The 72,089-nt window shown below is 45.1% G+C and overlaps 1 protein-coding gene across 5 annotated transcripts; it reads right to left on the bottom strand.

Annotated features, from left to right (window-relative positions):
- Positions 1 to 20,094: 20,094 nt before the first annotated feature.
- On the bottom strand, positions 20,095 to 60,307 carry LOC119852237 (epidermal retinol dehydrogenase 2-like). 5 transcript variants are annotated; one of them, XM_038393364.2, is made up of 7 exons: positions 59,835 to 60,307; positions 45,213 to 45,556; positions 34,435 to 34,566; positions 33,087 to 33,186; positions 31,186 to 31,330; positions 28,090 to 28,215; positions 20,095 to 20,924 (listed from the first exon to the last, which is right to left on the bottom strand). In XM_038393364.2, exons 2-7 carry the CDS (start codon positions 45,531 to 45,533, stop codon positions 20,831 to 20,833), a joined length of 918 nt encoding a protein of 305 aa, XP_038249292.1. In that variant the 5' UTR covers positions 45,534 to 45,556; positions 59,835 to 60,307; the 3' UTR covers positions 20,095 to 20,830. The 5 variants fall into 5 exon arrangements, with proteins under 5 accessions (XP_038249292.1, XP_043363774.1, XP_043363773.1 ...); XM_043507839.1 differs by having other exon boundaries at positions 59,226 to 59,851; XM_043507838.1 differs by lacking the exon at positions 59,835 to 60,307 and adding an exon at positions 59,491 to 59,810 and having other exon boundaries at positions 45,213 to 45,559.
- Between the last annotated feature and the right edge of the window lie 11,782 nt (positions 60,308 to 72,089).

The following is a 72,089-nucleotide window of genomic DNA, read 5'->3' as shown; positions in this document are numbered from 1 at the left end:
CCTTACCAGGAGCACTTGCACTGATTTAACTCTCGGTATGGGGCATTGTGGGACAGCTTCTGAAAGGCAGCAACACTCGATGTAAGCAATGCAATGTCTACACTGACACTGTGTCGACCTAACTACATTGCCCTAACCGCTACACCTCTCGTGGAAGTGGAGTTATTAAGTTGGTGTAGTGGGTGACTTACATCCGCGCGAGCTACATTTTAGTGTAGATGCTGTGACATTGCACCCCATAATGCTTTATTGAAATATGTTTATGAATGTATATATGACATAACTGGAATATGTTTTATGCTACATATGCTATGTAACATATCTCTGTAAAGGTTATGATCTACTGAATATATTCATCCTATTTGTATGCATTTATCATTTTTGTACTCGAAGTTATGAATATTGGCTGTGTACTTGTTTGATTTTAAGTAGCCTTAGTAAGGCATTTGGTCAGCTTCTTGAGAAAGGAATTTGCAAGTTAAGTACCCAATCAAGAAACACTTAACGGACAATGGAACCTTGGAAGACTCCAATCCACATAAGAAGTCTACCTGGGGACATTCAAGGTAGCATGTGAACAATGGCTGACACCTGTAAAGTTCTGAGTCATGCATGGACATGTGATTTGCCTATGTGACTCCAAAACTCCAGCTTGCAGCTGGATTCTGCACAAGAGAGAGGAGGGGGTCTCCACCCACAAGAGAAAGTTTATTTAAGCCCCTGGGAGACTCCTCCATTTTGTCTTCAGCTGGCTCAAGAGATAGCCTCTCTCCCTCAAAAGGATACCTGAAAGAAACTGGAACAAAGGACAGTAACTACAGGGGTGTGAGTGATTGCTGGACCCAGACTAGGAGGCTAGTCTGTAAAAGAAACGTATTGGAACATCTCTGAGGGTGATATTTCATCTGTAATCACTTTCTTATTGTATTAGGTTTAGACTTGCATGTTTTGTTTTATTTTGCTTGGTAATTCACTTTGTTCTGTCTGTTATTACTTGGAACCACTCAAATCCTACTTTTTGCATTTAATAAAATCACTTTTTATTTATTAATTAACCCAGAGTATGTATTAATACCTTGGGGGAGGGGCAAACAGCTGTGCATATCTCTCTATCAGTGTTATAGAGGGTGAACAATTTATGAGTTTGCCTATATAAGCTTTATATAGGGTAAAATGGATTTATTTGTGGATTGGACCCCACTGGGAGCTGGGTACCTGAGTGTTGGAGACAGGAGCACTTAAGCTGTTTTCAGTTAAGCCTGCAGCTTGTGGAGGACGTGGTTCAGACCTGGGTCTGTGTTTGTAGCAGGCTAGCGTGTCTGGCACAACCAGGCAGGGTTCTGGAGCCCCAGGCTGGCAGGAAAAACAGGCTTAGAGGTAGTCTCAGCACATAGTGTTGGCAGTTCCCAAGGTGGTTTCTGTGATCCACCCCGTCACAGATGCTTAGAGTTAGGTAGACGTAAGGCAGCTTAGTCTGTAGGCTAGACCAGGCCATAGAAAGGCTTCATGGAGCATGAAGGTAGAGATACAAGATGGGTGAGGTAATATCTTTTATTGGACCAACTTCTGTTGGTGAGAGAGACAAGCTTTCAAGCTTATACAGAGCTCTTCTTCAGGTCTGTGAAACTAACTCCATGTTACTCCATGTTCCAGCTAAATACAAAGTGGAACGGATTGTTTAGCATAAGTAGTTAACACGTATTTCAAGGGACCATTCAAGATGAAGTGGCCCATTAACACCCCCTCCAGACATAGGGAGGAAAGAAAGAGGGTCGGGGGGTGGGGAGAGGGATGGGTTATCAGTGTTACAGATTTTTGTAATAAGCCATAAATCCAATGTTTCTATCCAGTCCATGGTTTTTAGTGTCTAGCAAAGTTATGAATTTAAACTCCAGGTTCATTTTTTGAACGTGTTGTGCAGGTTTCCTTTGAGGATGAGAACGAGAGGTCAGATATAGTGTGATCCCTTTGTGAAAAGTGTTCACCCGCAGGTGATCTGGTGTTTTTGTCTTTTATCATTTTCCATTTGAGAGCGTAGTGATTGTCTGGGTTCATCCACATAGTTGTTATTGGGGCATTTAGTGCACTGGATGAGGTACATCACATATTGTGAGAGGCATGTGTAGGTCCCATGCATCTTGAAAAGTGTGTTGTGGGGGCAGTGTTGATCATTGTAGCAGTGGAGATCTGTCTGCAGATTTTACTTCTGTTGTTCTGGCAGGTTCAGGTGCTGCTTTGAGTTGGTATGTCCTGGTCTGTGGGGAGCGTGCTTCTGATGATAAGCTTGGTGAGGTTGGGGGGGGTTGTTTGATTACCAGAGGAAGGGGTTCAGGAAAGATTTCTTTCATATGGGGTCCTCATCAAGAATGGCTTGTACTTGTTTGATGATAGCCTGGATGGGTTCCAGTGTAGTGTGGCAGGTGATTTGTGGGTTTGTGGTCTGAAAGGGTTTTATTTTTACATTGAAGCAGGTTCTTTTGGGATATTTGGGTATCATTCCATAATGGGAACTACTTCTCTGGGGGAGTGTCCTTGTTTGGTGAAAGCAGTTTTGAGTGTATATCCCAGACTTTCTCTGTGGAGCATATTCTGCGGTATCTGAGTGCCTGGCTACCTGGAAAGTAGACAGCCTAGGAATGGGGGCTGGCTAGCAGTCACAGAAGTTTCTCTGCCTATGCAACTTCTCCAGCCTTAGGCTTACCACTGATTAGTCATGACTCATGGACATTAAAAGGAGTTGAACTCCCCCTAGAGGAAGAAAGAGGTAGACAGGGAGAGGAAATCAAAATTGTAATATGCTCAATGAATGGTTAGATAAAACTGAATTTCCAGAAAATCTAGATTTCTGTAGCTGGGAAGATTTCTGTGCTCACTGGCAAAATGATAGATTTTGCCTCTACAGAATTTAGAACTGGCTAAACACCCTCATCTGTATAGAATATATATTTTCCACACAGGTAGTGAAAAATCACAAGGCTCACTGAATCGTTGAATAATCAAACCCTTCCAGTACAACTTCTTACTCAAGATATTGAAGCCAAATGTGTACTATATGGCACACTAGATTTTTCTTAACAAAATAGCAATCCCTGAATGAGTTGTAATTGGAGAGGGCATTATTTTCTACTTGGCCAATGAATCATAATGGGACATCTCTAAGTGAACTCAAGGTCCTTCTGTTGGTGAGAGAGACAAGCTTTCAAGCTTAAAGACAGCTCTTCTTCAGGTCTGTGAAACTAACTCCATGTTACTCCATGTCTCAGTTAAATACAAAGTGGAATGGATTGTTTAGCATAAGTAGTTAACACATATTTCAAGGGACCATTCAAGGTGAAGTGGCCCATTAACACCCCTCCTTGAATGAGTTGTAATTGGAGAGGGTATTATTTTGTACTTGGCCAATGAATCATAATGGAACATCTCTACATGAACTCAAGGGTGATTGCCACTTAAGAAATCAGTGCTGAAATAGCATTGTGAGAATTGGTTATTCCACTCATTTAGCAGATTTTTGTCTGGTTGCTCTTGTTTTGTTTTTTGGGCATATGGGAGGGAGGACTTGAGAAAACGAAGGAAAACTCAGTCTGGCCCTTTCTTATGTTGAAAACCTGCTTGATCATCTGACTAGGGTTGAACAACTGGTAATTATGGAGAAAAGCAAGGAGAACATACAATAATAATTATGTAATCTGTCCAGGAGCAAGCAACAGCTCTTTGCTAACAGAACAGCAGACCCAGAAGAGGGCTACTACAGCTACAGATCATTTCTAACTAATGTGATCAGGGCACTGGTGTTTTGCATGGACCACCTCCATCACAAGCTATATTTTCACAGAATCAGCAGATTCTTAGCTAGCTGTCTATCTTCAATAGTGGTGAAACTGACTATCCCTGCAGACAGATCAGCAGATATTGTGAAAAGTTACTTAGGATGGTCTCTAGGTCATTCAACTGAACCTTCAATTGCAGGAGGAGGGAGTGCATTCTGTTCTCCATCTACCAGGTAGAAAAATCACTGAAACCTTACAAGGGGACAGCAGATAGTTCTTTCACTTACTGGTATTTGTAGGAAATTTGGTCAGCACTTGCAGGTTTAGCCACTAAATATCTTGGCTTCCCACTCTCCACTCTCTGCTCCAAAAGACTAATTTGTCAGTGACAAAAGAACAAGACTGAAATTGGAAAATGTGCAGAAAAATTAACCTTTCTGAACATTGTTTTCTATTTTTGCCTGCCCATGACTTAATAAAGCCTCAGTCCTGCAGGACGCAGAACACCCGGACTCTGATCCAGCGAAACACTTAAGCACGTGCTTAACTTTCATGTCAATAGGATTGGACTATTTATGTATTTAACGTTAAGCCCATCCTTCAGTGCTTTGCTAGCTAAGGGCCAGAGTACTCAGCATCTTGCAGGATCAAGCCCAAATGAGGAATCCTATGACCCTTATAAGTGCACTTAGTCTCAGATCATAATTCACAATTTTATATGGCATAGTCCGGCTTATTAGAGAAATAGCAACATCCAAAATTTAGGTGCACACTCTTTATCTCTCTCTGTGAATCCTAAATTAGTTTGAATCAGCCATTTTCACTGAGTCAGGATCTGACATGCTCTCTGCAGCATTTCCAGTTATTGTACCTACATGTCTACTCTATCCCATGTCTTCAATATTAAAAGCTGTCTGTTCTATGGTCTGGGTAACTGGCTTTGAGAGTAGTCATTATAATGATCTCAGGATTCATTAAATAACAAGCCAGTTAATCAATGAGAAAGGAATACAACTTAAATAAAACAAGCTGGAGAGCTTCTGTAGTGAGCTGCTGCACACAGCCATGCGATGTTCCCAACCTCTGCCTCCAGGCCACATCTCCAAATTCCTATGTTCACAATAATGTCCTTATGAGGGAGTGTCTCTAAATTATAATCTCCTACAAACATGTCTCCACATCTTCCTTCTTAAAAGAAAAACAAATTAGTGATTATATACATATATAAAAACAGTTTTCTCCTTTGTGCGCTGATGATAGAGGATCAGTTAGATGGGAAATGCCAGAATCCACATCTACTATTAATGTGTTGGAGCTTTCTGGGATTAGTTGTGGATCCCTCTGATTACATCAAAATGGTCCCCCTGGTCTGTCTGGATACATAAGACCTTGGATGCAGCTATTCTTTAATGGTACCCTTTTGGTCCCAAGTATTAGAGGTGTGATTCCTCAGGCACACTCTAGCATCCGGGTTAAGAGATGGGAGATCAAAGGCCTTTTTGTCAAAATAATATTTCTGCTTCCCCCTCTGATTTCTTTCATCTTCATTGTTATAAGATTTCAGCAAGTTATCAGTGATTTGAAAATTAGATCTGATCCTTCTTCCCATTAACAGGTAAACTGGAAAAAAGCCATTCTCCTGGGGTGTTCTTCAGTAAACCAGTAACTAGAGTGTCAACTTTCTAATCACACAAAACTGAACACCTGTCTCCCCGCCCCGTCCCCACTCACTCCATTCCCCCCCCATCACTTGCTCTTCCCCACCTTCACTCACTTTCATTGGGCTGGGGCAGGCGGTTGGAGTGCAGGAGAGGGTATGGGCTCTGGGCTGGGGCTGAGGAGTTTGGGGTGCAGGAGGGGGCTCCGGGCTGGGGCTAAGGGGTTCCGAGTGCAGGGGTGAGGGCTCTAGCTGTGGTATGGGCTCTAGGGCAGGGCTGGAGATGAGGGATGTGGGAGGATACTCCAGGCAGGGGCAGGGGGTTGTGGTGTAGGAGGAGGTGTGGGGTCCTGGCAGCATTTTCTGCGACTCCGAGGAAGTAGCTGCCAGGTCCCTGTGACCTCTAGGCTCATGGGCAGTCAGGAGGCTCTGTGTGGTGCATGCTGCCTTCACAACTGCAGGCGTTGCCCCCTGCAGCTCCTATTGGTCATGGTTCCCAGCCAATGGGAGCTGCAGAGCCGGCACTCAGGGCAGGGGGCAGCGCGCGGAGCCAGGCCAGTCCCTGGCTGCACCTAGGGGCTGCTGGGAATTGGCGGCTGCTTCCAGGAACAGCGCAGAGCCAGGGCAGGTAGGGAACCTGTCTTTGCCCCGGGCCCCTACTGTGCTGCCAACTGGACTTTTAATGGCCTGGTCAGCAGTGCCGACCCAAGCTGCCAGGGTCCCTTTTCAACTGGGTGTTCCAGTTGAAAACTGGACGCCTGGCAACCTTATCAATAATGCTTTACACAAATCACCCCCACTGTCAAAAGTCTTTTTCATAAGGTTCTTTACTGTCTGTATAGACCTTTCCACAAGTTCATTTTATTGGGGGTAATTTGGACTTGATATTTTGTGATGAAAATCCCAATTGATGGCAAATTGCCTAAAACCTGCACTGGAAAATTGTGGCCCATTATCGCTAAAGACTTCATCTGGAATTCCATGTCTGGAGAAGTTTCCCTTCATGCTGACTATCACTGACTTACTATTAGTACTGTGCAGTGTGCACATTTCTGGGTACAGAGAATAATCATCTGTGACTGTGACGGGATCCTGGGGTGCAGTCTGGGATTGTGGGACTGCTGTGCCCCTTAACTCTCTCCGGCCTGGGCTGTGTCTCACAAGGCTTTACTAGTGACAAGCAGCAAACCCTTCCAGGTGCTGTTATCACTCAGCACAACAGCATGTGGAGCCCCACACTCAACTAGATGCATGAATGCTCCCAGAGCCACTCAGGAATCACACAGAGGCGGGCACCAGCCCAATCCCTCCAGCCTCGTACCTCAGGAATATACAATTTGCACTGCTCATCTTGATAAAGGTAAAGATAAACAGTTAAATTTATTGATTACAAAAGATAGATTAAGTGATTTTAAGTGATAGGCAAAAAGTCAGAGTGGTTACCAAAATAAAATAAAATATAAGCACGCAGTCTAAACGCTCAACCCTATTAGACTGGGCACCATCAGGATTAAGCAGTTTTTCTCACCCCACTGCATATTGTAGTTCATAGTACCCAGGTCTCACCCTTGAAACCTGGGCCAGTCTCCTCTGTTGGAGTCTTCAGTCTTCTCAGTGTCTTTGTTGCTTGCAGCATAGGTGGGGGAAGAAGAAAGGCAAAGCATGGAGCTCCCATGTTGTATTTTATACCCTTAGTTCATATGCCCTGAGAACATAAGTCCGGGCATGTCTGGTGGGCATTGCTGAGTCACAAGGTGAAGCAATACCTCAGTGTGTCTCCTGTGAGTGGGTCATTGAATTGTAACTCCTCTGGTGGACAATGGCTGGTGATGTCTGTTCAGCACCTATCCAGGGGGTGGTTATCTTCCCTTGTCATTGTCTCTGTAGAGCTGGTATCTGGTCACTCCCCAAACCGACAGCATATTTTAGTGAAAACCATACAACACCATTCTTATAATTTCATATCCATTAATGATTTACATATTTAGATAGAATAGAATTCCCGGCTTCTGGCAAAATTCATGGATGAGGTCTCAGTGGCTCTGCCTGCTGGCATGGCTTGTATTTCAAGCATGAAAAGCAGTTTCTTACCACATTAGTAATGTCATGATTGAGCCGTGGCCAATACAGAAGCTCTCATGCTCTCTGGTTGCACTTCTCAATTCCTAAATGGCCCTCATGGATCTTCCTTAGCATTTCTTTATTGAGGCTTGTTGGAATTACAACTGTACTGCCCTTGAAAATCACCCCATCTATTACAGTAAGTTCATGTCTGCAGTCCCAATAGTATTTTACTTGGACAGCAACTACTTATTTCTTCAACCCCTTAACGATCACTTCTTTAAGGATTCCCAACAATTCATCTTTCTCCATTTCCTCTCTTATTTGTTGCAGTTTTCTGTTAGCTATGGGAATTGACTTCATAGTCAAATCTACATAGGCTTGCATCTCTGTCTCTAAAGTCTTCTCTAGTTTCATGGGCGCCACTGCTCTGGAAAGTGCATCTGCAGTGAATATGAATTTACCAGGCATGTAGGTCACAACCAAATCATATTTTTACAGCATTATAATCATTCTTTAAATCCTTAAGATAGCATTATTTAGCAAACTGCTAAATGACTGTCTCAGGGGCTTTTTGGTCCATTTCAACTTCCACAATCTGGCCATAAATATACTGATTGAATCTCACACAGGCAAACAATATTACGAAAAGGTCCTTCTCAATCTGTGCATATCTAGTTTCTGCTTCAGTCAGTGATTTGGATGCATATGCCAGTGGTTGCCAACAATCCTCATGCTTCTGTAAAATCACTGCACCCAGCCCTGACTGTGAAGCATCTGCTGAAAGTTTAATAGGCCTTCCTGGTGCACAGAACTTCAACACCGGTTTTTATGAGTTGTTGTTTTAAACCTTCCCATGATTCCTCCTGTTCTGTACCCCAATACCATTCATTTGTATTCTCTAGGATAGGGTTGGGCAAACTACGACCCGCAGGCCGGATCCAGCCCATCAGGCTTTGGATCTGGCCTGTGGGATTACCGCCCCCATGGTATCACAGGCCATACGCCGCTCCCAGAAGTGGCTGGCACCACATCCTTGTGGGCCTGGAGGGTGGGGGTGCAGAGGGCTCTGCGCACTTTTCTTGCCTGCGGGCACTGCCCCCCGCCATTCCCATTGGCTGGGAACGGAGAACTGTGGCCAATGGGAGCTTCAGGGGAGGTACCCACAGGCGAGGGCAGTGCGTGGAGCCCTCTGCGCCCCCCTGGGGGCTGAAGGCACATGGTGCCAGCCACTTCCGGGAGTGGTGCGGGGCCAGAGCAGGCAGGCAGGCAGGAAGTCTGCCCTAGCTCCCGTGTGCACTGCTGCCACTCCGGAGCTGCTCCAGGTAAGCGGTGCTGGGCTGGAGCCTGCACCCCGAACTCCTCCGGCACCCCGCACCCCAACCCCCTGCCCTGAGACCCCTGCTGCACCTCACACCCCTCCTGCATCCCAACCTCCTCCCACATCCCGCATCCCTCCTGCACTCCAACCCCCTGCCCTGAGTCCCTTGCCACACCCCGTGCCCCTCATGCACCACAACCTCCTGCCCTGAGCCCCCTGCCGCACCCCTCCTCTGCCCCAACTTCTTGCCCTGACTACCCGAAGTCTGATCATACTCCTCTTTCCTTGAACCCCAGAGGATGATATCATCTGAAAGAGGTACCAACACCGTTAATATGTTCATAGATCATATGTATGGTTTTGTGGTACACTTCTGGTGCTGAAGCTATGCAGAAAGATAAAGCGTAAGAATCTCTATCTTCCAAATGGGGGATTAAATGAGCATAGAGAGATATGTGAATAGGGAGAGATTCCAGAGGACTGGAAAAGGGCAAATATAGTGCTCATCTATAAAAAGGGAAATAAGGGCAACCTGGGGAATTACAGACCTGTCAGCTTAACTTCTGTACCTGGAAAGATAATGGCATAAATAATTAAGCAATTAATTTGCAAACATCTAGAAGATAATAAGGTGATAAGTAATAGTCAGCATGGATTTGTCAAAAAACAAACCAACTGGTTAAACCAACCTGATACAGTAGAACCTCAAAGATACGAACACCAGAGTTACAGACTTATTGATCAATCGGACACCATGTGGAACCGGAAGTAATCAATCAGGAAGTAGTGGAGATAACCTCCCCCCCCCAGCAAATACTGTACTGCCTTGGGGCTTTAGTTCTGGGACTAAAGGCATCAGCCACAGCGTGTAGGGGGTCCTCAAGGCTCCTGCCCCATTTATGTACCAGGGCTCAGGGCTTTAGATCCAGGGGGAATGCTGGGGCTCAGGACTTCAGCCCCCGGCTCCATTCCCAGCTTCAGCTCTGTGGGGGGTGCAGAGGCTCAGGGCTTTAGTTATGAGGGGAGCATTGGTTTCAGCACCAGTGCTCCCCCTGTAGCTAAAGCCCTGAGCCCCAGCATCCCCTGCGAGACCGAAACTGGGAACGCCAGTGCTCCCCCTGTAGCTAAAGCCCTGAACCCCAGCGTTCCCTATGAGACCGAAACTGGGAACGCCAGTGCTCTCCCTGTAGCTAAAGCCCCAAGCCCCAGAGCTCCCCCCAGATATAAACCCTGAGTCCTGGTGCTCCCGCAGGGCAGAAGCCCTGAACCTCCCATCCAGAGTCCTGGTTCCCCAGGGGCCAGATGCCCCCCCCCCTTCCCAGAGCCTTAACACCCTCCCCTCCCCCACATCTGCAGATCCAACCCTCTGTGGCTGAAGTCCATAATGTCTTGTTCAGAGTTAACAACCACCTCCATTCCCAAGGAGTCTGTGACTTTGAGGATCTACTGTAGCTTTCTTTGGCAGGGTAACAAGCCTTGTGGATAGAGGGATGTGGTATATCTTGACTTTAGTAAGGCTTTTGATACGGTCTCACATGAACTTCTCAGAAAAACTAGGGACATACAACCTAGATGGAGCTACTATAAAGGTGGGTGCATAACTGGCTGGAAAAATCATTCCCAGAGCGCAATTATCAGTAAGGCTACGTTTTAATCATGGGTATTTTTAATGAAAGTCATGGAGAGGTCCTGGGCAGTAAACAAAAATTCATGGCCCATGATCTGTCCATGACTTTTACGAAAAATACCTGTGACTAAAACTTGGGTGTGGGGCCATGGGTGCTCGGGGAGGTGCCCAGGACCCCGCTGGAGCTGTGGGGGAGAGGGCTGGGCCACAACACATGCTCCAGGACCCCCACTGGTGCTCAGGGGGAGGGTTGGCAGAGCTGGCAGGGGCTCCCTACCCAGCTCCACGTCCCTGTAGCTCCTACACGGCGGAGGGGCACAAGTGCCAGCTGCCACAGCTCCCAGTGTCTGGGAACCACAGCCAATGGGATCTGCGGGGGTGAGATCTTTGGGTGCAGGCAGTGTGTGGTGTGGAGCCCCCCCCCAGCCCTGCCCCCAGCCCCTCCGCTGCTTAGGAGCTGCAGGGCCATGCCAGTGGGAGCCCCCCACCCCAAGGTGAATAGCATTAAATAGCAAACCACTGAATAAGAAAGGAATAACACTTTAATAAAACAAACTGGAGAGCTGCTGCACACAACCGTGTGGTGTTCCCAACCCCCATCTCAGGGGCACACTTCCAAATTCCCATGTTCATAATACTGTTCCTTAGAAAGGAATATCTCTAAATTATAATCTTCTACAAACATATCTCTACAGTCATCATTTGCAAATTCATAGCTGTACAGATAAAGTTCTGCCACATGACAAATTCCTGACATCAAAAGGAAACGGTGGACACCCAAAATACTAACACAGAAACTTGGTGCATGGGGATACATTGCTTCTGTAGTAGCACATGACACGGTGTACTTAAATTCCATTCTATTCTTGTTATCGCTGCTGCCAGGTTCTCTTTTTCAGTGGTGAACACAATACATAAAGAAATCTCAGATCTGCATAAGTATAATTGATAACCCACTGATTATGATGTCTTTTCTGCCTATCTACCTTTGCTCATCCTTTTCAAGCTGTCAACTGCTTTAGCACAGGAAGTCCACCTCCCAACATCCTCAGTAATCTACCACAGCCCATTTTATGAAGTCACTCGCTATCTTAAAATTACACATATATTATGCTTTCCTCCAGTCTGCCTGTGGTAGGTTTACACACACTTATTTTCAAAATAGTTATCTTAATTAGGAGCAACCTTTATTGCTGTATGGGTTTACCAGCAGCTACTGTATCTCTCTCAGAGATTATATATATGCACACGCACACGCACACACACAAAGATTAAAAAAAAGTAATTTGCTGGGTTTTCCTGTTCAACCGAGAGTCTATTTACAATCCAAATTTAACAGTGGTAATTGGATGACAGCCATAGAATTATCAGAAGCTTTGAGAAGGATTAGAACCGCCAGTGAGACACTGTTCACTGGGCTGCTGAAAAATCAGTGTGGGACAATTATGCCCTTGGTTAACAGATATTATCAATGCCTACTACACAAAAGCAAACCTACCAGCCTCCTTGAGAAATGTAATAGTCTCCCCTATAAAACAAACCAAACAAACCAAAAGTCCCCCCCAAGCCGTCTAACACAACATGCAATCAAAAGACTTTCCCAACTAATGTCCTGTATCTGACCTCCAATTTTTTCTTGACACGGGATTGGTTTTCACTCGTTTCACATTTTAAAGATTGTCTTCACGACCATTAGGGCTAGAAATATAATTAAAACCAAACAAACAACTGAGTATAGATTATGGAGATCAGGCAGCAAAGGTTAGATTCAGAGGCAAATTCTTTATCTGTGAAAGGCATGGGGATTATAACCAAATATATAAGTAAAATGCATCCCTTCTTTAATAGTTTTTGGTCAGTCACAGAGGAAGATGCAAGAAACCTTACATTAGACAGCTATGGAATAATCTGCCCCTTTATTAGGTCTTCTCCTAAATCCTTTTGTTAGAGATTGGTTTAAATCCTTATAATGCAGTATTCTACTAAGCACTGGGTGATGCCACCTTCTGGCAATTCTGGGGATTAACTCCCCCCAGTTCAGCTTCTCTTCCACCATGCAGCTCACCTTCCACTCACCAAGTAACAGTACTGCTACCTTGTGACTTGGCTCTCCAGCCAGATCACACTGTAATTTCCCCTTCCGGGGGGAGCAGATCTTTCAAAGTTTCTCTGCACAAGCAGCATCAGGCAGTCCTCCCATCCTCTGCCCTGACTATGTCACTCCCACAGTGACTCAGGTAGTCTTCCCATTTGCTGCCCCTACCAATACCATTCTGCAGTGGTTGGCAGGGGAACCCAGGCCCAACCTAGTGTTGCCAACTTTCTAATAGCAGAAAACTGAACACCTCTGCCCTGCGCCTGTCCTGAGGTCCCATCCAGCCCTGCCCCTTCTCCGAGCCCCCCCCCCCCCGGCCCTCCATCTCCTTTCCCTCCATCACTTGCTCTCCCCCACCCTCACTCACTCATTTTCACTGGGCTGGGGCAGGGGGTTGGGGCACAAGATGGGGGTAAGGGCTTGAGCTGGGGGTGTGGGCTCTGGGGATGAGGGGCTTGGGGTGTAGGAGGGGGCTCCAGGCTGGGGCAAAGGGGTTCGAGATGTGGGAGGGGGCTCTGGGCTGAGGCAGGAGGTTGAGATGTCGGAGGAGGTGTGGGCTCCAAGTGGCACTTACCTCAGGCAACTCCCGGGAAGTGGCAACATGTTCCTCTGGCTCGTAGGCAGAGGTGTTGCCGGGGGCTCTGTGAGCTGCCCCCATCATGGGAGTTGCGGAGCCGGTATTTGGGCTGGGGGCAGTGTATGGAGCCCCCATGGCCACCCTTCCACCTAGGAGCTGGAGAGACACGCTGACTACTTCCTGGAAGTAGGGAGCCTACCTACCCTGCTGTGCCACCAGCTGGACATTTAATGGCCTGGTCAGTGGTGCTGACTGGAGCCACCAGGGTCCCTTTTCGACTGGGTGTTCCAGTTGAAAACCAGACACCTGGGAACCCTAGCCCACCCTCTACTCTCAGTTCCAGTCCAGGGCCCTACAGGGAGCAGTTAAGGTCTGGGTATTCACCAATCTCACTGTTCTCTTCCCTGGAGTACTTCCTTCTGAGCTTCGTTAAGCTTCTCCTTCACCAGCCTTCCTAGTCAACCCCCTCTCTCCTAGGTCTATAAGCTAAACCTCCTGGATTCCTATCCCACTTCCTTCTCCCTTACCTTAGGAAGGGAGAGTGGAGGTTTCCTCCAGCCACCCACCACTGTTGCCAGCCTTCTGGCTTTATAGAAGCCCTGCCTGTCCCCTCACAGATGTCAGATTTCAGAGTAGCACCAGTGTTAGTCTGTATCTGCAAAAAGAAAAGGAGTACTTGTGGCACCTTAGAGACTGAGCTGTAGCTCACGAAAGCTTATGCTCAAATAAATTAGTTAGTTTCGAAGGTGCCACAAGTATTCCTTTTCTCCTCACAGATGAGCTTCCTTCTAATTAGTGCCCTCCACACACCCTAAATCTCCCCCTTTTGCAGATTAATTGGCTGATTAGGCCCACCTGGACTAATTCAACTCTTTGACGGCAGTTTAGGGAGTACACCCCACCACAATCCTGAAGCCTGAGATTTAATATTAATTCCAAAATTTATGTTAGCATTAACTATCACAATTATCTATGAAGTTGTGTATTTCAGTGACCCATTTCATATGCGAATAGAAAAGGCTCTATTTGAAAAACTCAGAAGAAAAGAGACTTATGTTAGGGCAATGTCCGCTAAAAGTTTATTCACATCTCCAGATACTAGCACATCAAGATAAAGAGAAGCCCAGATATATACAAGAAAACATGAAACACACTTCCACACACTGAAAATAAAGCAACAACTCCTATTTTGGAAATGAAAATCTGTTGCTAATCTGTGACATACTGAAAAATAATGGCTAAAAGACTAGCATAGTCTCTGACTAAACAGAAAAAAAAACGGTTATTCACCTTCTCATAGCTGTTGTTCTTCGAGATGTGTTGCTCATGTCCATTCCAATTAGGTGTGTGTGTGCCATGTGCACATTCGTCAGAAAGTTTTTCCCTTAGCAGCTCCCATCAGGTCAGCTGTAGAGCCCTTGGAGTGGCACCTTCATGGTGCTGAATATATGCCCCTGCCGACCCAGCCCCTCCTCAGTTCCTTCTTGCCAGCTACTCTGACAGAGGGGTAGGAGGGTGGGTATTGGAATGGATATGAACAACACATCTCGAAGAACAACAGTTACTAGAAGGTGAGTATCCATTTTTCCTCTTCGAGTGATTGCTCATATTGATCCCAATGAGATGACTCCCAAGCCCAACCTAGGCGGTGGGGTTGGAGTTATGGAATCGCTGACTGGAGCACCACTCCGCTGAATGCTGCATCATCTCTGGCATACTGGATGATGGTGTAATGAGAGGTGAACGTATGCACCAAGGACCATGTTGCTGCCTTCCAGATCTCCTCTATTGGAACCTGGGCCAGGAATGCCGCCAAAGAAGCCTGCGCCCTTGTGGAGTGTGCCATAAGGGCCATGGATGGAACTTTGGCTAGCTTGTAACATGTCTGAATGCAGTACATAATCCATGATGAGATCCTCTGACATGAGACTGGGAGCCCTTTCATCCGGTCCACAACCGCCACAAACAGCTCGTTCGACTTCCTGAACGGCTGTGTGTGCTCGATGTAAAAGGCTAGCGCCTTCCAAACATCCAGGAATGGAGCTTCTGTTCTAGGACATTAGCGTGAGACTTCATTAGCGTGAAACCACGTGTGGGGGGTCGGAAGTGAGCGCCTTTAATTCCAACACATGAGGTAATGGCAACCAGAAAGGCAACCTTCCCTGACAGGTAGAGAAGGAAGCAAGTCGCCAGTGGTTCAAAAGCCCTCCCCATTAGCCTGGAGAGGACAAAGTTGAGGTCCCAAGCAGGGAGCGATTGTCTAATTAGTGGGTATAACTGCTTCAGGTCCTTGAAGAAATGGGCAACCATAGGGTTGGCGAAGATTGAATGTCTGGCCACTCCCAGGTGGAAGGCCAAAATGGCTGCAAGGTGCACTTTGATGGATGACAGTGTGAGACCGTGCTGTTTCAGGTGCAGCAGATACTCCAGGATGATTGATATGGGTGCCTGGAGTGGAGGTGTGTGATGCTGAGCACACCAGAATATGAACCTTTTCTACTTTGCTAGGTATGTGGCCCTACTGGAAGGTTTTCTGCTGCCAAGTAGTAACTCTTGTACTGATTCCAAGCACAGGAGCTCCATGGGGTTTAGCCATGAAGCTTCCAGGCCGTGAGGTGGAGGGACTGGACGTCGGGATGATGAAGACGACGGTGGTCCTGAGAGATCAGGTTGGGGAGGAGTGGCAACGTGATTGGGACAATCCCTGACAGCTCCAGGAGTGTGGTGTACCAATGTTGGTGAGGCCACTCTGGTACCACCAGAATTAACTCCCCCTTGTCTCTGTGGACCGTGCACAAGGGGAATCAGGGGAAAGGCATACAACAGGTGGTCTCCCCACGGTAGCAGGAATGTGTCCGTGATTGAGCCCGGGCTGTGCTTCTGGAAGGAGCAGAACACTGGACACTTTCTGTTGCTTCGGGTGGTGAACAGGTTGACCTGGGGACAACCCCTCCTTTGGAAGATGGAGTGTAAGACATCTGGCCGGATGGACTACTCATGATTGCAGAAAGATCTGTTGAGGTGGTCCGCCAGTTCATTCTGCACTCCTAGGAGATGGGACGCCTCCAGATGAATGGAGTGGGCTATGCAAAAACTCCCACATCCGGAGGGCTTCCTGACAGAGGGGAGAGGAAGCTCCTCCCTGCTTGTTGATGTAAAAAAATGGCAGCAGTGTTGTCTGTTATAACTGCCACGCACTGTCCTTATAGTCAGGCCTGAAAGGTTTGACATGCTTGTTGCACCACCTTCAGCTCCTTGCTATTGATATGGAGTGAGAGTTCATCCTGCAACCACAGGTCCTGCATTTGGAGGTGTCTCAAGTGTGCTCTTCATCCCAGAGCTGACACGTCCATTACCAGGGACAAGGAGGGCGGGGGGCTGTTGAAGGGGACTCCCTCGCACACTGCCTGAGGGTGAAGCCACCATCGGAGGGACTCAAGTAACTGTTGAGGCATGGTGACCACTGAGTTCTGTTGCTCTCTGGTGCCCACGGTGAGGGTCTCTTAGATCAGAGTCCTTCCTCAGTACTGTGTCGCGTATGGAGACCGGGGCTCTCCGCGTGGACGCATTTGGTGCTGGGTCCTGATGGTCCTCAGCAGGCTGGGGGCAAAAAGCGGAGTCCCTCAAGAGTTGTTTTAGATGGAAATCATGTTCTTTCTTCATCCTGGGGTGGAAAGCTGTGCAGATTTTGTACCTGTCTGGAGCACCTCCCCCAGACACTTCAGGCACGAGTTGTGGGGGTTGCCTGTTGTCATAGGCTTGCTGCAGTTTCTGCAGGGCTTAAATCCTTGGGACTGAGGCATGCCCCGGAATCCAAGGGAGGGGTCAGGGATTGGGGAAACCCCACTCCCAAACCTTATCTATCAACTATATACAACTATAACTAACCAACTGTGAACTGGAAACTACAACTACAAACTAGAAGATATGCTAAGGCAAGCACTTGCTATTTTGCAAGCATCCGTAATTTCAACAACCGTCAATGGTGGTAAGAAGGAACTGAGGAGGGGCCAGGTCGGCAGGGGCATATATTCAACAGCATGAAGGTGCCACTCCAGGGGGCTCCACAGCCGACCCAACGGGAGCTGCTAAGGGAAAAACTTTCCGATGACTGCATTCAGCATGTGCACACCTAATTGGAATAGCTATGAGCAATCATTTGAAGAACTGATTTAAATGTAGAAAGGTCTCTTTAGTGTGGAGGACCCTAATAAATTTAATGCACAAGTTTTGATGTGCTAAAAGCTACAAATATTTTAACAATGGTAGGACCACTAAGACCTGAACAAGAAAAGTGTCACAATTGCTTAGCTATCTATGGCCTAATTTACTTACATTTTTTTGGGGGGGGGGAGGGAGTTCAAGTAAATAATTCTAGGTATGATCTGATGAATTTTCATATCTGGTTCAAGCCTTACACAGCATTCCTGATTATAGCATTGCTGCTCTATCCCTCCAGCCCAGAGAACAACAGACAAAGGGAAAGTTTCTTTCCCAATTTTAACAAATTCTACCTTCCCATTGGCTCTTTTAGTCAGTCTCCATGACCCCGGGCAGCGGAGTTCACCTTTGTGACCAAACCAGTCACTGTCAGGCATTGTATAATTGCTACTCGAGGACCCTTAGGGTTGCCATAGGTTACACAGTGTTTACACTCACCCTCTGTCTCGGACAGTATGTCAACTATGGCTCAACATTGTTTGGGGAAGTGATGTTACTATGTTGCCATAATCAGATGCTTACATTGGCAGAAGACAAATTTCAGTGTTAACACACACACAAATAGATAGATGCAAGGCAACTTTCATTGACATATTTCTGTAGCCTAGACTAGGCCTACCAAAGCCTTTAATCCTAATTCTGCAAGTTTTGTACAACTAGAAATTAAAAATCACATATGCTGCATTCTTTGTTTTTACTAGGTATTTTGTGAAAATAGATTTAAATAATAATTTTTTGGTTTTGGATAGTTAATTTAAACTATTAGCTCCTCACTCTCTCTCACTGAAGATTTAGATGCCATAACAGTGAAGTGATAAACATTCTCTACAGAATGCTTTGAAGGAGAGCACATAACACAACCCACCTGGCTTTCACTCTTACTTTGAGTAAAACTATAAATCATCTGAGGTATGATTATGTAGCATTGGCCACCTATCCACATGAAATGATTATTCATTAGAATGAATACATGAACATACAACTTTTTGCTGCAAAAAAATAAAAAACACAAGCATTGACGCTCAAGTCAAATTTAGAATTTGATTAAGTTTCTGGTCAAATGGTGCACTTCATCTCTGGGATAACCCTTATCTGGCAAAAATATGAAGTCTGACTAAGGCATCCAAGGTAGTTTTTAGCAACAGTTTTTTCCCGTTAAGCCAGTCCTTGTTTAAGCTGAAATGTGACTAATATTTGTGTTTTTTTGGTACATTTAAAGTTTACTACCAGTGGGAACAAGTTTAAGCTATGCAGCTGGTGGTCTATCCCTTCAGCAGGGTCAAATTTACAGAAGCGGCTTTTAGTTTCATAACTAGAAGGCCATTGCCACGCACTGAAGACAGACCTTCCTTCCCAAGTTTTAAATACATGGTTTCTTAATTATCTAAACTTTGGTATGTCTACACTGCACACTCCTTTTGGCATCCCACCCCCAGCACAGGTATAAATAGCAGTGTACATGATGAGGCATGGCTTAGGCAAATAAAGACGCTCTTGAACTCTGGGTATGTACCCTGCAGGGCTCTCTATACTCACCTAAGCAGAACCTTCCCATCTACACTGCTATATTTATCGGTGTAGTGTCCTGCTGTTGGAGTCTTTCCTCATTGGGGCAAAGGCTACAGCAGAGAGGCAGCAAAGAAATATAGTGCTCCCCACTGCCACCCTCCCGCAGAGCCTTTCACCGATACATGTAGCTACATACCACAGTGTGGACGCAGCCTGCTTTTCATTGTGGCATGTGGCTACACCTACCTTATATGCTGCCGCAAGAGGTGTGCAGCAGTGTTCCCTCTAATTTTTTATACCCAGGAGCGGAATGAATTTTGTTATGTGCACCAAACATGGAGGTGATGTGTGGTGGGGTGGGGCCGAAGGATTCGGAGTGTGGGAGGGGGTTCAGGGCTGGGGAAGAGGGTTGGGGTGCGGGGGTGGGGGTTCTGGCTGGGGATGATGCAGGCTCTGGGGTGGGGCCCTGGGTTGGGCCCAGGAATGAGGGGTTTGGGGTGCAGAAAGGGCTTAGGGCTGGGGCAGAGATGGGGTGCGGGGAATGAGGGCTCCAGCCATAACAAAATGGGGTGTGGGCTCTGGGGTATGGCCAGGGATGAAGGGCTTAGGGTATAGGCTGCCTCAGGGCTGCAGTTGGGAGAGAGCACTCTCCCTAGCCCTCTCTCACTGCAGCAGCCTGGGGCCGGGGTGCCTCTTCCCGGTTGTGGCAGCTCTGGCGGGGCCTGGCTGGGCTAGGCCAGGGGAAGGGCGCCTCTCCCCGCCTGCGTGGCCCTTGATAGCTTGCTGTGCAGCCTTGCAGCTTAAGAGGGAACTTAGGTGTGCAGCATAGATGCAATGTAAGAGAGAAATGAGGAGTGGAAGAGCTATTATAACAAATGGAATTAGTATAAATGATGCAAAGCCCATTCAGAGGAACAAATTATAAGTCATTTAAACTTTTAAATTATTGCATGGTTGATAGTTTGTCCTTGTTGATTTTTACAGGTGTAGAATGATTCAATCCAATTTAACTTCCTCCACCACCACCACACTCTGCAAGAATTTCTAACAGAGAAACTCATGTTAAACTATTTATTGCAGTGGTTTGTATTTAGTTGCCAGTCATCTCATCTGAAAGGATTTCTGAAGGTTCTTTCACTGCCACTCTTATTCAGCGTGTCTCTGTATCTCTTGTTTCAAGACAGTGTTAAGATTTACAATATTTTAGACAACTTTAAATTTTCACTTTTTTGTATTTGATAAATGACTCAGTCCTATTAAAAATATGGGCATTTATTTAAAAGTTAATTGTAATCAGACAAGCATGTACAATTGTTATCAGCCCATTTCTGGAAGGGATACATCTATAATCACTGGCTATTGGAATTTTTTCCATAGACATTAAGAGTCAATTGTTTATTACCATTCAGATGTATTTGATTAGTGAATCAACATCACAGCTATGGAAAATATTTTCAGTGTGTACAACTGCCATTTTACTTAATTTTCTGAACGTGAATTTTAGTGCTTGTAAGAGATGCCAAACAGCTCAGGAAATTGATAGTTAAATACTTCCAATCATCAACCTAACAGTGAAGGCAATGACAAAGTTAAGCTTTCTCAGACAACCCTAACAATAATATTGTTCTGGAGGGGACTATCTTGAAGGCATGCAAAGTCAACTCAGCTTCCCAGCCCATTACACCCTGTTCCTTAACTGAGAATACCCATATAGGTGCCAATTGTGGTTAGTTTGTATCCCATACTCATTCAATAAGGATAAGAGACTATGAACAGAACTCATTTAGATAAATGAGTTCTGTACAGGCATCACATTGAGGACAGATATGAAGGAGAGACAGCTCGTGTTGGAAACTGTTAACTAACAAAAGTATGAGGCAAAGTAATACAGAAGGCAAGTCTTGTGCCGCTGAAATAGCAGGCCATTTTTTAAAATCTAAACTGGTCCATTAATTTAGACCTGCTAGTATTGGATATTTTCATTCTTTATTTTCAGTCCTTCTTCCCTCGACCTCTGAAGTGGTCCATGAACTGGAAGGCCCCGATGTAGTCTCCAATGAGTATTCCCATTTTCACAGGCAAAAGACTGAAGGAAAAAAAACACACCAGAGTATTTACATAGTTTTATAAATCACAGAAGTGATCCATGTGGCTAAGCCCAAGAACACAAAGCCTTACAGCTTCTAAAGTACAGTACTAACAGTCTTCAGAATGTATTTATGGGGTAGCAAGTATTCCCAGTGTACAGAGAGAAACTGAGGCAGCATTTCCCCAATATCAGAGCCAGGATTAGAACTCAGGAACCCAAGTCACTAAATGGGGACATTCCTTTAAAACATACTGCCACATGATAATGTACATAAAGAAATTGAAATGAAGGACACTCCTCAATCTCAGTGGGCCCAATTTCTCAATTTATTTTGGAAACTGTCAGTTTTAGGAATAAATTATTTTTGTACTCAAGATCTCTGAAGCCAAATTTCTCCATGTTAGTATAATCCATCTGTGCAAAAGGACTTGCAGTTTTGTAGAGATATTTAACTCACTCAAGTGGTGGCAGCAGCTATAAAAATTATATATTTGTAATTGAAGTACAGGATTTTTGTGGAAACAGTCTTTTCACTCCTCCCTCAATGCAACAGTGATCCTCACTGGGGCTTCTGGATGCTAGTATGATAAAACTCACATGACTGGAGTACTGTCATGGATGGATATAAACTGTTCAGGAAGGACAGGCAGGGCAGAAAAGATGGGGGACTTGCATTGTATGTAAGGGAGCAGTATGACTGCTTAGAGCTCAGGTATGAAACTGCAGAAAAGCCTGAGAGTCTCTGCATTAAGTTTAGAAGTGTGATGTCGTGGTGGGAGTTTGCTATAGACCACCGGACCAGGGGGATGAAGTGGACGAGGCTTTCTTCCGGCAACTAACGGAAGTTACTCGATCGCAGACCCTGGTTCTCATGGGAGACTTCAATCACCCCGATATCTGCTGGGAGAGCAATACAGCGGTATACAGACAATCCAGTACGTTTTTGGAAAGCGTAGGGGACAATTTCCTGGTGCAAGTGCTGGAGGAGCCAACTAGGGGCAGAGCTCTTCTTGACCTGCTGCTCACAAACCGGGAAGAATTAGTAGGGGAAGCAAAAGTGGATGGGAACCTGGGAGGCAGTGACCATGAGATGGTCGAGTTCAGGATCCTGACACAGGGAAGAAAGGAGAGCAGCAGAATATGGACCCTGTACTTCAGAAAAGCAGACTTTGACTCTCTCAGGGAACTGATGGGCAGGATCCCCTGGGAGAATAACCTGATGGGGAAAGGAGTCCAGGAGAGTTGGCTATATTTTAAAGAATCCTTATTGAGGTTACAGGGACAAACCATCCCGATGTGTAGAAACAATAGTAAATATGGCAGGCAACCAGCTTGGCTTAACAGTGAAATTCTTGCTGATCTTAAACACAAAAAAGAAGCTTACAAGACGTGGAAGATTGAACAAATGACCAGGGAGGAAAATAAAAATATTGCTCAGGCATGCAGGAGCGAAATCAGGAAGGCCAAATCACACTCGAAGTTGCAGCTAGCAAGAGATGTTAAGAGTAACAAGTAGGGTTTCTTCAAGTATGTTAGCAACAAGAAGAAAGACAAGGAAAGTGTGGGCCCCTTACTGAATGAAGGAAGCAACCTAGTGACAGAGGATGTGGAAAAAGCTAATGTACTCAATGCTTTTTTTGCCTCTGTATTCACGAACAAGGTCGGCTCCCAGACTACTGCACTGGGCAGCACAGCATGGGGAGGAGGTGACTAGCCCTCTGTGGAAAAAGAAGTGGTTCGGGACTATTTAGAAAAGCTGGAAGAACACAAGTCCATGGGGCCGGATGTGCTGCATCCAAGAGTGCTAAATGAGTTGGTGGATGTGATTGCAGAGCCATTGGCCATTATCTTTGAAAATTCATGGCGATCGGGGGAGGTCCCGGACAACTGGAAAAAGGCTGACGTAGTGCCCATCTTTCAAAAAGGGAAGATGGAGGATCCTGGGAACTACAGGCCAGTCAGCCTCACCTCAGTCCCTGGAAAAATCATGGAGCAGGTCCTCAAAGAATCAATTCTGAAGCACTTAGCGGAGAGGAAAGTGATCAGGAACAGTCAGCATGGATTCACCAAGTCATGCCTGACTAATCGAATTGCCTTCTATGATGAGATAACTGGCTCTGTGAATGAGGGGGAAGTAGTGGATGTTTTATTCCTTGACTTTAGCAAAGCTTTTGACACGGTCTCCCACAATATTCTTGCCAGCAAGTTAAAGAAGTATGGGCTAGATGAATGGACTATAAGGTGGATAGAAAGCTGGCTAGATTGTCGGGCTCAAAGAGTAGTGATCAATGGCTCTATGTCTAGTTGGCAGCCGGTATCAAACGGAGTGTCCCAAGGGTTGGTCCTGGGGCTAGTTTTGTTCAATATCTTCATTAATGCTCTGAAGGGTGGCGTGGATTGCACCCTCAGCAAGTTTGCAGATGACACTAAACTGGGAGGAGAGGTAGATACGCTGGAGGGTAGGGATAGGATACAGAGGGACCCAGAAAAATTAGAGGATTGGGCCAAAAGAAATTTTATGAGGTTCAACAAGGACAAGTGCAGAGTCCTGCACTTAGGACGGAAGAATCCCATGCACTACTACAGACTAGGGACCGGATGACTAGGCAGCAGTTCTGCAGAAAAGGACCTAGAGGTTACAGTGGACGAAAAGCTGGATATGAGTCAACAGTGTGCTCTTGTTGCCAAGAAGGCCAATGGCATTTTGGGCTGTATAAGTAGGGGCATTGCCAGCAGATCGAGGGATGTGATTGTTCCCCTCTATTCGACATTGGTGAGGCCTCATCTGGAGTACTGTGTCCAGTTTTGGGCCCCACACTACAAGAAGGATGTGGAAAAACTGGAAAGCGTCCGGCGGAGGGCAACGAAAACGGTTAGGGGACTAGAACACAATTTATGAGGAGAGGCTGAGGGAACTGGGATTGTTTAGTCTGCGGAAGAGAAGAATGAGGGGGGAATTTGATAGCGGCTTTCAACTACCTGAAAGGGAGTTCCAAAGAGGATGGATCTAGACTGTTCTCAGTGGTAGCAGATGACAGAACGAGGAGTAATGGTCTCAAGTTGCAGTGGGGGAGGTTTAGGTTGGATATTAGGAAAAACGTTTTCACTAGGAGGGTGGTGAAGCGCTACAATGCGTTACCTAGGGAGGTGGTGGAATCTCCTTCGAGATTTTTAAGATCAGACTTGACAAAGCCCTGACTGGGATGATTTAGTTGGGGATTGGTCTTGCTTTGAGCAGGGGGTTGGACTAGATGACCTCCTGCGGTCCCTTCCAACCCTGATAGTCTATGATTCTAAGATAGCTCTATTAATACACAGCAATATAAACGCCTATTAAATTACAGCAGATTGTGTTATCTGAAGCAAGGAAGATGATGATGTTTCCAGAACCAGTTTGTTTCTGGTACTGTAGTCCCTTTCTTTTCAAGTTTCAGAGTAGCAGCCGTGTTAGTCTGTATTCGCAAAAAGAAAAGGAGTACCCGTGGCACCTTAGAGACTAACAAATTTATTAGAGCATAAGCTTTCGTGAGCTACAGCTCACTTCATCGGATGCATTTGGTGGAAAAAGCAGAGGAGAGATTTATATACACACACACGCCCAGAGAACATGGAACAATGGGTTTATCATACACACTGTAAGGAGAGTGATCACTTAAGATAAGCCATCACCAGCAGCAGGGGGGGGAAAGGAGGAAAACCTTTCATGGTGACAAGCAAGGTAGGCTAATTCCAGCAGTTAACAAGAATATCAGAGGAACAGTGGGGGGTGGGGTGGGAGGGAGAAATACCATGGGGAAATAGTTTTACTTTGTGTAATGACTCATCCATTCCCAGTCTCTATTCAAGCCTAAGTTAATTGTATCCAGTTTGCAAATTAATTCCAATTCAGCAGTCTCTCGTTGGAGTCTGTTTTTGAAGCTTTTTTGTTGAAGGATAGCCACTCTTAGGTCTGTGATCGAGTGACCAGAGAGATTGAAGTGTTCTCCAACTGGTTTTTGAATGTTATAATTCTTGACGTCTGATTTGTGTCCATTCATTCTTTTACGCAGAGACTGTCCAGTTTGGCCAATGTACATGGCAGAGGGGCATTGCTGGCACATGATGGCATATATCACATTGGTAGATGCGCAGGTGAACGAGCCTCTGATAGTGTGGCTGATGTGATTAGGCCCTATGATGGTATCCCCTGAATAGATATGTGGACAGAGTTGGCAACGGGCTTTGTTGCAAGGATAGGTTCCTGGGTTAGTGGTTCTGTTGTGTGGTGTGTGGTTGCTGGTGAGTATTTGCTTCAGATTGGGGGGCTGTCTGTAAGCAAGGACTGGTCTGTCTCCCAAGATCTGTGAGAGTGATGGCTTGTCCTTCAGGATAGGTTGTAGATCCTTGATGATGCGTTGGAGAGGTTTTAGTTGGGGGCTGAAGGTGATGGCTAGTGGCGTTCTGTTGTTTTCTTTGTTGGGCCTGTCCTGTAGTAGGTGACTTCTGGGTACTCTTCTGGCTCTGTCAATCTGTTTCTTCACTTCAGCAGGTGGGTATTGTAGTTGTAGGAATGCCTGATAGAGATCTTGTAGGTGTTTGTCTCTGTCTGAGGGGTTGGAGCAAATGCGGTTATATCGTAGCGCTTGGCTGTAGACAATGGATCGAGTGGTATGATCTGGATGAAAGCTAGAGGCATGTAGGTAGGAATAGCGGTCAGTAGGTTTCCGATATAGGGTAGTGTTTATGTGACCATCGCTTATTAGCACCGTAGCGTCCAGGAAGTGGATCTCTTGTGTGGACTGGTCCAGGCTGAGGTTGATGGTGGGATGGAAATTGTTGAAATCATGGTGGAATTCCTCAAGAGCTTCTTTTCCATGGGTCCAGATGATGAAGATGAAATCAATGTAGCGCAAATAGAGTAGGGGCATTAGGGGACGAGAGCTGAGGAAGCGTTGTTCTAAGTCAGCCATACAAATGTTGGCATACTGTGGGGCCATGCGGGTACCCATCGCAGTGCCGCTGAATTCCACCATGATTTCAACAATTTCCATCCCACCATCAACCTCAGCCTGGACCAGTCCCACACAAGAGATCCACTTCCTGTACACTACGGTGCTAATAAGCGATGGTCACATAAACACCACCCTATATCGGAAACCTACTGACCGCTATTCCTACCTACATGCCTCTAGCTTTCATCCAGATCATACCACTCGATCCATTGTCTACAGCCAAGCGCTACGATATAACCGCATTTGCTCCAACCCCTCAGACAGAGACAAACACCAACAAGATCTCTATCATGCATTCCTACAACTACAATACCCACCTGCTGAAGTGAAGAAACAGATTGACAGAGCCAGAAGAGTACCCAGAAGTCACCTACTACAGGACAGGCCCAACAAAGAAAACAACAGAACGCCACTAGCCATCACCTTCAGCCCCCAACTAAAACCTCTCCAACGCATCATCAAGGATCTACAACCTATCCTGAAGGACGACCCATCACTCTCACAGATCTTGGGAGACAGACCAGTCCTTGCTTACAGACAGCCCCCCAATCTGAAGCAAATACTCACCAGCAACCACACACCACACAAAAGAACCACTAACCCAGGAACCTATCCTTGCAACAAAGCCCGTTGCCAACTCTGTCCACATATCTATTCAGGGGATACCATCATAGGGCCTAATCACATCAGCCACACTATCAGAGGCTCCTTCACCTGCGCATCTACCAATGTGATATATGCCATCCTGTGCCAGCAATGCCCCTCTGCCATGTACATTGGCCAAACTGGACAGTCTCTACGTAAAAGAATGAATGGACACAAATCAGACGTCAAGAATTATAACATTCAAAAACCAGTTGGAGAACACTTCAATCTCTCTGGTCACTCGATCACAGACCTAAGAGTGGCTATCCTTCAACAAAAAAGCTTCAAAAACAGACTCCAACGAGAGACTGCTGAATTGGAATTAATTTGCAAACTGGATACAATTAACTTAGGCTTGAATAGAGACTGGGAATGGATGAGTCATTACACAAAGTAAAACTATTTCCCCATGGTATTTCTCCCCCCCCCCCCCCCCCACTGTTCCTCTGATATTCTTGTTAACTGCTGGAATTAGCCTACCTTGCTTGTCACATGAAAGGTTTTCCTCCTTTCCCCCCCCTGCTGCTGGTGATGGCTTATCTTAAGTGATCACTCTCCTTACAGTGTGTATGATAAACCCATTGTTTCATGTTCTCTGTGTGTGTGTGTGTGTGTGTGTGTGTGTGTGTGTATAAATCTCTCCTCTGCTTTTTCCACCAAATGCATCCGATGAAGTGAGCTGTAGCTCACGAAAGCTTATGCTCTAATAAATTTGTTAGTCTCTAAGGTGCCACGGGTACTCCTTTTCTTTTCAAGGTCCTTCACAATTCTTCTGAGATTCAGGTGGCTCCTCCCCACCTGCCTGCTATCCCTAACATTAGAAGTTATGTACTACAGCTGTCTTTGTTGACTGATTCTAGTTTCTGTGCTGTTACAGGGGTTGTTCATTTGTGCCTGCCCTGCTTTATTTAACACATCCACTGTAACAGTACTTTTGGCTCCCTTTGTCTTAAGAAGAGAGATTTAGAATCAAACTATGGCCCAAGATTAAAAAAAAATAAAATAAAATACAAAAAATAGGAGCCTAAAGATAGGCTCCTAAATCCATATTTGGCCACCTAACTCAGTGGCCAGATTTTCAAGAATGCTGAGCATCCAGAAACTCCTACTGACCTGCATAAGTGCTCAATAGTATTACAAGGGCAGGCCTCTACACAGCCAAGAAGAAAACTCTGTTGCAGTTTTGTTCAGTCAACACTAACAACCGTTTCCCTTTACAGATTATTTAAATATGTATAGCTATGGGAAAGTGTTCCTTACTGGGAACCTTCAGAGTCTGGTATAAGACATGTAGACATGCAAGGTATCCAAGACCACCACCTGCGGAAGCCTTCCTGTAGCAACAACTTATCTAAAACTTGAAAGCAATTTGAAACCCACAAAGGTAAATATCTAAGTAGGCTCAGACTTGACAGCCCAAGTAATCATTTGATATTGTAGCATGTAGAGTCCGTAATCATGCAACTAAACATAATGCATCTGATAGAAGAAAGACACAAACATGACAAAGAGAATCCCATCCCTACCTTTTCATACAACATAAAAGGTACAGGCTTCGTGGTATCATGAGAAACACTTGCTCCCGTTGAATAGCACTCACAATCTTCTCAGTTACATAGTCCAAATCTAGAATAGGAAGTAGACGTGGCCACCTGGAAAAAGGCAACATATGGCTACTAATATGATATTGTCAAAACTTTCCCCTCTATGTTTCATCTGGATAACTTCAAATTTAGAATAAGACAGCTTCAAATTTAAAGTTGTGCTCCTTACAAAAAGGAGGATACCCAATTTTACAAAGATTTTGCCTCTTAGGGTAGGTCTACACTACCCGCAGGATCGGCAGGCAGCGAACAATCCAGCGGGGATCGATTATCACATCTAGTCTAGATGTGATAAATCGACCCCTGAGCGCTTTCCCGTTGACTCCTGTACTCTAGCTCGGCGACAGGCACAGGCAGAGTCGATAGGGGAGTAGCAGCAGTCTACGCACCCTAGTGAAGACACAGCGGTGAGTCAATCTAAGTACGTCGACTTCAGCTACATTATTCACATAGCTGAAGTTATGTAACTTAGATTGATCCCCCGCCAGTGTAGACCAGGCCTAACTTAGAAGCTAACATTACAAAATGAAGTTCTGTTCATGGAAGTATATAACACCTGACAAATCAGTTTGAAAGTGGTGAACAGCCACTGTCTTGTTTTCACTTGGTATTGGTGCCTGTGAGCTCAATTCTTGCTATCTTCAAATAAAGCAAAGTTTTTATTTAGATAAGCTTATTCTGCTTCTACATTTTCTGTATTTAACATCCCATGAAAGGTTGTACTGACAATGATGAAAGAAAAGGAGTACTTGTGGCACCTTAGAGACTAACAAATTTATTAGAGCATAAGCTTTCGTGAGCTACAGCTCACTTCATCGGATGCATTTGGTGGAAAAAACAGAGGAGAGATTTATATACACACACAGAGAACATGAAACAATGGGTTTATCATACACACTGTAAGGAGAGTGATCACTTAAGATAAGCCATCACCAGCAGCGGGGGGGGGCGGGGAAGGAGGAACACCTTTCATGGTGACAAGCAAGGTAGGCTAATTCCAGCAGTTAACAAGAATATCAGAGGAACAGTGGGGGGTGGAGTGGGGGGGAGAAATACCATGGGGAAATAGTTTTACTTTGTGTAATGACTCATCCATTCCCAGTCTCTATTCAAGCCTAAGTTAATTGTATCCAGTTTGCAAATTAATTCCAATTCAGAAGTCTCTCGTTGGAGTCTGTTTTTGAAGCTTTTTTGTTGAAGGATAGCCACTCTTAGGTCTGTAATCGAGTGACCAGAGAGATTGAAGTGTCCATTGTCTACAGCCAAGCCCTACGATATAACCGCATTTGCTCCAACCCCTCAGACAGAGACAAACACCAACAAGATCTCTATCATGCATTCCTACAACTACAATACCCACCTGCTGAAGTGAAGAAACAGATTGACAGAGCCAGAAGAGTACCCAGAAGTCACCTACTACAGGACAGGCCCAACAAAGAAAATAACAGAACGCCACTAGCCATCACCTTCAGCCCCCAACTAAAACCTCTCCAACGCATCATCAAGGATCTACAACCTATCCTGAAGGATGACCCATCACTCTCACAGATCTTGGGAGACAGGCCAGTCCTTGCTTACAGACAGCCCCCCAATCTGAAGCAAATACTCACCAGCAACCACACACCACACAACAGAACCACTAACCCAGGAACCTATCCTTGCAACAAAGCCCGTTGCCAACTCTGTCCACATATCTATTCAGGGGATACCATCATAGGGCCTAATCACATCAGCCACACTATCAGAGGCTCCTTCACCTGCGCATCTACCAATGTGATATATGCCATCCTGTGCCAGCAATGCCCCTCTGCCATGTACATTGGCCAAACTGGACAGTCTCTACATAAAAGAAATGAATGGACACAAATCAGACGTCAAGAATTATAACATTCAAAAACCAGTTGGAGAACACTTCAATCTCTCTGGTCACTCGATCACAGACCTAAGAGTGGCTATCCTTAAACAAAAAAGCTTCAAAAACAGACTCCAACGAGAGACTGCTGAATTGGAATTAATTTGCAAACTGGATACAATTAACTTAGGCTTGAATAGAGACTGGGAATGGATGAGTCATTACACAAAGTAAAACTATTTCCCCATGGTAATTCTCCCTCTCACCCCACCCCCCACTGTTCCTCTGATATTCTTGTTAACTGCTGGAATTAGCCTACCTTGCTTGTCACCATGAAAGGTTTTCCTCCTTTCCCCCCCCTGCTGCTGGTGATGGCTTATCTTAAGTGATCACTCTCCTTACAGTGTGTATGATAAACCCATTGTTTCATGTTCTCTGTGGGTGTATATAAATCTCTCCTCTGTTTTTTCCACCAAATGCATCCGATGAAGTGAGCTGTAGCTCACGAAAGCTTATGCTCAAATAAATTTGTTAGTTTCTAAGGTGCCACAAGTACTCCTTTTCTTTTTGCGAATACAGACTAACACGGCTGCTAATCTGAAACCTGACAATCATGAGCTACACTACTGAAACTGTCATGAGGAAGGTGAAGATTTGGCAGCCAAATAGGAGACAGTTGAGGCTTTTGGCATTTAGGGAGAAGGCATGAGATTATGTGTTTCTTTTCTCACAGTCTGCGTCCTCTCAAATGAGTAGCAAAGTAGTTAAATGTGTTGACAATTAAAGTGACACCATCACTTGGTTGTAGAGTTGTTAATCTGAGTAGCAGTTTACATTTTTTTCAGAGTTACTGTTTCAGGCTATTTGCAGAATCAGGAAGAGAACACTTCATTGGATTACAGTAGATTGAAATTTGGAAAATTCATATTCTTGCCATAGGGGCTAGAAATGTAATTAAAGAGTCTTAGATTCTGCAGTCTGACAACCATTGGGCTTTGTCTATGAGCCCTAAAAATGGCACAATGGAGAAAAAACCTACCTTATAAAAGTTTCAGATTATGTCATTTCTATTGATTACTAATTCCCTTTCGTAAATCATGTATTTAAATCAAACATTTTTGACGTGCCATATACTAATTACAAACAGAACCCACAAATTCACTCACTTGGTTTTACAACCATCAAACATTCCTGTGTTGATGAAGTAAGGACACACAATAGTGGTTTTAACGCCAGTCTTCCCCAGAGCCAGCATTTCTAAACCAACTGCTTCTGCAAAGCCCACTGCTGCAAATTTACTTGCACAATAATCTGTAAGTGAAGAAAGATGAAGAGTTATTTATTGCAGTTAATTATTTTATTAAGAGAAGAATCTCTCAACTCCTGTAAACAACATAACTACATGGTTTTAGTCCAGTGTCTCATGCTGAGCAAACCAAGCACAACTTCTTGTCTGAGAAGAAAGTCTGGCAAAATTATGCTCTAACAAGAGTAGTCTGGGTCTGTTAGAATAATTGTGCCTACAAATTTATCTGAATTGTGAGCTCAACTGCAAAAACTGAGCGTAAGTTTATGAATTGTCACAAAGAAAAGGAGTACTTGTGGCATCTTAGAGTCTAACAAATTTATTAGAGCATAAGCTTTCGTGAGCTACAGCTCACTTCATCGGATGCATATGAAGTGAGCTGTAGCTCACGAAAGCTTATGCTCTAATAAATTTGTTAGTCTCTAAGGTGCCGCAAGTACTCCTTTTCTTTTTGCGAATACAGACTAACACGGCTGCTACTCTGAAACCTGAATTGTCACAATAACCTATAACAAATGCTGATGTGAATAGGTATGAAAGGGAGACAGACTAAATTAGTTCATACAAAAAGGCTGAATTATAGGACAAGGACAGTATTAAGATTATGCTTGGTCAAAAAAAAAAAAAAAAAAGCATGGGACCAGAAATTAATGAACCCAAATCGGTGCATCAAAAATTAGGCCTACTTGGTGAACAAAATAATGAAGGGGATGAGCTACACTGCCGTTTCTCTCTTTTGGGGTCCTTAAAAGACTCCCCACAACCAATCAAAAGCTGTCTCTGACAGACAGGAAGACAGGAAAGGGACAAACTTGACCATCATAGCTGCTACCTCAACTGTCTCCTAGGACAAAGAATCCACCGTGACAGCACTGGGCCTTTGTCATTCTAATCCTGAGATATGTCCTGACCAGACTGGGCCAGAGAGAGGGATTCAGATGACTCTGTCACCTCCACTGGCTCTGGGTAAACCCCAATTATCATCTGATATGTGAGACTCCTCCCTCCCGCACCATGTGTCTTTTCCCTTCCTCACCATATTTCTTTTCTTTCACCTTCTATGGCTAAGAGTGGCTAAGCCAGCCATGCCTACATGTTCTGCAACACTACTGTAAGCCTGTTATCAGAAAGGCAGCTAAAACCAAATGTCCTAAATGGCCAGATGATGGTACAAGTTTGCCAGATCTCAAGTTGGTTAGTAAGACAATGTGCCATGCGTGTGTTTTTCCAGCAGTAATGCTGCAAGTAAAAAAGTCAATATCAAAGACAAAGAAGCTGCACTTTCTATTTTAGCTGTTCTTTTCTCTCCCATTGAATGTCCTGCTTCTAAACAAGAGGATCAGACTTCATAACAGGAGCAGCTCCAACCATTTCAATTAGCCTCTCTTTCCCCACAGAAAGGTACAGTACTTATCTTTAATACTATCTAAAATACTCTCAAATGAGGGGGGAGGAGGAAGGGGTGGATATTCCTTCTACAAACGCTCCAGCTAAAGCCACATGATGTTCTAATAAAAATCCCACTTAACACTTTATATTTCAAATGCTTTAACTGTTCTCTTATTCCCCTCCCCACCCCCCCACCAGTCCTTTAATAAAAGGTGAAAAGAATTTTTAATGGTGCTGAGAACCTAGGTCCCATTGAGGTCAGTGGGAGCCATTAAGTGTACAGGTGTTTTGAAAGTGAGACCATTTTATTTAGGTGGCTTGTAATTGAACATACCTTTAGATTCCATTTAGAATGATCTCGAATACACTAACCTGCTAGCCCATTGACTCCAATCAGTCCTGCTGAGCTTGCAATACTAACCAAGTGTCCATGGTTAGAGGCCATCATGGCTGGAAGGAAGGCTTTGTAAGTCTATGAAACACATTGAAACCCACACTGACAGTTAAACATTACTTAAAGTGATTTAATTGTGTAATTAGTTAGAACATTACTATTGAAAAAGTGCCACCTATTAAGGAGACCTATTAAGTCTTAATGCTTTCCCCTTATTCTACAGAGGCTAATAAGATAGTTCCTGTCCTAACTAATACGTATTTCCACTTTGTCTACTAACTGAATCCACTGAGGTGGATCTCTTAAGGACTCTCCAATATGTTTCCATAGTTTTCTTGATGTTGTAGTCATCCACTAGGGGGAGTCAGAAATTAGATTGCAGTCTTGCTGGCAGCAATCAGCTGAAGTCCTGGGAAGCTGTAAATTCCCCACACCTAGGAGCTCAGTACGGCAACATTTTCCGAATAGGCTTCCATCTTAAATATAGCAGCTGAGAAGGGAACACTGCACTCCTAATCTTTCTACCATCACTTGCTGATTTCAGCTACCCATTCTGTGTCATTTCCACGTTTTCCAGCAAACAGAAACAGAGCAGCATGTTTTAATCCACCATTCCTTCTTTATTAATTATAATTCACTTTCAGTTCTTTATTACAATATCGGTTAGTCTCCTTGATCGCGAAATGCAAATCAAATGACTAATTTAAGATAAAAATCTTCAAATCATCATGCCAGCGTGTCAGTTGACATTTAAGACACCAAGTAAGAGTGCTTTAGAAGATCCACTGTAATAGTGCAAGTTCCCAGTGGCAAACAGATGATAGAATGCAATCAGAACAAGTTCTGGCCCAACCCGTGGCAGCACATGAACCAGGCTCTTTTCTGCTAATGGTTGATGAAGTAGCCGGATTATGGCAGCTTTGGCAGCCCTGCTCTGAGTCAGTTCATATTGTGGGCAGTCTGGTGCTATAGCCCTTCATAACAGTACTTCTCAGCTTTACATTTCCCAGAAGTTTCTCTTAATATCAGGCAACCAATAATAAGGGGGTCGCACACTTTATTGCTTCTTTAGGCAGAAGTGATTGTCCACACAAGGGACTAAACACATCCCTTAACTCTCTCCCACAAGCTTTCTGTGGGCCACCTCCCCATCTCCTCTATTTCTGGAACTCACAAACAAATGTCATTGAGTTGTGTGTAGGGCCTCACAAGCTCACCTAGTTAAACAGCAATTATATAAGCGATTTCTCCCCTCATTTCCAAAACAGACTTAAGTGCCAACATTCTTTCACAGTTCCCTATAAAAAAATAATATCTGTATATTACCCAGAAGTGTGCCATGGTATTCACCTCCATGGTTTTCTCCACAAGTGAATCTGGGCAATCAATGAACTTCTTTCCAGTTACAATACCAGCATTGTTGATTAGGATACTAACATCACCAACTTCTTTTTTAACCTAAAGGAAGGCAACCAAATCAAGATGCTATTCCATAGCCAAATGAAAGAGAGATTGTTTAGTTATTCGTTTATATTACAGGAAGTTGCAACATTGCTAATTTTACAATGCTAGATAGTGAGAAAGTAGTTCATAAGACCAAAGCCTTTTCACTCTGCAACTTTTTCCTTTAGTCAAGTGTTAGAACTCTGCAGACAACAACTTTACAGGTCTGTAATTTAAATGTGACCTACGGGGAATTATTGGGCTTTATTTAATAAAAAGCCACCCACACTTGATAAACCATAAAGATGGCAGGAAGAACATGATGCCAGGAGAGTTAGTGTAAATGGTCATCACAAAAAGCCAATGAGTTTTGGAGGAAGAGGGGAAGTTTTCAGTCAGACTTCACAGAAGCTAAACAAAATTTGATATTTTGAATAAAGGAAACCTTTGTCGTATTTAATACCTTCAATCAAGGTGTTATGAGCTCACAAACAGACATATTCAATCTCCCCAGAGACAATGAGGCCCTGATAAGCCTCTTAAGGTATGTCAACACAGCAAAGAAAAAGCCGTCGCTTACCCGTGACAACAGACTTGGGCTCGCAGGGCTTGGGCTGCCCAAGTCCAGAAGTCTACACAGCAGTGAAACAGCCCTGCAGCCCGAGCCTGAGCTGGCTGGCACAGGCCAGCTATGAGCTCTTCTTTGTTGTGTAGTCTATCCTTAGGGCTTGCAGATGGTGGGGCATAAGGATTCCCCAACAAACCTTTTAAGGATTGTGTAGGAGGAGACAGGAGAATCCTCTGTGGCTTCTCCAAAGATCACAAGATTTTCTTGGTCTTCTAAAGATGTTTGTGTAACTAACATTCTTGAAAGGTAATGAGATAGTTATGGCAGTTTCCTGCAATATCTTGGTCAAATCCTTACCGAATTAAGGCCTTGTCTACACTACAAGTTTTGTCAGCTGCCCTTTGCCTACAAAACAGGGGATGTGTATGCACTACAGAGCTCCTTTTTGTGGTAAAACTCTGCTATTTTGCTGACAAAACTACCTCAACGAGAGGCGTAAAGCTTTTTGAGGCAAAAGTTAAAGTGACAAAGCGTCAGTGTAGGCACTGCTGCACGTTACCTCGACATAACTGGCTTCCCCCAGTATCCCATAATGCCTGGCATGACCGCTCTGCTCACTGTTTTGATCTCTGCTGCCCTGCAGGCATGCACCCCTCCCCTTTCAAGCTCCAGGAAGTATGGGACAGCTGAGTGTGCTGCTCCCTTCCAATAGTTAAGGTGGAGTACTCCTGTTCTTCCCTGCATTAGGCACACAGTTGCAGGCAGACTGCTGCTGCAGGGAGCAGGCCCCGGACGACTCCTGTACTGCTTTGACATTCCTCAGCATGGAGAGCTCACAGAGCTGCTCAGGATGTGGCTCCTGGCAGCTGAAGAGGCTGTGGGAGAACTCGGAGTGAATCACAGAACTATAGGCAGGCAGAGAGCGCTGCTTCTGCGGGGGGAGGAGGAAAAGAGAAACTGCTGTGCCATGCAAAGCTGGGGCTGATGTGTGTGGGGGTGTCCCCCACTCCCTACTACAGGATAGGTGGGTCAGCCTGCTGTCTTAACTTAAACAAACAGCATGCCGATACACACACGCTCCCCCAGCATACACAGGTTTCTGTCTCTCCCCTGCTCACACCACTCTCCTCTCCCTCCCCCACACTTCAGTTGAAAAGCAGCTGACAGTCTACTAGGATGCCCATGGAACGACGACCGGATTGAGAAACCTGCATCATGTGATGCTGTACCTGCCCCATGAGGCATTGTAAGCCCTTCCCAAAGCACCCCAGTTTCACAGTGGGATAGCTACCCACAGAGCAGTGCTCTCTGTGTTATTGCAAGAGCTGCTAAAGTGGATGAACTCTGCTGACACAAGGAGCATAGTGTGGACGTGCAATAACGGTTTAATTAAAACGGCATAACTTTTGCCGACAAAACTTTGTACTGTAGACAAGACCTAAGTTTAAGTATTTTAGGAGTTCACTGCATTAAAAAATGCAAATGTTTATGTATTATTGTTGGATTGTATAGAACTTCTTTAGGAGGAAGACAGGATTAATCCAATCTTTGGGAAGTACACTGAGCTTCAAAAGACTGCCTCGAACAATGTAGGGGTGACAATATGTGTGAAGTAGAATTCTTTGGAGAACAAAGGTTGCAAATTCCCACTTCTGTACTCAGCCTTTGAAGCTTCCCAGAGGGTACTGATCACCTGTTACAAGGACTCCTCCATTGTTTTTTCATGTGGCACCTTAGAGATCAAAAAATTTATTTGGGCATAAGCTTTCGTGGACTAGAACCCACTTCATCAGATGCATGGAGTGGAAAAATACAGGAGCAGGTATAAATACATGAAAAGATGGGAGTTTCCTTACCAAGTGGGAGGTTAGTCTAACTAGACAATTCAATTAACAGTAGGATACCAAGGGAGGAAAAATAACTATTGTAGTGGTAATGAGAGTGGCCCATTTCAAACAGCTGACAAGAAGGTGTCAGTAACAGTAGTGGAAGTTAGTATCCCCTACTGCTAACTGAATTGTCTCGTAAGACTGACCTCCCACTTGGTAAGGCAATTCCCATCTTTTCATGTATTTATACCTGCTGCTGTATTTTTCACTCTATGCATTTTTCACTCTGATGAAGTGGGTTATAGCCCACAAAATCTTATGCCCAAATAAATGTGTTAGTCTCTAAGGTGCCACAAGGACTCCTTGTTGTTTTTGATTATACAGATTAACACGGCTACCCCTCTGAAACCTGTTAGATGAAGACAGCTAAAAAACAAACAAACAAAAAAACCAAACACACACCTAACAAAAGAAGTAAATGACACTCTTTGGAGTTCTCCTTTTGAGCAAAAGGATTGATGAACTGATCGCTACAAGAAAACTCCTGGGTGGGGTTTGAAGGACTGGTCACCAGCCAGAGCCCTTGCTGGAGTCAGGAGTGATTTCTGGGTAAGCTTACTAGCATGCATGCATCTTCTTTTATTGTTTTGTATATGCTTTCTCTGAAATGTTTAAGAATAAAGATGCTTGCTTAGAAAGAGCTGTATGGAAGCCTAACTGTGGCAGTTACCTTGTTTACCATCTCAGAGGAGAAAAGTCAACTATGCTGGCTTAAGCAGCCTGGCTTTATTGGGGCAGTGAGGAAGGAAGGGGTCACAGTAGAGGCAGGGAGCTGTGCAATCTGGAAATACCCTGGTCAGGAAGGAGAGAGATATGGGTCTCTGCCCAAGAAAGGTGATGGCTGACGAACCAAGAACCTAGTATGGTGCTCTTGCTAGACCATGAGGGGGAATATAGGTGTCACTGCCCTGAACTGTGACAGGTAATACAGTCAAATTACTGATGTGGCTGCAACTGTAACTTCATTTGGACTGCAAGTTAAAGAGACTCATTCTGTGTTGTGCACTTTCTATTATCCTTATACACACATACTGGATAAAATAATGTAGACATCTGACTGTTGACAGTTTAAGTGCTAAGATACAAGCTATGCATGCTCAGTTTAGACAGCTTATTTGTACATTAGCAATTTCATGTGTAATTTTTGTGGATCCCTTATAAATAAGTCTAGTGTATTTGCTTTGTAATTGTTTTCTATAATCCTTTCATGTGCTAGAAGTTGCTGCAGAGTAATTGTGTACCTTCAATACAGTATGTAAAAGGAGGTAAGCATTCTAGTTATAAAATAGAATTTAATTTAGTGGATTCTCTGCACAAAAATTAAGAAATCATTTTAATTTTAGCAAGTCCAATGCTTGATAACAACCATTATAATACTAACTTATGAGAAACTGGTATAATATTTGCCAGGGAGTATTAAGGAGGAGCTAGCTGATTTTTTTTTTTTTTTTTGCATGAAAGAAATTGTCAAAGTGTAGCTCTGTATTTATTCGTCACTTCCAGATTGAGCATGCTCATCTTTCAAGTGGAAGATGCCTGTTTAGTTGCCTGTAAACGCAACCCGGCAACTAAAAGTACAAATATGAATGTTTTCTACAAAGGAACAGGATAAAGAAAGTTGAATAAAAGGTCTTAGAACAGTTCTTAAAATAAGTAGTACACAGTTTATATCAGTGCTCAGATAATGTAATCTTGAAGTTAAGGTTTGTGTTACTGGAGATAGTCAAAAGGAGTACAATGTAGTTATAGATAGAGATGGGATTACACCCACACATGTACACAGTGTCCTTTTGAAGCAACACCCCTCCCAAACTGCTCCTTCAGAAGAAATCTGCCAAATTTGGCAGTTCCCTTGGATCCATGGGAGGACAGGGCTATCCACATGGAGATCTTGTATCCCTGTAATAAATCACTGAAATCACTGCAATTGGCTCTATAGATTGCGTTAATCAACTCCTATGTAGCACTGCTATTTGGCCCAGAATCCTCCTTCAGGAATGGGCAGCTGCCAATACACTTCAATCCCTCTGACTCCATTCCAGCTGATCACCATCCAACACACCAGGCTCTCACATGCTTAATCATTATTTATACAGCAGCATAGATACGCATGATACTTTACAAAGCCAAGTCAATGACAAGATTTTAAGATTCTGCTGAAGTTGAATAGCCTGACCGTTGGCAGATGCTTCAGACAGGCTGCATTTAAAACAAGCTATTTTGAACTTATTCAGCCATCTATGGCAAGCTAGTTTGGATTGCTCATGTACAATATTGATAATGAAATTCCATGTGTAATAAATCCCAGATATGCAAAGTTGCTTTTTTACAATGGCAGAATCAAGATATCTGGGTTTTAGTTCTGCATCTGACGCTTATTATGTGTAATCCTTAAAGCAAAGAGGTTCTGCAGCATGTGTGGGGCTAATTTAGCTACATAGCAAAAGTGTATATCCTGCAAGATGTACAGTGAGTCTTCTGCATATACTCTGGTCTCAGTCTTTGCTCACGTTACAAGAGCCACTAGAGTCCATGAGAAATGGTGTTCTTGTGTTGTCTAGTTAAGTAGTTCCTGATCACATAATTTCAGTTTTTCCTTGAGACTCACAACTATGGTGGGGGTTTTTTAAAACTAGAATCTTTCATGTTAAGAGAATGTAAAGATTACACTTTAAGAATTTAAAGAATTTAAGAATTCAGGCAATGCCAGTTAAGGTGGCATATGCAACATCTAGTAAGGAAGTGGAATGGAGAGAAAGATTTACCATACAAGTCCTCTCCATTATCTTACGTTCCTGAGGCTATTAAGGAGATTGAGAAACGGACCTGGTAAACAGATTAGAAAAAAAAAACAAGGAGGAGCTGGAAAAGGTTATAAAGCAAAGAGACTCACAAAAGGGACTAGATAGAGGGACGTTTGAGGAAATGTATAAATAAAATGGACAAGACAATGCCTTTCTCCACTCTGACCACTTTGCTTTTTGTTTTCTCCCCCACCTGTGTCATTTAAGATTGTAAACTCTTTGAAGCATGCACCACCATCTTCCTCTATTTGCACAATCACTACTATATTGCATAATACTACTATAATATTAAAAACTATTAACAATGGCAGGTGTGTTGAGAATTGGGCAGAGAAGCGTATACAAGTTTTTCCGGCATGGTGTGGGAGGGAGGAGAAAGAACCTAATTGCTTCTGTATTACAAAATTTTCCTCAGGTAATTTGTAGGCAGGTTTAATAATTAGAAGTAACTTGTTAAATTTAGAGTAGTACTATAATTTATCCAATCCCCACCAATCTGAGGATTTGGCCTATTAGTAAGGGTGGGGAAAAGTGCGTATACACACACACAGGTGCAGCTGTGATTTCCTCCTTTTTTTCATTGTAATAAGACCATTGTCCCAGCCTGAAATCCAACAGAAGGACCCTGGCACCTAAAAGATGGTATGGGAAGACCTTTTTTGCTAGCTTCTGAATTAATTTGCTTAAACCTGTAGTTTGCTTACACTGGTTTTCAAACTGGTATTGTAACTATTCTAGTTAGGGCTTATAAGGTCTGAGGGCTTTTTCTGCAGCCACGTTAGGACAGCAGAAGCCATGAGATAAAAAGCAGAAAAAGTCACATCTCACATTCCTGTTAAATTACATTAAAACAATGAAATATCAGGCTGTTAAAGAAGGCATTCCTGTCCTAATAGTACCCATCATCACCAGATAAAGAAACATATCTTAAGACGTTTAAAAAAACAACTTTCTTTGATTGTATTCTGTCTGGCAAGAAATCACTTATCAAGAGCTGTGATCTTGAAATCTATACTTCTTGAACCAAACTTACCCCACCACCTTAGTAGATTTAAATCTTGCAAAATTAGTTATGCAACAGACAAACAATGAAAGAACTGGACAGAAACCAAACAGAGACATGCTGGACAGCAGGGAGTGCTACAGGGCAGGCACACCCTTTGACACAGCATACAACACTTTGTACCAGTATAACTACATCAACCATACCAGTTTGGTTAAAGTAATACAACTTGTGTTTTTAGGCAACCCTGTAGCACAGGAAGATTAGATACTGGGTAACGGGACAGCAGTTTGAGAAGTCTCTATCAAACAATTGCTTCTTTCAAACTGGTCAGACTAAAGCAGGGGTGGCCAACCTGAGCTTGAGAAGGAACCAGAATTTACCAATGTACCTTACCAAAGAGCCACAATAATATGTCAGCAGCCCTCCATCAGCTTCCCCCCGCCCACTCCCAGCACCTCTCACCCACCAGCAGCCCCACCGATCAGCACCCCCCCCTCCCGATCAGCTATTTCGTTGCGTGCAGAAGGCTCTGGGAGGGAGTGGGGAGGAACGAGGGCATGACAGGCTCAGGGGAGAGGGCGGGAAGGGGTGGAGTGGGGGCAGGGCCCGTGACAGAGCCAGGGGCATTGTTCCCTCTAAGCTGTGCGCGTGCACACAGATCCTAAATACTGCACGCACAAAAATTTGCGCAGAAGAAATTTTTTTGCGCACAGTGCCTTTAAAAAATTAGAGGGAACACTGGCCAGAGGTTGAGCAGTGAGCACCCAATGGCACACTGGAAAGTTGGTGCCTATGGCTCCAGCCCCAGAGTCGGTGCCTATACAAGGAGCTGCATATTAACGTCTGAAGAGCCGCATGTGGCTCCAGAGCCACAGGTTGGCCACTACGGACAAAAGGATATTTTAAGGCAAGTAGCAGCTTCCCCACAAAGGAGGTGTCAGTCCCATTTAGTAGGTCACTATTATGTTTTTAACCACACCAAAAGGGCATTGGTCAGAGTCACAGGTTATGACCCCAACTACTACTTGTGTGAATAGACCAAGTTCTTGGAAAGAGGGTGCTGTGTGTTTGGCCCTGCGCTTGGTTTCCGATTATTTGGTGAGCTCTTCCCTGTCCAAGAAGAGTGTCAGATAACAGTCAGAAAGCAAAGAAAAACTGGCAAATTGATCACCTTGTTTACAGATGGCTCTTCTCACGAAAGCTTATGCTCAAATAAATACGTTAGTCTCTAAGGTGCCCCAAGTACTCCTTTTCTTTTTGAGGATACAGACTAACACGGCTGCTACTCTGAAACCTTTAAGAAGTTAATGTCAGTTTGTTTATCCCAGCTGACACAAGCCATCCTTGGTTAGCTTTTTTGTTCTTTTGTGGAGTAGGCTGAAGAAAGCCTTGGTCCTTTCTCTCAGGTATAAAAATGGCCACTCCATTTCAGACTCATCCTTTCTGGGTGTGTGGCAAGTAGATGGGGGGAAGCAAAGAGATGAGGTGAGCTGACCTTGCAGGACCTGTTGGTTTCTGAGACCCCTAGACCAAGTAAGGCAATATGTCAACAGTGAATGGTGAAGGACTTACTGATTACAGATCTTACACTGATCAGCATGAGGCTGTGGTCCTGGGTGTTTGTACCACACTTCATCTGACTAGTTAATCATTTTTCTGGACGCATGCTTCCATTTCCTCAGTTATTTCTTCCTATTTATGCCTTGTATTGGGGAGGAATGCAGAGAAGTGGTTCTAACTGGCAATGGTAGAAGTCTAGTGGAGTGACAGATTCATAGGAAGCAGCAGCAGGACTCCTTAATGCCTCAGAGAATTCAGTTAAAGAGCTTTTCAAAAAAAAAAAAAAAATAGTGTCAGAGGCCTATAGTACAGCAAGTCTGAGACACCCATTACATAGCAACAGCACAGTGTTCCCTGTAAGCTGCGTGACCGCCTATTTAGCCTAGTTGGCTGGACTTGGAACCCTATATTGTAAAATAAACACAGGCATTAGACAGTTGGAAGAAGGTTGGTCTTAAAGTAGCCTGTCAACAGATGTAATTCTGGTACCCAGCAATGAAATAAGGACCTTGCTCTGCTTCCTCTTGGGTTGGGAGGGCCAGAACAGTAGGAGAAAATGCGGGTGGAGGGGGTTGTTTTCTGAGTCAAAGTTTTTTTCCACCAAATGCATCCGATGAAGTGAGCTGTAGCTCACGAAAGCTTATGCTCTAATAAATTTGTTAGTCTCTAAGGTGCCACAAGTACTCCTTTTCTTTTTGCGAATACAGACTAACACGGCTGCTACTCTGAAACCTGTCCTCAAGCTGAAGCAGAACTGAATCTTGGCAGTTTCACTGCCTCCTACTGCAGGGGTTCTCAAACTTCATTGCACTGCAACCCCCTTCTGACAACAAAAATTACTACATGACCCCAGGAGGAGGGACCGAAGCTTGAGTCAGCCTGATTCTCACTGCCCTGGGTGGGGGAGCCGGAGCCCCACTACCCTGAGCGGGGAAGGGATCAAAGCTGAAGCCCAAGGGCTTCAACCTCAGCCGGGGGCCTGTAACCTGAGCCCTGCTGCCCAGGGCTGAATCTTTCAGTCTTCAGCTTGGGCCCCAGATGGTGGGGCTCGGACTTCAGCCCCGAGCCCCAGCAAGTCTCAGTCAGCGCTGGCAACTTCATTAATATGGGGTAGCGACCCACTTTGGGGTCCCAACCCACAGTTTGAGAATTGCTGTCCTAGAGGGTTCCCATCTGCAGAAACTGATGAAATAGGCAGTAGATTTAAGACAAATAAAAGGGAGTATTTGTTCACACAAAGAGGCATCAACCTGGAGAACTTGTTGCCAGGGGATGTTGTGAAGGCCAAAAGTGTAACTGGGTTTAAAAAAAGAAGTAAATATGTTCATGGAGGATATCTCCACCAATGACTTTTACCCAAGATGGTCAGGGATGCAACCCCATGCTCTGGATGTCACTAAGTCTTTGACTGCCAGATGCTGGGACTGGATGACAGGGAATGAATCACTCAATAATTGCCCTGATCTATTCATTCCCTCTGAATCACCCGACATTGGCCACTCTCGGAAGACAGGATACTAGACCTTTGGTCTGACCCAGTATGATTATTCTTATGTTCTTAAGTCAGGCTGTTGCCTCCCTCTCCATGCTACCTGGGTGCCAGCAATGGGGACAATGAGATCAAAGGAGTCTTCCTGTTCTTAGTTCTGGTGCCAAAGTAGCCCCCAGCATCCAGGAGGATCAGTTACAGGAAAAACCCTGCTCTGTCCCTGAAGCCGTAGGGTGAAGCATATTTAGTTACTCTGCGGGCACAGCTGAAGTGCAATTCAGCCAACATGTAGGAGCTACAAGATAAAGAAACATGCTCATTGCAAACAGGCTCTTCTGAAAGTAATACTGGTAGCTCAAAGGAGCCTCTACTTATCATATGGAGGCTTCCAACTGGTAGAGGCTTATAACTTAGCCAAATTTGGACAGATTTTCACCAACCACAAAAAACAAATTCAACATGAGGCCAACCTTCTTGCCAAACTGAGTCCCTCAGGTGCTAGAGCTTCTCAAATGAACTTTTAAAAAAATTTTAACATGGGTAAAACAATGTATTTTCCTCTTTGTTCCCAGAAAGAGCTGAACTATTTTAGCTGAAACTTTCCAAAAATTTAGCCTGAAGCAGACTCAGAATTTTCAGCCCAGACGGCAGGTTTAACAGCATTTTAAGCAGCAGAAAACAGGTTCTGATAACGGAAAGGATGTTAAGCAATCTTAACTCTCGGCATTGGTACCAAACTCTACATATAATTGCTGACAGAGTACTTGATTTGTAGGAACTAGTTCTTTTTAGGAGGGAAAGACTGCAATATTTAAGCCTCTGATATATTTGATCAAAGCATATCTATGAAGTCCTTGAAAATCTCACACGTTATTTTAAATTTGTGCAAATCGTTAGTCCATTTCAAAAGATACCGCTACTTCTCAGGCTCATTCTTTGCAGTAGTTCAAGCATTAATTTTTGCTTTAACTTAAGTCAGTATATTAATTACACTTCATGTTCAGTAAGTGAACTAGTTGTGAAGAGCTAATCTATTTGAGTTAGGGTCCACCTTGTAGTAGATAATTTTATTAAAAAGGACAATGCTTAAGTGTTTCTCCCACTTTTGGCAGAAGCAGAGGGAGCTGAACAAGTTGACGCTAGAAACTGAAGTGTGTAAAGATAGGTAATGTACACAGCACTTCGGCAGCACATATACTAAATTTGGAATGAGTGATTGAGCTTTGGACCCATGAACTCTGTTCAACAACATCTAGGTAAGAGATCAGTGCTTTATGATAAGATAGTATTTTATGGGATAAAAAAAAAAAAAACCCACACCAAACATGAACATGTAATATTTTACCTGATCTGCCACTCTGTAGATCTCTTGCCTTTTGCTGCAGTCACACAAGTATGCATGCACTCTCACGGCTCCATTTTCTCTAGCTAGTTTACTTGTTTCCTTGTTACCTTCTTGATTAATGTCCCAGAGAACAAGGGTGACTCCAAGGCGGGCAAATTTTAATGCTAGAAGTCTTCCAATTCCACTTCCAGCTCCTGTTATAAGTACTATTTCACCAGCAACATTCTTCTTTCGCACAGGAACAAACAACAACACTAGAGATTCCAACAGGAAATATATTGAGAGCACCAGGACTTTGAGTGTTTCCAGGAAGAAGTTCATCTTGGAGAATATTTTTCAGATACCTGCCAATGATGAATATTTACCATTTAGAACAAACCAGCAACAGTAAAACTTCAAATATTTTAGAATTGAAAAAAAATATTGCTAAATATATCCCCTCTACGAATACATGTAACAGTGGAACATAATACAGTGGAAACTATTAAAGAATAATAGGTAGGGCCCTACCAAATTCATGATCCATTCTGGTCAATTTAATGGCCATAGGATTTGAAAATTGGCAAATTTCATATTTTCAGCTGTTTAAATCTGAAATTTCCCAGTGTTGTAACTGTGAGGGTCCCGACCCAACACAGGGCAGGTGGGGGTTGCAAACCTGTTGTAGGGGGGTCATGGGATTGCTATCCTCACTTCTGTGTTGCCTTTGAAGCTGGACTCTGAAAGCAGCAGCCGCAGAATTTCCTGCGTCCGCAGAAGGTTCCTGGAGGTGGGTCTGATCTCCCCCATCCTGCTGGGAGTGTCCCAGCAAGGGGCAACTGGTCCCGACTGGGCTGGGCTGGGGAGGGACAGGACTTTCTTTTTCTCTGCATGGCTGCTCTTGCTACCTTTCCTGGCTACAGAAAGTTCTCCATCCCCCACCCACGTCCTGCCCAGAGAGATCTGCAGCTGCAGGGCGGAGGTCACAGTACAGTGTGTGTGCCCCTTCCTTACAGATGCAATTAGCAGCTTGTTTCAATAAAATAAAGGAAGGTCATGTGAACTTGACAGGATTAATTAATTGATTGACACTTTACAGCAGCAAATAACACTCAAGGCTCAACTCCCTGGTTGGTAGATATGGGCATTTGAGACAGTTTTGTAGGGTAGCAATCTCAATTGGCAGCCTTAAACTTGAGAGCCACTGCCTTAATTTAACAAAAGCAAATGAAAAAAAAAATTCTGGTTTCTAATGTCATCAATTGAATGTCACCATGGAGCATCCAGCAACTGTGTCTTTCTTCATTCCCTGTCACTGCGCTGAAAACACCTGTTCATGTTTAGACACGGCTCTCTCTGCATCCACAGAGTTCACTGGAATTGTCAGACAGTGCCAACCTAGCCTTGTGAGGTGGGGGATTCTGCCTTCCACTGAGTTCCAAACTACAGTCCACTTCTTTCGCAATATTTTTGTAAGCAGGAATCTCCAGCCTACTTGTCAAAGCCAGGAATTGTATTAAGCAAGGTTAAATCCATCAACAGGTGCATTTATGCAGGGTATGATGAAGCGGGACTGTTCTTAATGTTTCCTCTGAATATTGTGGGGGTGCCTCAGTTTCCCCTATGCAGTTCTTAAGTATCTAGGTGGTGGGATAAGGGTGTATGATCGTTACAGAGCCCTAGAGGGAAGGTGTGTGCAGGGGTCTGGACACAGAGAATGGTCAACACTCTGTTTCTTGGCAACTGATGGCCTGGGCCCTTCCTCCCTGCAAGGTGAGAGCTAAAGGGTTGAAGAACAAAGGAATCAGGTGACCTCCTGGCCCGGGAAAGGGACAAAGACCAGAGGAGGAGGGGCTGGAGAGAGTTTCAGTGTGGGACTGGCTGCGGACATGGAGTGAAGTGCAGATGGGGTTGTCTGGCTCACTGCCCCCCAAAATGGACCCGGCTGAGGGGTCCTGTTCGCTGTACCTACAAGCTCTGTTTTAGACCATGTTCCTGTTGTCTAATAAACCTTCTGTTTTACTGGCTGGCTGAGAGTCACGTCTGACTGCGAAGTTGGGGTGCAGGACCCTCTGGCTTCCCCAGGACCCGGCCTGGGTGGACTCGCTGTGGGAAGCGCACGGAGGGGCAGAGGATGCTGAATGCTCCGATTTCAGACCCAGGAAGGTGGAAGTTGTGTGAGCCGTGTGTCCTGAAGACAGTCTGCTCACAGAAAGGAGACTCCCTCAGAGTCCTGATTGGCTTCATAGGGAGCAGTTCCAGAGCATCGCCCGGGACTCTGTGACAACTGGTGTTAGTGGTGGGATGTACCGCACCTCGTGGATGGCACTTCCTGCAGTAAGTGACTGGGGAGCAGTAAAACGAAGGGGGATTGATGAGGACCAGGCATGCTGAAGGCTCAGAGAGGAGCGGTTTCAGGGAGCGGTTAACCCCTGGGAGTGTGTGACCAACGAGAAGGACTGTGCAGTAATGGGGTCCCCCTGGGGACTGCGGTGAGCAGTCTCAGGGGCGGAGGAGCTTGCGGCTTGGCCCTGGCAAAGAGGTGGTGACCTCGAGAAGGGCTGGCACACTAGGGGTTCTCCCTGGAAACTGTAGGGAGCTAAGAGCACACAGGTCTGTGAGACCACAACAACTTGGGAACAGCGGAGTGATGGCCTATAACCATCTCCTTAAGAAGGACCTTGTAACCCTGTGCAAAAAGAGAGGGTTACACATTGGAAAGTTCACCAAAGCATAGTTAATCGTGCAGCTGGAGGAGGATGATCACTCTAAGGAGCAGATTCCTGACCCCAGATGGGGGCTATAGCAGGATCTGGGAGCAGCTGGAGTGGTAGCTAGGCATTCCCAAGACTCCTGTCCCCGATCAGACAAGGGTCTTCACAATCGGGTTCCCCATTGGGGGATCGGAGACGGACTGGATTGGAGCCGAGGCCGAGAGAGCAAGAGGACCGTGAGAGACAGCGAGAGCCAGAAAAAGAGCTGCAGGAGAAGCAGCAGCAGCAGCAGCAGCATGATCTGGCGGTGGTGGAGCGGAGAGGCATAGGGGACCTCCCAGGGGTGAGTAGGGATAGACCCCGGGGTGCCAGTTCCGCAGGGAACCTCGATACTAAATTTCTGCCCCTGGTTAAGGAGGGGGATGTGGATACCCACCTCACTGCCTTTGAGCAGGCTGGCGATTTGAACCAGGGGGACCCTGTGGAAAAGCCCCGGTGTCTAGCTCCCTTGCTGGTCCCAAGGCCATAGACTCCGTCAGCCAGATGGGTGGGGAGGTGGACAGGCTCCCACTCCTGGTCCAACCTATATGTCTGTGTGGAGTTTCCTGCGGTCCAGCCCCTCGGACCTCCAGTGGGAGCGGAAGGTGATGGTCAATGGGGAGACATTCCTGGGGTGGCAAGATCCTGGGTCAGAGAGAACTGTTGTAAGGCCCCTGGTAGTGCAGCCTCAGATCCTGAGGGGCTGTGTGAGCTGGGTGAGGGTCCCAGGGATGAAGCCCCTCACCCTGCCTATGGTCCAGATCCCTGTGCAGACCCAGGAGGGGTGGGGCTGGCTGGTCGTTGGGGTTCTCCAGGATATCAGTTGTGAGACCCTGTTGGGGAGTGTCTCTTTGGGACAGGATCCAGGCCCTGCTCCTGTAACGGCTGAGGGTTTGGATTTGAATCCAGGGAACCAATCCGCGGAGAGGGAAATGGTCAGTGAAAATGCAGATGACCTGGCTGGCAGCGGAGAGGAGTTGCTAGGCTTGGGCTATCTGCCTGCCTGTAACCAGACCCCTGGGGTTGGGTGGGACAGAGAGATGCTCCCTACCCCCTTGCACACCAGAGAGGTGGCTCACGCTGGCTCTGATGCAGTGAGGAAAGCAGACAGCTCACTGCCTACCCCCACTGGGACAGCAAGGGTAGTGCTGAGCACAATGGGAACTGAGACCCCAGCTAAGTGCAGGGAGACACAGGCAGGGCAGGGCATCTGTTGGGAGTGGCACGGTGCTTGGTAAGGAAAGTTTGGATGAGCCTAGGCAGCCTTGTGAGCTGATGGCTTTGTCTAGTCAGCAGTGTGGGAAGGCGAGGAGAGTAGAAGATGAGTGTCCCTGTTCCTTACCTGTTAGCTGGGTGGAGAATCGTGACAGTGAAGGAAATGTGCCTGTGTGTCTGTCAGGGGTATTGACTTGCCTATGGAGGGAGCTACCCTGGTCTCCAAGCAGTTGTCTGTGAACAGCCTTGTGTTCTGGGACAAGGGGAATGAGATCCCAAGCTGTGTGTCTGGTAAAGGACAAAGTGTGTCCGGCTTTTCTTTGTCTGTGGAGACAGAAGGGGCCTTTCAACCTGTGATGGTTGAGAATAGTGAAGTTGTCTCAGAGTTGGTTCTGGATTCAGCTAAAGCCCAGGAAGGGAATGGTCCTAAGTTTGTGTTTGCTAGGGAGAATGGCCCTGTAACTAGGTCGCATCCAGTTAGTGTCTATGTAAAATCCCAGAGACCAGACAATTCTGGAGCTTGTATTTTGCCTGTTGTTAGTGTGTGGCTGGGAAAGGGTGTAGCAACTCTGTCTGATCAGGGTGAGATCCTAGCCAGGGCACAAGGAGAGCATAAAAGGTGATTTGATTGTGTTAACTACTGAGGGTGTGGAAACCTGTAGCAAGAAGTAAAAGAGATTCCTGAACTTTGTGTGGCAAAGGGAAGGAGAATGCTTCTAACCTTTGATCTAGGAAGTCTGTAAGTTTGCCTGACAGGGGATTGTGTAGGAATCCACCTGATTTGCCAGAGGTAATTCTGGTTTTAATTGAGACCCAGAAAGAGTCTGTTGTTGCTCAGGAAAGCGTTCCTCTAGAGCAAGCCCTAGGTAAAGAGGGTAAGGGCAGAATTTCTGTGAAAGGTGAATTGTTGCATAGAAAAGCCCCCAGGGGAAAGGAATCCTCATGGTCGTCTTTGCAAGCAGTTTATTGCAACTGAAGAGTGTGAAAGTGATTTAATCAAGAAAGTTTCAGTTCCTAACAGCCAGAAATTTTCTGATGTGAATGAAGCCACTGACTTTCCTGTTGAAAGATCCAGTGTAGATAGCATTGAGAAGGTCTGGGATGGAGTGAAAACTGTTAAGAAAGTTAAACAGTCCTATAACCAAGTGGCTGTGTTTGGCCAGCTTGTTGGGGAGACAAGGTTGTTGAAAAGGAATGTCTCCATACTAATTCTGTAAGTGAACACTATGTGGCCCAGGTCAAGGAATTCATCCGATGAAGTGAGCTGTAGCTCACGAAAGCTTATGCTCAAATAAATTTGTTAGTCTCTAAGGTGCCACAAGTACTCCTTTTCTTTTTTCAGGTCAAGATGGGGGCTCTTAACCAAGAGAGCCCAAATTGCAGCCCTCCAGACTGGAGCACTGGGAGAAGACCCGATCCCAGTTTGACGCCTGGGAGTTTTGGGGTGGCAAAAGGGCATGGACCGCATAAACCTTCCCACATGCGCCATGCAAGTGCTATAGACCACCCCCGACCTAAGGGAGGGCGTGAAACTGGAAGGGCCTGGTGTAACTCCCACCAAGGAATGGGAGAGATGCTGGGGCATCCATGGGAATGACGGTGGCTTCGAACTTCCCCTGGTCACCGGCTAAAGTGACCCCGCTCAGTTTGGTCTCAAAAGGGGGATAGATGTGATGAAGCGGGACTGTTCTTAATGTTTCCTCTGAATATTGTGGGTGTGCCTCAGTTTCCCCTATGCAGTTCTTAAGTATCTAGGTGGTGGGATAAGGGTGTATGATCGTTGCAGAGCCCTAGAGGGAAGGTGTGTGCAGGGGTCTGGACACAGAGAATGGTCAACACTCTGTTTCTTGGCAACTGATGGCCTGGGCCCTTCCTCCCTGCAAGGTGAGAGCTAAAGGGTTGAAGAACAAAGGAATCAGGTGACCTCCTGGCCCGGGAAAGGGACAAAGACCAGAGGAGGAGGGGCTGGAGAGAGTTTCAGTGTGGGACTGGCTGCGGACATGGAGTGAAGTGCAGATGGGGTTGTCTGGCTCACTGCCCCCCAAAATGGACCCGGCTGAGGGGTCCTGTTCGCTGTACCTACAAGCTCTGTTTTAGACCATGTTCCTGTTGTCTAATAAACCTTCTGTTTTACTGGCTGGCTAAGAGTCGCGTCTGACTGCGAAGTTGGGGTGCCGGACCCTTTGTCTTCCCCAGGACCCCGCCTGGGCAGACTCGCTGTGGGAAGCGCACGGAGGGGCAGAGGATGCTGAATGCTCCGATTTCAGACCCAGGAAGGTGGAAGTTGTGTGAGCCGTGTGTCCTGAAGACAGTCTGCTCACAGAAAGGAGACTCTCCCAGAGTCCTGACTGGCTTCATAGGGAGCAGTTCCAGAGCATTGCCCAGGGACTCTGTGACACAACATCAAAAATATGCACAGCTTTTAGGAACCCTGCTGCAGGTTGTTAAATCTTTTGAGCCGTTTTTTGCTGCATTGTTTGACTCTTCCCGGTAGCAGTAGTATTGTCTGAGCTTCTTTGCCATGCAAGAAAACACCTGCTGAGCACTTACTTGGACAATGCTGAGTTAAATGTGATTTTCATTTGGCTGCACTTCAGCCCAGAACAGCACATCCATTCCTTTGCTGTATGTTTGGTGGATTGCGACATGTTGACATTCGAACCAAGTGATTAAGTCCATCAGTGCTGTGGCATTCTTGGCAATGAACTGAACTTTCTCATTCAGCTGAGCATTGTTTAGAAGGGTTGAAAGTTCTGTTAAAACCTGCATTTTCATTGTCAGTGTCAGCTCTTCCGAGAGGAACTCAGAGTAGTACTTCAGGTGAACTGCATGGTATTGTACAGCCCTAAACCAGGAATTCCAGAAAGTAATTAGTGGCTCTGGGGGAACTGCAATAGTTTGTTCCCTGATTTCAGTCATGTTTGCAATGGGCTGCCTGTATTGAAGTTTGCAGCTACGGCAGTGTTTTAAAGATCTCCTTAGCGTAGCTGACCAGTTTATCAACTTTACTGAACTTGCATCTCCACAGTTCATTGACAAGAAAAATTATATGTGCATTACATGTAATATGGACAGCATTTGGCATCACAACTTGGAGAACAGATTTGAGAGATTTTATCATGCAAGTTGCACGGTGACTTATGAAAGCAGATACTTTGTCAAAGTTTGCACCATATTTTAAAATTATTTTAATTATCGCTTGAGAAACTGTAATGTAGTTAACAGCCTCCAAGTAAATGCAATCGGTGAGAACTGTTCTTAACTTTCCTGTCTGTACATCTTTGGCCCTGTCAGAAATAAAATCAAACAGAACATGCAGTACTTAGTTGTCTTGCTCATCCAAAATAATTGCGAAAGACCCACCTGAGTTAATTTGAGACTTCATCTACTCAAATGTGTAGCAAAAACTTGCGAAAGGTTGTCCTGTTGTAGCTTAGTTATAGTTGGTAAGCAAACAGCATTTTGTACATTCCACTAAATGAACTCACGCAGCTTTGGGTGATTTTGGGTGAAGTTTTTTCAACGGTATATTAGAACTTGCAAATGCATCCACAAGTTCCATTCTAGCTAAATGGTGGGTCTCAGAACTCTGTCATCTTCTTAAAAAGAAATGAAATTGTTTTTTGTATTTGTAACTTTTTGTTTACCAGCCATGCACTATCCACAGCCCTCTTTCTGCTTCAATAGGTTTCCGAGTCTATGTGGCGCTGAACCTTTGCTCGACGTGTGTGATCCAACAAAACATTGCAACTTCTACAAAACAGTATACCACCACTGACGTGTAGAATTTGGCTTCCAAATTCTTGGAAGTAATGATTTCCTGCAGTAATAATTTCAGATGTTTTTGATTTATTTTGGACACTCATTTTACACTTGTAATTTCACTTGTCTTCTGGTAGGCTGCCAAATGAGATCACTGCACTACAAAAACATCCCAATGTCTATATCTACCAATCAGTGAGTTGAGCTCTGAGTCTGATTCGCTGCTGTAAAGTGTCAAATAAAAAAATTCTGTCAAGTTCTTCATCTTTCTTTTTATTTTTATTGAAACTAGCTAATAATTGCATCTGGAAGGGGGTGCGGGCAATTCCCTGGACAATGACTCCTCCTGAGACTGTGAAGTGATGGGGACAGGAAGTGAGTGGGGGAGAGGCAGTGCAGAGCTGTCTGCAGCCTGGAGAGGTACCCAATAGTGGCCATGCAGGGGAAGGACAAATCCTGTCTCCAGCCTGGCCAGGACTCAGAGCTAGGAGCCCCCATCTGGGGTGCTCTCAGCAGCATGGGGGAGTTCATGAAATAAGTCCCTCCCCGTGAAATCTGGTCTGTGACATATTTTTCATGGCCGTGAAATTGGTAGGGCCCTAATGATAGGGCCCAATAAACAGGTACTCACAATTCCCTTAATCACTTCAATTAAAAGTATTTTTATGTAAATGATTAGCACTGTAATGGCATTTAGTTTATGCAACATATTTTACTAGGCATTTGTATATTTATTTTCTATTTACATTTCTACTAGTGTGTATTTTTATACTAGTGTATCTTAGATGTAGTGTGACAATTCCAAAATGGAATTATAGATGGACGAACAATTAATAGCTCACATCCTCTTTTTTAAAATCAACCATGGAGAAAACATTCTTGGAAGACAGACTTCGGCATTGAATAGGTAGTTCCTTCTTGTTGAGGTACTGTATCCAGGCTAAAGCATAAAGCACTTAAAAACTGTTAGCACAGAGGACTTCAGAAAACAACCTATTTTTATAAACTCTCCAAAACACTTGAGAAAAATGAGATACTTACGTGGCTCACATGACAATAACTTTATCATCTCTGCTGGCTTTTTGCAGATGAGCTACAATGTAAAAACTGTTTGTACCCTTTACAAATGTATAACCAAACAAAACCCTCCCTTAAAATTAAAAGGTCTACTTGTGTGTTAACCAAACATGCAGTAGAAATACTAGTGCCTGACTTGCGCCCCAACTCCACAAAGTCTCAAGTGCGCTTAACTTTATGCACTGTGCTCAATGCAATGTTATTTCACCTTCCATGAACATATGCAAAAAGAAAAGGAGTACTTGTGGCACTTAAGAGACTAACAAATTTATTTGAGCATAAACTTTCGTGAGCTACAGCTCACTTCATCGGATGCATTTGGTGGAAAATACAGAGGGGAGATTTATGTACACACACAGAGAACATGAAACAATGGGTTTTATCATACACACTGTAAGGAGAGTGATCACTTAAGATGAGCCATCACCAGCAGCGGGGGGAGGAGGGAGGAAAACCTTTCATGGTGACAAGCAAGGTAGGCTAATTCCAGCAGTTAACAAGAACATCTGAGGAACAGTGGGGGGTGGGGTGGGGGAGAGAAATAACATGGGGAAATAGTTTTACTTTGTGTAATGACTCATCCATTCCCAGTCTCTATTCAAGCCTAAGTTAATTGTATCCAGTTTGCAAATTAATTCCAATTCAGCAGTCTCTCCTTGGAGTCTGTTTTTGAAGCTTTTTTGTTGAAGGATAGCCACTCTTAGGTCTGTAATCGAGTGACCAGAGAGATTGAAATGTTCTCCAACTGGTTTTTGAATGTTATAATTCTTGACATCTGATTTGTGTCCATTTATTCTTTTACGTAGAGACTGTCCAGTTTGACCAATGTACATGGCAGAGGGGCATTGCTGGCACATGATGGCATATAATACATGGCAGAGGGGCATTGCTGGCACATGATGGCATATAATACATGGGTAGATGCGCACATGAACGAGCCTCTGATAGTGTGGTTGATGTGATTAGGCCCTATGATGGTGTCCCCTGAATAGATATGTGGACAGAGTTGGCAACGGGCTTTGTTGCAAGGATAGGTTCCTGGGTTAGTGGTTCTGTTGCGTGGTGTGTGGTTGCTGGTGAGTATTTGCTTCAGGTTAGGGGGCTGTCTGTAAGCAAGGACTGGCCTGTCTCCCAAGATCTGTGAGAGTGATGGGTCGTCCTTCAGGATAGGTTGTAGATCCTTGATGATGCGTTGGAGAGGTTTTAGTTGGGGGCTGAAGGTGATGGCTAGTGGCGTTCTGTTATTTTCTTTGTTGGGCCTGATCTGTAGTAGGTGACTTCTGGGTACTCTTCTGGCTCTGTCAGTCTGTTTCTTCACTTCAGCAGGTGGGTATTGTAGTTGTAGAAATGCATGGAGAGAGATCTTGTCGGTGTTTGTCTCTGTCTGAGGGGTTGGAGCAAATATGGTTATATCGTAGAGCTTGGCTGTAGACAATGGATCGTGAGGTATGAGCTGGATGAAAGCTAGAGGCATGTAGGTAGGAATAGCGGTCATTAGGTTTCCGATATAGGGTCCAGCACTCCCAGATATCTTCGAGCTATTTTCAAGACACCACTGACTTCCTGAGGAAACTACAATCCATTGGTGATCTTCCTAAAAACACCATCCTAGCCACTATGGATGTAGAAGCCCTCTACACCAACATTCCACACAAAGATGGACTACAAGCCGTCAGGAACACTATCCCCGATAATGTCACGGCTAACCTGGTGGCTGAACTTTGTGACTTTGTCCTCAACCATAACTATTTCACATTTGGGGACAATGTATACCTTCAAATCAGCGGCACTGCGAGGGGTACCCGCATGGCCCCACAGTATGCCAACATTTTTATGGCTGACTTAGAACAACGCTTCCTCAGCTCTCGTCCCCTAATGCCCCTACTCTTTCTTGCGCTACATTGATGACATCTTCATCCTCTGGACCCATGGAAAAGAAGCCCTTGAGGAATTCCACCATGATTTCAACAATTTCCATCACCATCAACCTCAGCCTGGACCAGTCCACACAAGAGATCCACTTCCTGGACACTACGGTGCTAATAAGCGATGGTCACATAAACACCACCCTATATCGGACACCTACTGACCGCTATTCCTACCTACTTGCCTCTAGCTTTCATCCAGATCATACCACACGATCCATTGTCTACAGCCAAGCTCTACGATATAACCGCATTTGCTCCAACCCCTCAGACAGAGACAAACACCTACAAGATCTCTATCATGCATTCCTACAACTACAATACCCACCTGCTGAAGTGAAGAAACAGATTGACAGAGCCAGAAGAGTACCCAGAAGTCACCTACTACAGGACAGGCCCAACAAAGAAAACAACAGAACGCCACTAGCCATCACCTTCAGCCCCCAACTAAAACCTCTCCAACGCATCATCAAGGATCTACAACCTATCCTGAAGGATGACCCATCACTCTCACAGATCTTGGGAGACAGGCCAGTCCTTGCTTACAGACAGCCCCCCAATCTGAAGCAAATACTCACCAGCAACCACACACCACACAACAGAACCACTAACCCAGGAACCTATCCTTGCAACAAAGCCCGTTGCAACTCTGTCCACATATCTATTCAGGGGACACCATCATAGGGCCTAATCACATCAGCCACACTATCAGAGGCTCCTTCACCTGCGCATCTACCAATGTGATATATGCCATCATGTGCCAGCAATGCCCCTCTGCCATGTACATTGGCCAAACTGGACAGTCTCTACGTAAAAGAATAAATGGACACAAAGCAGACGTCAAGAATTATAACATTCAAAAATCAATTGGAGAACCCTTCAATCTCTCTGGTCACTCGATTACAGACCTGAGGGTGGCTATCCTTCAACAAAAAAGCTTCAAAAACAGACTCCAAGGAGAGACTGCTGAATTGGAATTAATTTGCAAACTGGATACAATTAACTTGGGCTTGAATAGAGACTGGGAATGGATGAGTCATTACACAAAGTAAAACTATTTCCCCATGGTATTTCTCTCCCCCACCCTACCCCCCACTGTTCCTCAGATGTTCTTGTTAACTGCTGGAAATAGCCTACCTTGCTTGTCACCATGAAAGGTTTTCCTCCCTCCTCCCCCCGCTGCTGGTGATGGCTCATCTTAAGTGATCACTCTCCTTACAGTGTGTATGATAAAACCCATTGTTTCACGTTCTCTGTGTGTGTATATAAATCTCCCCTCTGTATTTTCCACCAAATGCATCCGATGAAGTGAGCTGTAGCTCACGAAAGCTTATGCTCAAATAAATTTGTTAGTCTCTTAGGTGCCAAAAGTACTTCTTTTCTTTTTGCGAATATAGACTAACACGGCTGCTATTCTGAAACCTGTCCTGAACATATGGAACATGATTTTAATCACAGCAGGATGTTGAAACCTGCTCAGCAAGTGTAGGCTTAAGAATCAATATGTACCTTTCTCAGGTGAAGATTCACTGTACTGGGGTCCAGAGTTCAACTTTCAGCACTGAGACTAAGTTTTTAAATTTGGGACACTCCTCATTTGTGTGGTAAGTGCATATAATTTATCTTAGTTCAAGACTGCATGTATATTAGAAACTGGGTAGAGGTTCCTTTGAGAAATTGGACCATGACGTTGGTATACCCAAAATACAAAGCTTTCCAGAGTCCTACATAACCTCCCCCCCGCCAAAAAAAAAAAAAAAGTACTTCATTTATTGTACACTTATGTATACAGACAATAGTGGTATACAAATAGTGACTGATAAAACTACTTGGATTCTTGATCATTTGAGCAAAGTTCAGTGAAATTTAGCAAGTTGGTGCTCTCAGATTACTACTACTACTACCACCATATTTTCATGAAGGCACAAGCAGTTACTTTCCTTGGAAGCCATTAGATGGCTATTGAAACAGAGCAAGTCATTTCAGAAAGCCTTTTAACCAAGACATTAAGTCTCACTTTTTTCAGACCTACTCAGAACTTTCATGTGGAAATATGGATCACCAAAAAGAACATGGCAGAAATTAGGGAAACAAGTTTAAGCTTCTGACTGGGTATTATGAGCCAGGAAATGAGTAACATAATTACATTTAGTTTACTTTTAAAATAAAAACAATGTGAGAAGACTTGGAATGTTGCAAAATTGTGAACCAGAAATATTTCGTTCATTGAACATGAAAGAGGAAACCTCTGCTGTTGTTTCTCAATTACTCATTTTTTCTGTTCCATTAACTCCACTGAACACAAATTGTATTTTTTACATAAAACTTTTGATAAGCATAGCTTTCAATTCTCCAAGAATCAGATGGATGATCTTCACTTGTATAGTGTGGTAGAAAGATAACAGGGTGGTGTTTTTATGTTTTTTTGTTGTTTTTTTTTTTTAAAAGAATGTGGTATTTAAATTTTGGAACCTTAATGGAGGTTTCTGATGTCACGTCATTTACAGAAGCAAACATATATTTGGCTTGTATGGAATAGATATACACAAGAACCTAAGAAGAATGATTTCTACCATAGTCACATAGGCTTTTTGGTGTTCGCTAGACTAATTTAGCAGTTTGAAATAGGTTTGAAATACAGCCAACATTTCCTCCAGCACAAATGTTTACATTAACTGCAAGCTTCATCAGTTTGCCATCTTTGAAATCAGGTTCATCGTTTAGTTCCCCAAATACACATAGCATCAGCACATAAGAGCTGTGAACACTAAATTTAGGTGGGTCCCAGCCAGTTAATTAGATTATGTATTAGAGAATTAGAGAGTCGGTAGCTGAACCAGCTGGACAGAAGTAGATGACGCATAAACTGGTTCAACTGCATCCAAGATGGCTATGCCAATATTGGTTAAAAAGCACAGCACCTTTTGCCCCACTTGTAGAACACCAGTGCTTCTTCCTGAATCCCAACTGCATTGTACTCTAAGTACCTAATCCACAGTTCTTAGCACTAGTCCCAGAAAAAGTGGATTTTGAGATATTTTGGAATGCTGTCCAGGGTGAGGGGAGAGAGGACTACTGGAACCAGGTGAGCTAGTTCCCATTCTACCTGACGCTTTAAATGGTTCAGATGCAACAGGTCTTTAGATCTGCTAAATGCAATCCTGACACTGCATGCACACAATTACTGGGAGATTTTCTGCCCAGCTGTAAGGGACTGTACAAGCATTGCAGGAGTTAGACAGCTGAAGAGAACTGGGAATTTCTCCAGGGGTGATAAGACTGTAGAAACGAAGATCTCCTACCTTTACTGGTATCAAGTGGTTTAAATATAAAGCCACCAGAATCCTCTCCCACGCAGCCCTTACCGGACTCTCATCCCCCACCTTACCCCTCCCTTCCAGAAACACAACCAAGCTGCCAACCTCAAGGCTTGTTTTGCCAGACCAACGCCTCCAACTCTACAGTGCAAGAAGCGCCAGCTAACCCCTCAGCAAAGAGCCCACGGTTAGAACTCGAGATCGGGGTCCCTCCACTCCCCGGGCAACTCATCACACACACCTGGGGGGGGGGGGGCAGCCGCTTCTCAGCCCGTCTAGACACACAACTCAGGGCCACTAATCCGCATTAAAAAGCGGCTCGTCGCCAAGATCCCTCCCCGGCGGGTGCCCCGCACTCCGGGCAGCGCTGGGCCGGTTTCCTTTCTGCAGCCCCAGCCTCTTCTCGCGGCCTGGGCCAGCGCCCTTCCGCCAGCACAGCACAGCCGCCGAGGGGAGCGACACGAGCTAAGGCGCCGGGCGGCGCTAGCGGCAAAGCGGCGCGCGCCCCGGGACACCCACGCGCTGGGACCCCGCAGAGGCGCCTCGCTCCCCCTGCAGCGCCCGCAGGACGGGCAGAGCCGCGACCCCACTCACCGCGCTGGCAGCTCCCCGCTGGGGCTCAGATGCTAACGCAGGCCGCCGGCGCGCCGCACTCCCTCTCTCCCTGCCGCCAGCGCTGACGCGGGCCTGTCCCCGGGAGCCGGGCTGGGAGCTCACACAGAGGAACTGGGTGGCGAGGGGAGGGTTGTAAGGCTGGAAATGGGGCGGCTCCATCGTTCTTATTTAGCCATCCCTTCAGCTGGGCCTGGAGCCAGTCACACACGGGGGGGGGGGGGTAGGATCCTGCCCTCCCTTGAGGAGTTTGCATCCTAGGGCGGGGTGCACCAGGAGGGCACCCTGCGCAGGTCCGGCTACAGGGTATTAAATTGCTCCCTGGAGGAATGTGCTACGGATGCAGCTGCTGCTCCCTCCCGGATTGTAAGAAAGTGCTATTGTGTAAAACGGCGACCCGATGTAGCAAATGCCGACATTTGCGGAGGTGGGCGAGGGCAGCACGGACTAGGATCAGTGTGACAATGCGTCTCGCGCGGTGTTGACCCAGGCGGCGGCGAGGCGACGCTGAGGACGAGTTTAATGAATGAATGTTTTCAGCCCTGATGCCCAGGCTGACTTCATTAGCATTACCAGAGATCAGCCTCTTTTTGATATAAACAACGTGTATAATTGAAAAAGTTGAGGTTTAGACAGTTTCTTGAGTCTATAGCTACATCACTGCTCTAGGTTCGCCTTGTTTGGACCATTGTGGTTGGGGGAGGAAATTTCCACCAACTGGAGGACCTGTAAGGGGAGGAGCGAGGCCCTCCCGCCATGCTGCAGCGGGAGACACCATTGCCATTAAGAACAGGAGTACTTGTGGCACAGGGCTGCTACACTGAAGCCTGTCATTGACATTTTGATTTGTAAAAAAAAAAATGGCACCTTTCTACCTTTCTGTCATTAACTTGCCACGTTTGCTTCCAGACTACAGTGTAGGGTGGGAGCTTCCAGGTATTAGCAATCTAGGGAACCCCACACATTTAAAAATCATGTGTAGGAGTTGGTAGAGACTTGGCCATCTTCCTATTCCATTCTCCATGTTTTCCCCCAGAGTAAGGGAGGGTGGGGGGAAAGAGGAGAAGGAAGGAGAAGAGTCTTGACAAAATGGATGCTGTAGCTCTCATCTAATCTGTTGTCTAGAGGGCATCGCACACCAAATATCACAAGAGTGTTGGCAACACTGGGCAATACCACGTTGAGGGTGTGTCTAGGGACTCACTCCAGGGACGGATGTAAGTGATTGGAGTTCCAATATGCTGAGAGAGAGAGAGAGAGAGAGAGAGAGGGAGTGCCAACTGGAAATTAAGCTAAGAAGCACTGCTAAAGGGACTGAGGAGTTCATAAAAGGGCCTCAGGGTGAATTAGAAGTAGCAGTAGGTGGACACCAGGATGAACTGGCTGAGCAGTGGCCTTTCTTCTCACTAACTACCCAAATTTAGAGCTCCAGCTATGTCACAGTTCAGGGCAATTTCTCCTATATTTCCCCTCAGTGGTCCAGCAAGGACACTCAATCGTAGGCTTCCGGCTCCCCTGCAGTTGCCTCTCCTGGCAGGGAGACCTGTGTCTCATTCCCTTCTGATCATGGTATGTCCCAGATGGAAGAGTTCCCTGCTTTCATTGTGTTACTCACAGCAAAGACAGTCTGCCTAATTTCTCCTCAGTCTGATAACAGAGTGCTACAGGTATAAGATACCACACGGTTCTTTCTAAGCAAGCCTATTTTATTCTTAAGGTAGAAATCATTACAGAGAAAATATATTCAAAATAAAAGAACCTACATGCATGCTAACAAGCCCCTGACTCTGGCTCTGACAGGAAGTCAGACAGAAAATCAGTGGTGTATACCTTCAGTCCACATGATCCATTGTTTACAGCTAAGTTCTACGATACAACCACATTTGCTCCAACTCCTCAGACAGAGACAAACACCTACACAATCTCTATCAAGCATTCTTACAACTACAATACCCACCTGCTGAAGTGAAGAAACAGATTGACAGAGCCAGAAGAGTACCCAGAAGTCACCTACTACAGGACAGGCCCAACAAAGAAAATAACAGAATGCCACTAGCCATCACCTTCAGCCCCCAACTAAAACCTCTCCAACACATCATCAAGGATCTACAACCTATCCTGAAGGATGACCCATCACTCTCACAGATCTTGGGAGACAGGCCAGTCCTTGCTTACAGACAGCCCCCCAACCTGAAGCAAATACTCACCAGCAACCACACAACAGAACCACTAACCCAGGAACCTATCCTTGCAACAAAGCCCGTTGCCAACTCTGTCCACATATCTATTCAGGGGACACCATCATAGGGCCTAATCACATCAGCCACACTATCAGAGGCTCCTTCACCTGCGCATGTACCCATGTGATATATGCCATCATGTGCCAGCAATGCCCCTCTACCATGTACATTGGTCAAACCGGACAGTCTCTATGTAAAAGAATAAATGGACACAAATCAGATGTCAAGAATTATAGCATTCAAAAACCAGATGGAAAACACTTCAATCTCTTTGATCACTCAATTACAGACCTAAAAATTGCAATTCTTCAACAAAAAAAACTTCAAAAAAACAGACTCCAATGAGAGACTGCTGGATTGGAATTAATTTTCAAACTGGATACAATTAATTTAGGCTTGAATAGATACTGGGAGTGGATGGGTCATTACACAAAGTAAACTATTTCCCCATTTTTATTCCCCCCCTTCCATCCCCCACTGTTCTCAGAGGTTCTTGTCAACTGCTGGAAATGGCCCATCTTGATTTTCACTACAAAAGATATCCCCCCCCCCCCGCCCCGGTAATAGCTCACCTTAAGTGATCACTCTTGTTACAGTGTGTATGGTAACACCCATTGTTTCATGTTCTCTGTGTATATAAATCTCCCCACTGTATTTTCCACTAAATGCATCCGATGAAGTGAGCTGTAGCTCACGAAAGCTTATGCTCAAATAAATTTGTTAGTCTCGAAGGTGCCACAAGTACTCCTTTTCTTTATGGGGAATACAGGTAGAGTTGCCCTAAACTGTGACATTTCCGCTCCCTTTTGTACCCTGTGATCAAAAACATATCCCTTTATGTGTCTTATTATTACCAGAGTGCAGTACCCTTTTAATTTCTGGTACTATAATATCATAGTTAGCCTCCTCTACCTGAGTTGAATGAAAACTATTAAACACTTCCAGTGATTCAGAACTAGACACTGTCAAAAATAAGGCTGCCTTCTGAATTTCTTCCTTTTTACTGGCACCCATTGCTTGCAGATATAGAATAAAGGGCTGTTTAAATTTTCTCTGCTGTCTTCCACATGACAGCTGCCCTTCAATATGGGTCAGAGACTTCAATAGCCATTATATGTCCTGGGAATATGACGACAACAATACTGCAGGTGAACAACTTCTTGAATGGGCCTTGAATCAAGACAAGCGCCTATTGTTTGATTCTAAGCAGCCAGGAGCCTTCCATTCTGCACGATCGAGAAAAGACTAGATGCCAGACTTGTGCTTTGTGTTCTGTGACCAGAGTGCATGGTCCCTAATGGAAGAACTAACTCCCCTCAACAATTTTCTGCATAGCTAACACAGTTCTGTCATCTTACATGTGAGTCTGCAAGTCTCCCTAATTGCATCACTACCAAAGATGCACTGGAACTATAGGAAGATTGACTGGAATGATTACATAGAAACCATAGGAAAAAGTTTCAGAGTAGCAGCCGTGTTAGTCTGTATTTGCAAAAAGAAAAGGAGTACTTGTGGCACCTTAGAGACTAACAAATTTATTAGAACATAAGCTTTCGTGAGCTAAGTGAGCTGTAGCTCACGAAAGCTTATGCTCTAATAAATTGTTAGTCTCTAAGGTGCCATAGGAAAAAATGTTTCATAGAATACCTGCCAACATAACTAGCCATGATAAGTTCACCAGCCTCCTTAATGTGGCAGCAAAAAGGAACATCCCCAGCAGCCAGGGCCATCCTTAGGCATACGCAGCATAAGTGGCTGCCTAGGGTACGCAAAAATTTGGGGCACCCCTGGGTCCTATCCCTGATCTGACCCTTCCTGCAGGCTCCCACAGCTATCTGCTGCAGCCTGGTGAGTCTTCCTCCAGAGGGGATCTAGTACTTAAAAAGTGCATCCGATGAAGTGAGCTGTAGCTCACGAAAGCTTATGCTCTAATAAATTTGTTAGTCTCTAAGGTGCCACAAGTACTCCTTTTCTTTTTGCGAATACAGACTAACACGGCTGCTACTCTGAAACCTGTTAAAAAGTGAAAAAGCCTTCCAGACCTATTAGCACAATACTGAAACTGTTAAAGAGCCATTCAAATGGTAATGAAGCCATTTAACAGGCATTTGCTATCTCCCAGGTATATATGGTGAGTTTCTGAATTTACTAATGAAAACAGTTGTGCATTACTGTAATATTTACTCAGAACATATTAGCCTACAGGACCTTAGTTTAAAATTTGCTTTAAAAGTAATTCATTAGTGTGTTGCTGAAGATTGTGAAATCACATCTCTAAAAAAATCCTTGCATAGATTTTTAGATGCACAATCTGAGTATTCATCTTTAGCCTTAAATGCTTGGATCTTCAGACATATAGTTCTTTAAATAAATCCTTCAAAAGACCACCCTTATCTAAAATACACATGCGAGCCTGGGCTGCCATGGGGCATAGGGGCACCAGTTTAATAATATTCTATAGGGCCCCATAAATCCTAAGGACAGCCCTGCCTGCGGCTACAGGAACACCTATATTCCCTGCTGGTTGGCAGACAGAGAGACACTTCTAAAGGCGTTCAGGACAACAGGTGACCCTGCTGTTGCAACCACTCTCCCGGAATAACTGAACTCCATTAGATGAGAGTAATGGTGTAACAGGGCCCCTTTGGTCCTGCGTCTTTCTCTGGCTACAAACCACACAGAGACCCTTAAAAAGAACAAGAGTACTTGTGGCACCTTAGAGACTAACACATTTATTTGAGCATAAGCTTTCATGAGCTACAGCTCACTTCATCGGATGCATGCAGTGGATGAGTCCCACCACCTTCACAGCATACCTAGCGCCTTTACAAGCAGGGGGAGAGCAATCTCTCTCTCCCTCACTGCCTGCTTTCCCCCCTTTTCAATTCCTCTTGTGCCTATTTGTGGACTTTGGCTAATGGCTTAATTAGCCTTTCTGCCCTGTCCCACCCACAAATTAGGCACTGCTCTGCTTAGTCAACTCCAATCCGCAATCTTGGCAGTAGGCACTGCTAACCCTCCCCAAAGCAGAGTACCCCATGTTACAGCTAATGCCATCACCATCACAACGCACAGTCAATCTGTGGAACTCCTTGCCAGGGGATGTTGTGAAGGCAAAGACTATAACGGTTAAAAAAAGAACTAGATAAATTCATGGAGGATAGGTCCATCAATGACTATTGGCCAGGATGGGCAGGGACGATGTCCCTAGCCTCTGTTTTCCAGAGTCTGGGAATGGGTGACAGGGGATGGATCTCTTGATGATTATCTGTTCTGTTCATTCCCTCTGGGGAACCTGACATTGGCCCCTATCGAAAAATACTGGGCTAGATGGACCTTTGGTCTGACACAGTATGGCCGTTCTTATGTTCATGTAAATGCTCCTGAATTCCAAGGCTCAGATAGATTGTTATTAAAAAGGAAAGTGAAGGAAGAGCTTATCGATCCCTATCCGACTGCTCAGCAACATCAAATCTATCAAAGCCATTCACTAGAGAAGAAGTGGACAAGGCCATAACACTTACCAAATTAGGCAAAGCTGCAGGCCCAGGTGGCATCTTCCCAGAATTTCTGAAAAACATAGGTCAGCATAGCCATGACTAGCTGACACATTTCTTTACCAACCTGCATGCCTTTGGCCAAATGCCCAAGATATGGCAACTGGCAAAGGTTGCCACCATTCTGAAAACGGGGGAAGGAACTGACTATTGAAAAAAGTACCGGCTGATATAATTATTATGCATAATGTACGTATTCCTGGAAAAGATGCTACTCCAGAAACTTACACCCATCTTTATGGACTACATCCCTAAAGATCAATCTGGGTTTCATAGAATCCTAGAAAGGTAGGTCTGGAAGGGACCTTGAGAAGTCATCAAGTCCAGCCCACTGCTCTGAGGCAGGACCAAGTAAACTTAGACCATCCCTGATAGTTATCTAACCTGTTCTTGGAAACCTCCAGTGACGGGATTCCACAACTTTCCCTGGAAGCCTATTCCAGGGCTTAATTACCCTTATAGTTAGAAAGTTTTTCCTCATATCTAGCCTAAATCTCCCTTGTTGCAGATTAAGCCAAGTACGTCCTGTCAAACTCCAGTGGACATGGAGAACAATTGATTGGGAAGAAACACTGTTACCCGCACACTGTAGGGCTCTCACCCTTCCCCAGTTCCTAGGGCTCAAGGCGTAACCCAGTTAATTTAGGCACCTACCTATACTCAATTCCTAGGACTCAGGGCATAATCTTCTGAGGGTTTACAGGACCTTTTACCAGTGAAAGAGTCTTACACAGTAATATCCTTAATCTCTATTTATTAACAATCACCAAGAAGAATACACACATTAAACACACCAATCCTGATCATGCAGGTGGACTTTCCCTGTTTGCCAGGCAAGGTCACAGTCTCATTTGGGTTCTGGCTGCTACATGTCATGGTCATGCCTAGGATTCTAATAGCTCTGATCTTGAGCTGTGTCTTGGAGGTAAGGAGTTCTTATTCTTTTTCTTCTCCTTCCTTCCTTCCTTCCTTCCTAGCTGGTCTCCTTCTTGAACCTCAGTTTATATAGTGAAACTTAAGTCCTGCTTACCTATACCTTAACCAATCATTTTACCAAAATATTATAAAATAATTCTTTGAGTAATCCCAACATATTGCAAATCAATTCTTTACCCAGTTGTACTCCACCACCTTAGTGGACTTAAATCTTGCAAAATTAGTTATGCAACAGACAGAAACAGTCAAAGAACAATATAGAAGTCATACAGATAAACAATAGATCAGTAGGGACCATAAAGGCAAAACAATACAGAGGCAGAGATTTCACAACTATAACTGTTGATAAGTGATTCCTTGCCAGACAGAATGCTATCAAACAAAGTTTTCTTTAAACATCTTAAGATTTGTTTCTGTATCTGGTGGTGGTGGGTACTATTAGGACAGGAACGCCTTCTTAACAACCTGATATTTCATTGTTTTAATGGAATTTAGATAGAATGTGAGGATGTGACTTTCTGCTTTTTGGCTCATGGCTCCTGCTGTCCTAATGTGGCTGCAGAGAAAGGTCTCAGAACTTACAAACACCCGCAATTAGGTAGTTGCACTGATGAAGTACATTGAAGGTTGAAAATAGTGCACTGCAGACCAACACTGCACCTACTGACAATCATGCTCACCAAATGCAAAGATGGGTTTTGTGTACATCTAATGGAACAGACCAGCAGATCTCTTCTATGGACACCCGGGCCCCACAAGGATCCATCATGGCACCATTACTGGTTGTGGTGATTCTGCCCAAACCCTCAAACAGCTGTCTCTGCGTTCCACCTAAGCAACCAACATGCAAAGAAGCACCTGCATGTCACCATCTGCAACGCCAAACTCAGGCATGTGGATTTCCTCTGGCCAGGAGGGATTTTATAGCACTGTATACAGAAAGGTGGTTACCCTTCCCTTTATATTTATGACAGGCCCCCCAAATCACAGATAAGGTGAAACACTGGTTGCAATTTCTTCCTGGAGCTCTAGGAGAAAACAGAGTTAATAAGACACATGCACCTCTAAATATACTACCGAGTATATAAAGACTAACAATAGTTTCCACATCTCAAGGACGATTTTAACCAGTTGATTCTGGGAAACTCTCACGGGAGAGTTCATCAGCCACTTTCTTAGAAGCACCTGAAATGTGTTGTATGTCGAAATCAAAATCTTGGAGAGCTAAACTTCACCGAATAAGTTTTTGTTATTTCCCTTGATGGTATGAAGCCACTGTAGCACAGCATGGTGGGTTTGCAGGTGGAAATGCCGTCCCCAAAACGTATGGGCGTAGCTTTTCCAGAGCTTAGACAATGGTGTAACGTTGCTTTTCACTGATTGAATGGTGGCTTTCCCTCTCAGACAGCTTCTTGCTGAGAAGCACAACAGGATGGAACTCTTGATTCGGTCCTTCCTGCATTAAGACTGCTCCTACACCACGCTCGGATGCAGAAACAGTTTGTCAAAGTCTGGAGCCTTAGCACAGGGTCAGACACGAGTGTTGCTTTAAGCTGGTTAAAGGCCTTCCGACACTCTTCGGTCCACTGAATGGCATTTGGGCTGTTTCTTTTTGGTTAGGTCTGTCAGTGGGGGCGGCGATTTGGCTGTATTGCGGTACAAATCGCCTGTAATATCTGGCCAAGCCTAAGAAGGATTGGACCCGTTTCTTTGACTTTGAGGCAGGCCACTTTTGGATAGCATCCACTTTGGCCTGTAGGGTTTGATAGTTCCTTGACCCACCTGGTGTCCGAGGTAACTCACTCTGTTGAGGCCTATTTGACACTTCTTCGCCTTACACTTAGTCCTGCCTCCCTTATGTGCTTGAAGACTTTTTGTAGATGTTCCAGCTGTTCTGCCAGGAATCCGAAATATGGCCACATTGTCAAGGTAGGCGACTGCATATTCTCCTAATCCCGCTAGGAGACCATCTACAAGTTTTTGGAAGATGGTGGGTGCATTCCGCAGCCCAAAAGGGAGCACATTAAATTCATACAGCCCGACATGTGTGATGAAGGCTGACCTTTCCTTGGCGGATACATTTAGCGGTACCTGCCAGTACCCCTTGGTTAAGTCCAAGGTAGAGATGAACTGGGCCCGTCCCAGTTTCTCCAATAGTTCATCTGTGTGTGGCATTGGATAGTTGTCTGGGCGAGTTACAACATTTAGCTTATGGTAGTCCACAGAAAAACATATCTCCCCATCTGGTTTGGGAACTAGAACCACTGGAGATGCCCATGCACTGCCAGAGGGGCAGATTACACCCATCTGTAGCATATCCTGGATCTCTCATTCTATAGCAGTTTTAGCTTGAGGAGCCACCCGGTAAGGTTGGGCTCTAATTGAGTGGACATTACCTGTGTCAATGGGGTGGTATGCCCGTTCAGTCAGTCCCGGGGTGGCTGAGAACCTCGGTGTGTAGCTAGTGCACAGCTCCTTGATCTGGTGTCGCTGCATACGCCTGAGGGTCATGGAGAGGTTCACCTCTTCCACACCACCACCACTTTTCCCTTCGTAGTAGACACCTTCAGGCCATTCAGTGTCATCTCCTCCCTGGGCTGTAAACTGACAAACCTTTAATTCTCTGGAATAAAAGGGCTTTAGAGAATTAATATGGTACACCTTAGGCTTTCGGTTGGAGGTGGGGAATGCTATGAGATAATTAACAGCTCCCAGGCACTCTTGGACCATGAATGGCCCTTCCCACGACGCTTCCATTTTATGGGCCTGGAGCGCCTTTAAGACCATGACCTGGTCCCCTACGTTGAAGGGCCACTCTCTGGCATGTTTATCGTACCAGGCTTTTTGCTCTTTTTGAGCATCCTGTAGGTTTTCTTTAGCAAGGGCTAAAGAGATTTGAGTGTGTTTTGTAGGTTGGTTACAAAGTCCAGAATGTTAGTTTCTGGAGAAGGTGTAAACCCCTCCCATTGCTGCTTCACCAATTGTAATGGCCCCTTAACCTCGTGGTCATATACAAGTTCAAATGGTGAAAACCCTAACTGGGATGTGGTACAGCTCTGTAGGCTAAGAGCAACTGCTGCAACATTAGGTCCCAATCAGTGGAGTGCTCATTATGAATTTACGTATCATGGGCCCCCAAAGTTCCATTAAACTTCTCCACCAGGACATTTGTTGATGGTGGTAAGGGGTGGCAACCAAGTGATTTACCCCATGAGCTTCCCAAAGGCTTTCCATAGTTCCTGCCAAGAAATTTGTTCCTGCATCTGTAAGGATGTCAGAGGGCCAACCTACTCTGGCAAAAATATCTGTTAGTGCCTGGCACACACTTTTAACCCTGGTGTTGCTTAGAGCTACTGCTTCCGGCCATCAGGTGGCAAAATCCATGAAAGTCAGTATGTACTGCTTTCCTCTGGGTGTCTTTTTCAGAAAAGGACCCAGAATATCCGCAGCTACTCGCTGAAATGGAACCTCAATGATGGGAGTGGCTGGAGGGGGGCTTTGACCTGGTCTTGGGGTTTTCCCACTTTTTGGCACACCTCACAAGACCAGACATAAGTAGAAATATCCTTGCCCATTCCCTCCCAGTGGAACGACCTCCCCAAACGGTCTTTGCATGGCCACTAGGATGATCATGGCTAAGCTTAATAGCTTTAACCCGGTACTTAGTTGGAACTACTAACTGTCTCTGAGGATGCCAGTCCTCCTGATGTCTTCCTTGTATAAAAGTCCTCTTTCTACAACAAAGCTGGATTGATTAGAAGAGCTGAGAGGCGGTGAGTTGCTCCGTGCCATCGTCCAAGTTCTCTGAAGGCTTTCATCTGCTTCCTGTTTGGTCTGGAACTGTTCCCTTGATGCTGGAGACATCAGTTTCTCATTGGATTGTGGATCTGGGCTTGGTCCCTCTAGAAGCGATGGAGGTGATGGGGCTGTTTCCATTCACTGTGAACTGCTCTCCTCTGGTGCACTATGTTGGGGTTCAGGCTCCAGCTGAGCCTCTTGTGTAGGGTTATCTGCTGCTGCTGGGGCAGGTTCAGTGGGGCCCTCTGGTGTTGGGATTGCAAGTACTGGATTCAGTGCTGGCAATGGTTCTGGTGCTGGTTGTTCCGCCAGTTCCGGTTCTGGGACTGGCTCTATCTGGGTCTCTGTGACTGGATCCACTACTGTTGTTGCAGACGTTGGCATGGGGTCCGGTTTCATCACATCTGACCGGGCCCTGGTAGAAGTTTCTGGAACAGAGCTAGGAGTGATGGCTTTCTTTGCCTGGCTGCGGGTGACCATTCCCACCCTCTTGGCTATCTTCACATGATTGGCCAAGTCTTCCCCCACCATCATGGGATGGGATAATCATCATAGACTGCAAAAGTCACGTTCCTGACCAGCCCTTGTACTGGACTGGCAGCTTGGCTGTAGACAAGTCAAAAGAGTTGACTTGAAGGGTTGAATTGTCACTTGGACCTCTGGGTCGATTAAATTGGGGTCCACTAAGGAAGCATGGATAGCAGACACTTGTGCTACGGTGTCCCTCCACGCTGTGACCTTCTTTCTGCCCGCACTCACAGTTTCCCTCCGCTCTGAGGGTATCTGGGAGGCATCTGGGCTTGAGGCCCTCTGGTGTGATTCCTGTGCAATGATTGTAGTCTGTTGGGGTTCTTGGGGCAGTTGGCCTTTACATGCTCGACTCGTTACATTTAAAACATTGCCCAGCTGACTGATCACTGGGGCAAAGGTGGGTTGCTGGAGAATGGTGTGGTGTGACAATAAGGTGTCTGGAGTGTTCCTTAGGGGTGTAGTTGGGGCCTTGGGCTGCCCTCCGGTAGTAGGGTGTGGTCTGAGGGTGTCCCTTCTGGTATCTGCTCCAACTGCGACCAGGGTTGTTTCTCTCTCCTCCCTCCACCCATTTTGTTCCGGTTTGGCCCGCCTCTCTGGCGGTCTGGGACTGCTCGTATTGATCAGCATAAGAAGCAAGACTTCCTGCTGAGTCCATTTTCTTATCCCATAAACACTGTTTATATATCATTCTTGGACATATTCAGGAATTGCTCCTGTATCATCAAATCCCACATTCCTCAAAGTTAGAGCCTGTCCGTTGAGCCATTTATCAAATAGATCTGTCATCTGGTTACATAAGCCAGATTACTTAGTCCCAGGCCCTCTCTTAAGGGTTCGAAATTATAGCTGTTGCCTCTGCTTCTGCTCCCTTCTGGCTCTTCTTCACAAGTTGCAGCGACCGATTCTTCTGCTTCCAAGAGTTATTTACAGGTTAAAGCAAGCAATCATATACGCACAAATGAGTTACCATCTGATTCCTAAAGATGAAGAGTACTAATCTGTCCATTCAAAATGTCTTTCAGGGCAGACCCAGGTTGACCGTAGCAATCTCTGCTTTGGTTTAGTGTCTCTGGCACTGTGAGAATTCAAATAGCAAAGAGAGAACCATTTCTTCTTTCAGAGTAGCAGCCGTGTTAGTCTGTATTCGCAAAAAGAAAAGGAGTACTTGTGGCACC

Source organism: Dermochelys coriacea, chromosome 2 (assembly GCF_009764565.3).
Source record: "Dermochelys coriacea isolate rDerCor1 chromosome 2, rDerCor1.pri.v4, whole genome shotgun sequence".
Lineage (NCBI taxonomy): Eukaryota > Metazoa > Chordata > Testudines > Dermochelyidae > Dermochelys > Dermochelys coriacea.
Note: the sequence above shows the minus strand (reverse complement) of the source record. Positions and strands in the feature narration are given on the sequence as shown.

Coding starts and splice junctions, on each gene's coding strand:
- LOC119852237 (XM_038393364.2), bottom strand. CDS start 45,533: ATGAACTTCTTCCTGGAAACACTCAAAGTCCTGGTGCTCTCAATATAT. Junction 34,567..45,212: donor TCTACAGAGTGGCAGATCAG/GTAAAATATTAC, acceptor GCCTTCCTTTAG/GTTAAAAAAGAAGTTGGTGA. Junction 28,216..31,185: donor TTTGATGGTTGTAAAACCAA/GTGAGTGAATTT, acceptor GCCTTTTTCCAG/GTGGCCACGTCTACTTCCTA.